Genomic DNA, 72,089 nt, shown 5'->3' with positions numbered 1-72,089 from the left:
ATTCAATTTCATCAACAAACTTTTTTAGGAATTCATCTTCTAGCTTTTTTTTTTTTTTAACTTCTTCAATTATGGCTAGTTGTGCAGAAGTGGCAGCTAGAACCCCACCTTGTTCACACAACACAATCTCAATTTCATTTCTTTCTAAGTCACACAACAATTCCTTCTGACCGGTAAGCAAAAATGCTAAATTCCTGATGGATTTTCCGCTCAAAGCATCTGCAACTGTATTTGCCTTTCCCGGATGATACAGAATTTGCAAATCGTAATCTTTTATCAACTTGTGTCATCTCCTCTGTCTCATGTTCAATTCTTTCTAATTAAAGAAATATTTTAGGCTTTTGTGGTCGATACATACTTTGCAAGTTGCTCCAGACAAGTAATGGAGCCAAATTTTTAGTGCAAACAGTACAGCTACAAGCTCAAGATCGTGGGTCAGATAATTTTTCTCATATGGTTGGAGTTATCGAGAAGTATAAGCAATTACCCTTCCATTTTGCATTAACACACCCCAAGCCTTTGTACGAAGCATCAATGTAGATTTGGAACCCATTAGTACAATTAGGCAAAGTCAAAATTGGTGTAGGTACTAATCTGGTCTTCAATTCTTGAAAGACAGATTCACTTTGGTCACTCCAACCTAAGGGTACATTTTTCTGTGTTAGTTGAGTCAATGGCATGGCAAGTTTGGAGAAGTCTTTCACAAATCTGTGGTAATAGCCAGCAAAACCCATAAAACTTCTAACTTATGATACATAGTTGGTCTTGGCCAATTCATAACAACTTATATTTTATGTGAGTCGACTGATATGCCATCTTTGTTGATTACATGTCCCATAAATATTACACTGTCAAGCCAGAACTCACATCTGGACAGTTTTGCATACAATTTCTTTTCTCTCAAAGTCTGTAGCACCATTCTCAAATGATTTTTGTGTCCAATCCTGCTTTTGGAATAAATCAAGATATCATCAATAAACACAACAAATTCATCCATATATGGTTTGAAAACCCTATTCATTAGGTCCATGAAGGCGACATGTGCATTGGTTACCTCAAATGGCATTACCAAAAAATCATAGTCCCCATATCTAGTTTGGAATGCAGTTTCCTCTATATGTTCTGCTTTGACCTTCAACTGGTGATACCCGGATCTAAGGTCTATCTTTGAAAACACTTGGGCTCCCTGAAGTTGGTTAAACAAATCGTCTATTCGGGGTAGTGGATATTTGTTTTTCACAGCCACTTTGTTCAATTCTCGGTAGTCTATACACAATCTCAAAGTTTCATCTTAAAAATCTCACAGTCACTCTATTTTGACATTACACTGATTTTCTATTTCTATCTTAAAAATTTTGAATTTATCAAGCACCTCATCTTTGAATGCAAAAGATAGATATGACAATACTTAGAAAAATCATCAATGAATATTACAAAATATTTTTTTACCTCCTCTAATGGGGGTAATATGCATGTCACATACATCACTATGTACAAGTTCAAGCAGAGATGTGGTTCTAATTACTTTAGGAAATGGAATGTGAGTGATTTTAGTTTGCACACGAAATTTACATTTTTCAAACATGTCAATGTCATACTTAGGAATGAAATCTAAATTAACCATATCTTGCATTTTCCTTGTGATAACCTCGACCTTCGTAATATTATATTCAATATTTCAATAAGCTTAATTGCATGATTGTGTGTTTAATTGTGTGACTGTATGCTTAATTTTGCGATTATCTATTGATACATGGTATATCTGTTTGCTTATCGACTTAGAATCAGAAATTGAAGGCCCAAACAACTTCAAAAACCAAAATTGACTAGCCCAATTGAGTAATTGGAATATTTAGAATTTTATGACGACTTTAATTGAAATTTGATTCTGATCAAAATAATTAGAATAATTGATTGAAATTAATTAGAATTAAGTGAAATTGATTAGTTCTAAACAAGCTTAATTAACTTAAGTTAATTACACCATATATAAGTCAACTCATGACTTGAACTCACGTAATATACATATATGAGCTAAGATTTGAGAGAAGAGAAGGAGAATCAACTCTAGAGAGATAGGGAGAGGAGAATTTGTGGGAGACTTGAAGATTTGAGCTAGGATTTCACTTGAACTTAATCCTAGGTATGATAATCACACTCAATTCTTGTAAATAATCCATAAAGGTACTGAATTCACCAAGATATGAGGCCTCTTGCATGAATTTAGTAAATATATGCTAGAATCATCATAGTTATGTAAGGTTTGAGCATGATCATGTACATGCATTCATAATTGAGTTCGGAATTCATGAAATTTTTACATGCATGGTACTTTTACACCTCAACTTGAAGAGTTCTTCATGTTTTCATACTCCTCATGTCATTTGATCATGTTTTGAAAGAAGAGAATTCGAGTTAAGACATACAAGCTTCATAACTTACAATTTGATATCAAATTTGAGAAAATGGTTCATGATTTTGAGTGATTGGATTCAAATTGAGAGTGTTTTCATGTTACAAAATGTCTTTCTATGTTTTTGTACCCAACTTGCAAGCTTTGAGCCTTTGGAAACATGTTTTGAACTTCAAACACTATTCTGGAAATTCCAGAATTCAAAGAATTCACTCGAGCACAAGAAGTGGCGCTCGAGCATAAAAATTAAGCTCCCAGAAGCTTTACATACAATTACACAGTGGCTCAAGCAGCAAAAGTTGCTCTCGAGCGAACCCTAGTTTGCATTACTCATGGCTCAAGTGACGGAAAGTTGGCTTGAGCCTAAAAATCAAGCAACCAGTACTTTTACAAAGTTTTGCAGACTGCTCGAGCGACCAAAGTTGCACTCTAGCGAAGACCCTATTTTTAGCAAATTTTGAGTAACTTTTTTAAGTGCATACTTCCATCCTCATATCATTTCAAGTACTCTTAAGCACCAATTGAACTCATATATTCATGGAATGAGTTAGAAACACATAAGGAGAGTTGAATTAAAGTGAAATGGTTATTGAATGTGCTTCAATTGTATATTTGTTATGTATTTTGTATAGGTGGACGTCAGAGGCCTAGCATCGATAGAACCCACTGTGAGTAGTAACTTTATAACAATATTTTCAAGTGATATTTATTTTCGAAATTGTTATTATTCTTGAAATGTTATGATGATTGATGGAAATGGTTTATTGAAATGCTATTTTCCTTGTTCTATTTGAAATTGAAATCGTGGCATCCTTTAGTGAGGCCCTTGCTTGAGGGAAATTAATACCATGGCCCATTGTAATAGGCCCTTGCCTGGGGAAATTAATAACGTGGCCCATTGTTTAATAGGCTCTCACCCAGGTGAAACAATACCGTGGCCCATTGGATCAATTGAAACACAAAAATCTCTGATGTTAGACCCACGTGGTCACATTGAACATGGAATATTGATTGACCCATCGTGGTCCCATTAAATGACCCTTGTTGTCCCATTGTCATTAAAGCATTGTTACTCTACTGGATGTGCCACATAAATTGAATGAAATGGCTATTGATATCGAGTTTTGAATAGAATTGGAAATTGATATTTGAAATGTTATCGAACTTCATTCATATAACCACTTTATTTTGTTATTACTCACTGGGCCCTAGCTCACTATTTATATGTATATGTAAGTGAGCAAACGGAACACCAAGGTTAGTTAAGATTGCCTCGGAGTCACCCCATTGTCAACTTTTTGTAGAGCTTCCGAAAAGGAGCCAACTTGGGCTCGTGTGGAGCCAAGCAAAGTCCAAACCCCTCCCCCACCCCCCACCCCCCTTTTTGTTATGAACTTATGTTTTTGAGATTTCATTTTGGTACTTGCATATGGGGTTCTGTTTAATTATGACTTATGGAGTTTTGATGTATGGATTTGATTAAACTTTGTAATGTATGCACTCCAAGAATGGTTGTACAGTTATCATATGAAGTCTTTTCATATAAGCACAGCTCTATGGATTATTCTTTCAAGTTTTATATTGCTTCTGCTAAGCCCCGAAATTTATATTCAATTGATTTTGTTAATACAACCCATAGGTAATCTAAGATTACTGGCTGGTCAAGACGCTAAACCCATAGGGGTGGGTTTAGGTCTTGACATTCCTAGTATTAACATGACCTAAACGAGCATGCCGTAAAGAAAGAGAATCAAGAATATAAGAAAAAAACAGATATATTATTGATAACGTTAAGTTTGAAAATTCCCTGATACATATAGCCCTTCCCAACAAAAATCCCAACCTTAGATAAGACAAATTTGTCCAACTCAACTACTAATTTGAAACCATGTTATTAAGCAGACTTTTTGATACGAGGTTTTTTCCTAATATCAAGTACATGATAAACATCATTAAGACTTAAGACTTTTCCAGATGTAAACTCTAGATCCACCGTCCCTTTGCCTTTGATAGCAACAGTTGAAGACTTGCCCATGTAGAGAACTGTTCCATCACTCACTTGTTCATAAGTGGTGAAAAGGCTCTTGACGTTGCAGACGTACCTCGTTGCTCCTGAGTCAATCCACCAGTCACTAACATATTCGATCATGTTCACCTTGGATACAACAACCACGAGCTTCTTCTTGGCATTTGATGCTTCTAGCTACTTCTTGTGTGATCAACATTCATTTCTAAAGTGCCCTGGCTTGCCATAGTGCTAGCAAGCGCCTTTCAACTTCTTAGCATCTTTCTCGAGTTGGCGGTCATGTTTACACTCCCCTTTGTTGAACCTCTTGCCATCATCCACCATGTGGATCTTGAAAGTCTAAGCCAATTGGTTATCTTTACTTTGAAGAAGCCTTAACTCTTCCTCAACTCAAAGTTGTTGAACCAATTCCTCTAAAGTAAGATCTTCATTTTTGTGTTCTAGAGTTTTCTTAAAATCCTTCCAAAAACATGGAAATTACTCTATTATAGATGAAACTACATAGATTCATCCATGTTCATATTCTTTTGTCAGAACTGACTTAGAATATGGTGGATCTCAAGAAATTGTTCCATAGCGGCTTTGTATCAATCATAGTAAAATGCATAAAATTACTAACAAGAAATTTCTTACTGGTGGCATGCTCGGTGAGGTACTTTGATTGTAATGTGTCCCAGAGTTACTTTGTCATTTCCTTATGTTGATACACATCAAACAGAGTCTGACAGGACATTCAAAATATGTCCTCAGCAAATGTAGTCATCATTCCCCTATTTGATTCTGGTATGAGTTTGCTCTACCGTCTCGTCTTCTTGCTCCACCAAATAGGGGGTAGTCAATACATAGACCACTTTGAGAGTAGTGCACAGGAAATGCATCTTATTTTTCTAGCGTCAGAAATTTCCTCCATCAAATCAGTCAAGCTTCATGAAATCTTAAGTCATTTTCTAAATAGACTTCGTCATATTGAAATATTGTCTTTAGATTGTTAGAGAAATTCGTCTTGAATTCTTCAGTTGGTGGTCTTCGGGTCTTCAAAACTTGGTGATGATCTTGTCTGTGTAGAACAGAAAGTTGGTGCTTCAAGTTTTACTTGCTCGTTTTCCTAAAGACAATATTTACACCCACCAATAGGTGTGCAGAGGGTTGGAGCAAATTTTCCTCCAAGATACAATGAAGCATGATCTGAGGATCAAGTTTACCAATGTATGCACTGACAGCAATAGATCAAAATACTCTTAATATAATTAAGAAAACCAAGACACTGATAATTAAGTCAGTAGAATTTGATTACTAGTAAGCAAAGCACAAACTTGTTTAAGAAACTCTTGATCGAAAACTTTAAATTGAGAAAGAGAGAGAGAGAGAGAGAGAGAGAGAGAGAATTGCAGGAATACTTTTAGGATTTTTGGATGAAAAAGAAATGGTTGATTTCGCAGCATATTTATAGACCTTGACGCATCTGATCGAATAGTCATGTTCCTTGATCGCATCTGATTAAATATGACTGCTAGATTAATGATCTATGGTGTAGATCAATCTCATACCGAATAGATGCTTTGATTGATCACACCTGATCACAATCGAGTACCATCTCAACCGTATGATCGTGTGCATATCTAATCAATGGCTATGATCAAACTGCTTCATATCACACACACAACCATTCGATTAGTTAGTTGACTCATCGCCAACGGGTGCCACATCACTACCACGTGGAGCTGATTGTATTCGACATCACCCATGCCACATCAGATCCACGTCATCGCTCCAACCTGTCCAATGCAAATAGAAAAACGCCCTCATGGCGCCTTGTCTCAATACATTTGTGCTAAGTGCGCCATCAAATGCCACACAGTCCATTGCCTACGCCACGTACGATTGCACGTGTGCGTTTGCGTGTACGAAGCACCATCCTTGTGGTGTAAGCACATGTACAATAGTATCCATTCCGCAATTCCACATTCAAAGGAATAATCCATGTAGTACTTTATTAAGTGCTCCATGTTTTTCTCTCTTTCCAATGTGGGATAAAGTCCCCAAGCTTATTTCAAGCTTTCCAAAGAAAAACAGGAAAGGTTTTGAAAACACCCAAAAACTAAATTAAAAAATTTGAAAAATCCCTAACATTTAAAGAATCTCTTGTTATAGATTAAGTTATGGCTAAAACCTATGCCATCAATATCTTTGCATTGTAATGGTGAAGCAACTTTATCACGAGTCTATAGCCATGTCTATAATGGAAAGTCCAGGCACAGAGGACTAAGACATGGTTGTGTCGGGTAGTTGATCACAGAAGGTATGATTACTATTGGTTATGTAAAGTCAAGTGAAAACTTGGTTGCCCCCTTAACAAAGGGTCTTACAACCGATTTGGTGTAGAAAACATCAAAGAAGATGGGTCTTAAGCCCACTTAACATAATCACTCATGGTCAAAACTCGACTCAATGCTTAAAGAAAATCAAGTCCTGAGTTCAATAAGCCCAAGTACACCATATGTCGTCATTGCAAGCACTTAGTTTTATTTGATTTTCATTTTCATCACAATGTTAAAGTGATTGGTACCTGTAATGTGAAAATAAGAGGATGAGTTAACAAACTCTTAATAAGCTTACAACTGGATTGTTAGGGTACTGTAAATTACAACGGTTCTCTCAATAAGCTTAAATATATGAGTGTAGGAGGTGGTGCTGCGTCCTATGAGTCCAAGAGCTTGACTCTAAAGCATTCATGAAATAGGATATAGACACAAGGCCAGTCCACGTGTCGATTTGTTTGAATACTCGAGGTAACATGTATTGTGCGTGAGACACGTTTAGTTAGTCGTATGCTAGATCGAAGACAAGTCTACTATGCCATTTTGACTAACTTTCAGGTGTCTTCACTAAGTGAATAAGTCAAATCGTAAGATATCTTCACCTATGCATAAGGCTACCAAGTGAATCAAGAAACATCATTCGGTATTTTGAACATGGTAGGAGAATGTTGGGGAATTTTCAAATGGTTTTCAAGATTTAAAGTTTAGTTTTTGGGTGTTTCAAAAACATTCCTTGTTTTTCTTTGAAAAGCTTAAATTAAGCTTAGGGACTTTGTCCCACATTGGAAAGAGAGTAAAACATGACACACTTAATGAACTATTAAATGGAATATTCCTTTGAATATGAAATTGTTGAATGGATGCTAGTGTACATGCACTCGCACTACAAGGGTGGTGTTTCACACCATCGTGTGCACCCATGGAGTGGGCAATGGAATGTGTGGCTTTTGATGGTGCACTTTGTACTTAGTGCTAACACATTGGTGCCAGGCGCCATGAGGGCGCATTTCTATTTGCTTTGGACAAATTAGAGCGATGACGTAGATCTGACATGGCTTGAGTGACGTAGAATAAAGCTAACTCCACGTAGAAGTGATGTGGCGTTCGTTGGCGATGAATCAATAAACCAATCGAACGGTTTTGTGTCCGCTTTAAAGTGATGTGGCATCCATGACGAGTTCTTAGTAATGCCTTTTGGGTTGACCAATGCACCAGCTTCGTTTATGGACTTGATGAACCGAGTCTTTTATGAGTTCTTAGATTGATTTATGGTTGTCTTTGTCGACGACATCTTAGTCTACTCACCCTCCGAGAAGGAGGAACATGAGAAATACTAGTGAGTTATACTTGAGTTGCTTAGAGCACACCATTTGTATGCTGAGTTTGGGAAGTGTGAGTTTTGCCTCAGCGAAGTTAAGTTTCTAGGCCATGTAGTGTCCGGTGATGGGGTGACCGTGGATTCATCTAAGATAGATGCAGTGCAAGATTGAGAACAACCTAAGAATGCCTTTGAGGTACAGAGTTTCTTAGGCTTAGTCGAATACTACCGACGTTTTGTGAAAGATTTCTCTAGACTTGCCTCACCATTGACTAGATTGATGAGGAAGAAGGTTAGATTTGCATGGAGTGAGACTCACGAAAAGTCGTTTCAAGAGCTTAAGGTTAGACTCACCACTGCTCCAGTTTTGATTATTCTAGAGAGGGGTTTAGGTTATTCAATTTATTGTGATGTGTCTCAGGAAGGCTTAGGTTGTGTATTGATGCAAGAAGGGAATGGCTAGCATATAGTTCACGCCAGTTGAAAACACAAGAGAGAAACTATCCTACTCACAACTTAGAACTAGCAGCAGTGATATTTGTCTTACAAATCCGGAGGCATTACCTATACGAGGAAAGATTTGAAATGTTTTCCGATCACAAAAGTCTAAAATACCTATTCTCATAGAAGGACTTGAATTTGAGGCAGAGGAAATAGATGGAGTTTATGGAGGATTACGATTTTGTGTTGTACTATTATTCGGGGAAGGCCAACGTAGTGGCCGATACTTTGAGTAAGAAGTTTGTAAGTAATGTAGCTAGCTTTGTCTTTCGGGAGTGGAAGATGTTGGGCGCTATTGGCTAGTTTGACCTGCACCTAGGCGAGTCCATTGAGTTAGCCATCTTATTTACCGCAATTGCACAACCTACCTTAGTTAGCCGGGTTATAGAGGCACAATAGTGTGATCATGAAGTAGAGGCTATTTGAGGGAAGATCTCCAGTGGGAAGGTGAGGAAGGGTTTGAATATTTATTCAGATTCAAGTGTTAGATATCTAAACCGACTTTATGTGCCAAAATCTTGTAGAGAGGTGGTACTCTGAGAGTTCCACCATTCACGCCTTGTGGTACACTCGGGAGGCACAAAGATGTATGACGACCTTAGTCACCAGTTTTGGCAGAGGGAGATGAAGAGAGATGTAGTCTTCCTTGTTTCGAGATGCCTTACTTGTCAACAAGTGAAGGCCAAACATCAGCGACCAGCGGGTTTGTTGCAACCTTTACCAATAGCCAAGTAGAAGTGGGGCATGTCATGATGGATTTTGTTATGGGTGTTTTGAGGACTCAACGGGGTAATGACATCGTATGGGTAGTAGTCGATCGGTTAACCAAATCTACACACTTTATACCTATGTGTACAAGTGACTTGGTAGACTACCTTGTTGATCTATATGTCAGAGATATAATGTGACTTCACAGGGTCCCAGTGACTATTATTTTAGATAGGGATCAATGTTTTATGGCTTAGTTGTGGCAGAGCCTACAAGGTGCCTTGGGCACTAAGTTGACTTTTAGTACCACCTATCATCCTCAGACTAACAGGCAATTCGAGCGCACCATTCAAATCTTAAAGGATATGCTTCGAGCTTGCGCTCTCAATTTTAAGGGGTTGTGGGAGAGTCATTTACCTTTGGTGGAATTTGCTTATAATAATAGTTTTCAGGCTAGTACTGGTATGGTACCTTTTGAGGCCTTATATGGCCGACCGTGTATATCTACAGTGTGTTGGGCTGAGATGGGTGATGCACGTATGTTAAGTCCGAAATTAGTCCAAGAAACGACGAAATTCGTAAGCGGTTGGTTTCGGCTCAGCGTCATTAGAAGAGCTATGTCGACCATAGGATGAGGCCTTTGTCTTTGGAGATGGGGGATCATGTGTTTCTTAAAAATATTGCCAAGATGGGGTTTGATGCGATTCGAAAAGAGCGGGAAGTTGTCCCTTAGATTTATTGGGCCTTTTGAGATTCTGAAGTGAATTGGGGAGGTAGCTTATCGTTTGACCTTGCCGCCCTAACTTTCCAGAGTTCATGATGTGTTTCATATTTGTATGCTCCAAAAGTATGAGGTTAATCCTTCACACATGTTGGATTGGATCGATTTAGAGGTAGATGAGGATGCCTCATACGAAGATAGACCAATTCGGGTGTTAGATACTCCAGATCAAGTCTTGAGGGGCAAGACTATCCCATTGGTTAAGGTGTTTTAATGACACCATGGAGTCGAGGAGGCGACTTGGGAGCGTGAGGCTGAAGTCCATGAGAAATACCCAGACCTATTAGTTAATGTTTAAGTTTCGTATTAGAAATTTTCTCATGCTGCAATATATAGACATTGTAAGTGTTTTAGAGATTCAAATTGTAATATTGTGTGCTGGAAACTCAGTTTTATCATTATTACTAGTATAGATTGTCAATGGGATTAAATCCGGTGATTATTGGTTTGATTTAAATTTCGGAGACAAAATTTCTTAAGAAGGGAAGATTATAACAGTTCCGATTTGGACCCGATCATTTTCATGTTCTTAGATCCGGAATTCCGTATCTTTACTCGTAGTTTATACCCTTTACATCTTGTTGTTAGTTGAGTTTGGTTGTTGGGAGCTATTGGTTGCATTGAAACAGGTTGGGAGTTAGTTTTTTAGAAGAGTTGTTGTCCATTTATTTCCTGGTTTGCTCGAGCGGTCTTTGAGATCTCCCAGTATTTTTGTCGGCCTGTAAAACTTCTAGAATAGGGTGATCTTTGCTTGAGCGGTATTTTCTTCACTCGAGCGGTCCTTTACAGGTCTAAACTTCTAGGAGGGGGTCATTGTGTGCTAGAGCGGTATTTTGGTCGGTTGAGCGGTGTCACTTATTGTGTCAGACACTCAAGCGGTGTTTTGGTCTCAGATTTGGGAAAGGCCATTTTTAGTCACTTTTTCATTTCCTTCTCTCTCTAAAATATTTCTAAACCTAATTTCTTCACTTTCTCTCTCGTTCTTGCTTAAAACTCTCTCATACACCCTAATCCATTGATCCAAACACCATAGTGCTTTGGAGTAAAACATAAAACTCATTTGAAAGCTTTGTTTTAATAAAAGAAGATTTGTTTTTTGACTCCATCACACTTCTACACTTGCTTTCTTTCTCTTCTACTTTTGAGGTAGTGATTTCTTCAACTTTGTATGATTCTTAGCTTAGTTATTTGTTCTTTAAAATGTTTATTGATTTGGGGATTTTAGGTTTGATTTTGAAATGTAAAAAAGGTGTTTTTCAAAAGGAATCTTGAGAAAGGTTGTGGGAGTGTGAATAGTGTTAGGTTATGTTAAAATGTTGGAAATTTCTTCTTTAAACATGTTTTTGAAAGTAAAGGATGTGTGATTTGAAAAACATTAATGTTTGATTTATGAAAGAAAAAGGAATACATAGATGTGTGCATGTTAGTATAGCAACAAAAATAAAAAACGAACTAGTATGTCGTACAAGTTGGCTTAATGATAAAATTTACGCAAATGGGTCGAATTCCAAAGGCGTGGCAAACTTCTGCCAGCCATGTCTGTAAGCCGATACGCCTCCGTTCCGGAAATTGAATCACTCTGGTAAGGACCGTCCCAGTTGGGGCCCAATTTATCGTCTGTTGGATTCTTAGTGGCAGAAAGCACTTTCTTGAGGACCAGTTCTCCAGGTGTATAATGACGCAACTGCATGTTCTAGTTATACGACTTGGCGAGCTGCTGCTGATACCGCGCCATGCACGCAAGAGCACGATCTTGGCATTCTTCAATCAAAGTTAGATCTAAGGCCAACATCATGTCATTATGCCCCATATCAAAAACCTTGGACTTCAGTGTGGGCAGGTCAAGAGGGATAATAGTCTATGTCCCAAAGCACAATGCGAACGGCGTTTCTCCAATAAACCGCCTCGGAGTGGTGCGATGAGCCCATAGTACACTGGGAAATTCTTCAACCCACCTGCCTTTGGCCTTTTCCAATCGTTTCTTGATGTCGTCCAGGATCACTTTATTGGAAGCCTCAATTTGACTGTTGCTTTGCAGGTATGTCGGCGAGGAAAAGTAGGGTTGGATACCGTATGTATTGTGTAATTCCCGATAGAAGCCATAATCGAATTGAGTGTCATTGTCAGATACAAGTGCCCGCGGTATGCCAAATCAAGTTGTAATATTTTTCCATACAAAGCGTTTAACATCGGCATCTCAAATATGTGTTAATGCCTCTACTTCGACCCACTTCGTATAATAATCTGTTGAGACGATTAGGAATCGCTTGTTTCCCGGAGCCCGCGGTAGTGGTCTGACGATAGCAAGTCCCCATTGAGTGAACGACCAAGGACTAGTAATAGAATTTAATTTCTCGGCAGGCAGGTGAGTTAATGGGGAATGCTTTTGGCATTGTTCGCATTTCTTTACATAGTTCTCGGCATCTGTTCGCATTGTCGACCAATAATACCCTTGCGTTACGGCTTGATGGGTTAATGAACGTCCTCCACAGTGGGCACCGCAGCTACCTTCATGTGTTTCGGCCAATAATTCCTCACCTTTGTCGAGTTAAACACATTCCAGATACGGCCCAGAGAGAGATTTTTTGTAAAGCTTTCTCTGCGGATCCAGATAATATCGCAGGGCTTTATTTCGCGACTTGTGGGCTTCTTTCTTATCTGTTAGGAGTTGTTCTAAGAGAAAAATGCAATGACAGGGTCCATCCAACTCAAACCTAGCTCAATAATGTTAATCTGAACTAGTTCAAAAGAGGTGATGCTCGGCTTTGGGATGAACCCTACTTTGATTGTTCGTTTAACTTCTGAGTTGATGGCAGAGGCTAAGCAAGCCAGGGCATCTGCATGCGTGTTCTGATCCAGGGTTATCTGATTCAACTCATGATGGTCGAACTTCGTGAGCAAGGAATGCGTCGTTTTCATATACGCTGCCATTCGGCCATCTTTAGCCGCATATTCCCCCTTCAAGTAGTTGATGATTAGTTTTGAGTCGCAGAAAACCTGTAATCGCTTGGCGCCCAGATGAAGCGCATTGTGGAGGCTAGTTAGCAACGCTTCGTATTCAGCCTCGTTATTCAATGCTTTAAAACCCAATTTAACTACTTGCTCGATTATTGCCCCTTCAGGAGTCATGATTACTACGTCGGCCCCACTGCCACGTTGGTTAGACGATCCATCACAATACATTTGCCAAATATTTCCAACGTACATTCTCCAGTCTAGTTGAGGCTGGCAGGCGAGTTGGTCGGACTTAAAGTTAGCATGGCACCTTGTAAACTCGGCTACAAAGTCGGTCAACACTTGCCCCTTGATAGCCATTCTGGATAAAAATTAGATATCATATTGGCCGAGTTTCAATGCCCATTTAAAGACTCGCCCTGATACTTCTGCGCTACGGAGCGCTGATCGAAGAGGATAGTCTGTTAATACCCATATGGTATGAGCCTGAAAATAGTGCATCAACTTTCTTGCAGCCACCACGAAAGCAAGGATGAGCTTTTCCAGTGGTAGGTATCGTGTTTCGGCGTCAACGATTGCCTTTGATTACATAGTAAATTAGTCACTGCTCCCCGAGTTCTTCCTTCAATAACACGGCGCTGACCGCTCAGTCGGATATCGCCAGATACAAGATGAGCGGATCGCATGGCAATGGGGTTGCCAGAAGTGGTACTGATCGGAGATAAGTTTTCAAGCCATCCAACACGGCCTCGCACTGTGGGTCCATTCAAATGCTTTGCCCTGCCGAAGTGTGTGAAAAAATTGTCTGCAACGATCTGAGGAAAGGCTAATAAACCTATTGAGGGTGGCGGCCATTCCCATCAACTTCTGAACTTCTTTGATCGACTGAGGGGAGCTGAGTTCTGGAATTGCTGTGATCTGCCTCGAGTTAGCCTCTATTCCAAGATGGTTGACAATATAGTTGAGAAACTTGCCAGATTCAATATTGAATGCACATTTCGAGGCGTTCAGTTTCATCTTGTACTTTCGGAGAATGTCGAAGGTCTCTGCTAAATCAGCTACATGATCATGCTTTTCCTTGGATTTCACCACCACGTCATCGATGTATACTTCCATGGTACGGCCGAGTTGTTCCTTAAACATAGTGGTAACCAACCTCTGGTAAGTTGCCCCAACATTCTTCAGTCCGAAAGGCATGACCTTGTAGCAATAGGTTCCCCTTGGGGTGAGGAATGCGGTCTTTTCTTGATCCTCCGGATGCATGCAATTTGGTGATAACCCTTGTAGGCATCCAAGAAGCTCATGCGCTGATGATGTGTCGTTGCGTCCACAAGTTGGTCGATTCTAGGAAGAGGAAAACAATCCTTTGGACAGGCCCTATTCAAATCCGTGAAATCCACACAAATGCGCTAGGATCCATTTTTCTTCTTACAACCATGGTATTGGACAGCCACGTGGGATAAGTTACTTTACGAATTGCCCTAGCATCAAGCAACCTGTCAACTTCATCAACAACGGCAGATGCATGCTCCGCAGCTGACCGCCGACTTTTCTAAACAATTGGTTTGACTTTTGGATCAACATTTAAACAGTGTTGGGCCACGACTGGATCCACCCTCGGCATTTCGTATGGTGTCCACACAAACACGTCGAGGTTGCCGAGTAAGAAGGAAACCAACTCGCGTCTGTCAACTGCGTTCAAGGAGGTGCCGATCATGAAGAATTTGTCAGGGTTCCCATTGATTTCGATCTGAGCAAGGTCTTCAGTTGCCTTTTCACTGGGAATTTTCCTAATGTCATTGAGGCTCTCTCGATTCAGTACTTCAATTGAGTTCACTTTCAGTTCCTTTGGCCTCTTTGTAGTGGCAATAAGACAGCATGCCTGTGCCGATTTCTGAGAGCCCCGAATCTGCTCAATGCCATATTCAGTTGGAAAGCGAAGTAGCTGATGCTAGGTGCTTGGCACAACCTGTATTGTGTGCAACCAATGCCATATTTAGTTGGAAAGCGGAGTAGCTGATGGTAGGCGCTTGGCACAGCCTGCATTGTGTGCAACTAGGTCCTTCTCATGATAAGATTGTATGGTGACGGGAGTTTGACGACCAGAAATTCCACGTCGACTGATTTGGTACCCGCCCGCACTGGTAGTGTGATCTTGCCTAAGGGATACTTAGGGTTGGCGTTGAAGCCGAACAATTGGTAAACGGTCGGCAACAAATCCGAATTAGTGAAATCGAGTTTAACAAACGTCTTGTAGCACATTATTTCTGAGGTGCTTCCCTGATCGATGAGAACACGCTCGATTGTGAATCTGTTCACGCGTAGTTAGATGACGAAGGGATCGGTGCGGGGGAGAGTTACTCCATCTAGGTCAGTGTTATCGAAGCTAATCCTGCCAGTTTCATAGGGCTGTTTAGCTGGTGTGATCGGCTTGGACAAGTTAGGTTGCAACTGAACTGTATGTACCTTAGCTGAAGGCGATAAGCTGTATATCATGTGAATTACACCAAGTGGAGGCGAATCTGGCCATAGAGCTACCGTGTTTGATGGATTGTTCTTTCAGACATGTTGCGCCAGCCGGCCATCTTGAACTAACTCCTCCAGGTGGTTCTTTAGTGCATAACAACTGTCAGTGTTGTGGCCATGGTCTTTGTGATATTCGTACCGCATATCCCTTCTCCTTGTATCAGGGGGTCCCATCATCTTGGACGGCTACTTAAAGAACGAAAGATGCTAAACTTTGGGTAAGATTTTACTGATCCAATCCACCAATTCTGTAAACTTCTTGTCTGAATCTCTTGTGTGCCTACTATCAACATGATATTGTTCGTTTGAACGGTGCGAACACTGCCAGCTTGATAAGCGCGAATCACGCCACCTGTCTCGTTTAGTCCGAGTCCGAGGTTCAGGGCTCCTTGATGGCACGACGCTTATTGGCTGAACCAGACCAGATGAAGCTGATTTAACTACTTTCTGTTCAACCTTGACACACAGGGCATCGTCTTCCACCTTACAGTACTCTTTAACTTTCTTCATTAGTGCCCAGACTATTTTGGGAGGCCGTCTGGTTAACGAACTACGGAGAGGACTATCGAGGTGTAATCCCATCTTAAAGGTGGTAATGACCATGGAATCATTGCAGGTATCATCCACCAAGTTGAAACACTCCCAATAGCGCGCCGAATATTCACGGAGGGTCTCTTCTGGTTTAATTTGCATCACCCAGAGAGAGTCGGCTTGCTTTGGCTGAACTTCGTTGGTGATGAATCTTGCCCTGAAAGATTTTTAGAGCTGATGAAAACTTCTTATTGACGCCAGTTCCCGTTTATAGTACCATCTGACGGCTAATGGTCCTAGGCTACTTGGAAACATTCGATACATGAGGGCTGCATCATCAATATGCAACGTCATCGCTTGCTTGTAATGACGAATATGGTCTGTGGGATCTGATTTTCCGTCGTACAGGGTGAATGTTGGTGCTTTGAACTTCTTAGGCAGCGCAGCCCCTGCAATGCATGATACGAAAGGGTCGTGATGTCCTCTTCATCCAAACCATCACTTCATTTCCCTCGCCTGTGTCTCACATATGGACTGCCCTCGGATGAGCTAGATACATCAACTCGTCCCTTCTTTCTAGGTTCCTAAGATGGTTAGTCGAAACCACTACCACTACCGTGTTTCCGACGTCGACGCCGTTGATCATCCTTATGCTTCTCTGGCGATTGACCTCGAACATAACACGCGGCTTGTTGAATTTTGGCTACCTCCAGGGCCAATTATTTACATAAACGCTCGTTATCGACCGCCATAGCTTCCAGGCATTGTTCACTTCATGTTGCTTGATCCATGATCGTCTGCACAGTCTCCTGTATAGAGGTTGAGGGTGAGGTTTGAGCTACTGAGTCAAAGTTCAGGGCCTCTTCTTGCGGTGATATTCTCCGGTTCAAGCATGTTCCTTGGAGTAACATCGTCTCCTGGTTTAACATCGTCAGCAACGAGAGAAGGATCACTTGTTACACCTGCTATGAAAGCACTTGAGTATTCCCACAGACGGCGCCAATTGTGGTGAAGTGGTTTGGAAATACTCTCTGATTCAGGTAGACGCTCTTTGATCCTCTGGTTGCTACCTGAAAGGAATGAACATTCCGGTCGGGAGTGCCGGAATTAGCACTCCGACGGGCAAGTCCGTTTTCTCTCAAGTTTACTTCTATTTCAAGTTATCCAGTTTTCTTTCACATATCTTCCTTCTGACTGATGTTCCTCATTTTATAATACTTTTCTAGGGTCCACCTTCTGATTTATGGAAACCCTGCCCTCACAACTGGACCCTCATTTACGCCATATGATCTGCAACATACTCGGCTATACAAGTAAGCTTACTCAGCTGAGGAGGGTCATAGTTAGTCAGCCCTCAAGAGCCGACTTACAAATGACTCCACCAAATTATAGCTTTTTCTATTCGGCCACCACACACACACACATATATATATATATAATGGCTTTTCAACCAGGTAACAGCAGAACTTACGTATTGTGATTTTTATATTTTAAAATTTTCATCACATGTTATGGTTAAAACAATAGAAGCACATTGAATTTAAGAGAAATTTTTGAAGACAAAAAATCGACACTTCCATCACACAAAACAGAGAATTGCGATTGGCCAGTTGTTTTGGATATAGTCTAATTGGTGGGCCAAATTTTATATTATATACTTTTGACAATTATCAATAACCACGCCCACTCCTCTCACTTGATTTATGATCTTTTAAGTAAGGAAGATTATCAGAACCTCATTTTCAATAACCAACAACTTTATTCCCCTAATCAGTCAACTAAAACAACTACCCTCTCCACTAATCCCCTCTCCACCAATCCACTATTTATTTGTAAAAGAGGCACTTTAAATTATAAGGTACTTTAAATTGTGTTCGTATCTTACAGTAGGAGAAATTAATTTGTATAGTAAAACGTAAGGTAAAGAAAATGCAAAAATAATTTATCTTATATTTCATTCACAATTTCTTTATTTTTATTTTGTCTTCACAAATTTCAAATCCAAACATAATCTAAATAACAACGCAAGAATTATTATTTAAAATGGCTCCAACAAGGGGATCAGGCTAGAGTCACAACCATGGACACCGCAAACTTGATCTAGTTACCTCTCTCTTTCTCAGAGATGGCAGCAGTTGTCAAAGATCCAAACCCTAGATCTAGGGTTTTGGAAGAAGCTGAAGAAGAAGTGGATGAGAAGCAAAGAATGGGGTGACTACAATCGGTAGGAGAAGAGAAAAAAAAGGATGAGGAGGTGGTTTTTGACAGGAGGGGATTGGGGAGCCAGTTGTTGACTGCTAGGGTGTTTGAGAGAGAGTGTGTGTGTGTTTGATTTGCACAAAGAAAAATGTTTTGAAGCTCTAATTTTTTAGCTCTAAAAGTAGCTTTAATGAGTTGGCAGTGGACTTCACTCATAGTGATGTGATGTTTTAGTCTTGGTTTGTTTTTATTTTATTTTATTTTTTTGTTCATTGCCATGTCATTAGTGTTCTATTAGAGCACCAAAATTAGTGGTATGAATCATTGCTGTTTGCACAAATATTGTGCCACGTCATGGTGGGTGTTGAGGGGGTTGTTTTTGTGTGGATAAATCATTTTTAAAAGTTAAACTTCAAATTTCTTTACGGCAGTGATTTAGACCCCCTCAAACTTCAATCCCCGCCACCCCCACACACACGTGGCGGGTGGTGATTGGAGGAGAAGAAAAAAAAAGAAAAAGAAAAAAAAAAGTGACCAATCAAAAAAGAATGGGGGTCAAAGGGGGTGAGGGGAAAGAGGGACCCAATCTTTATTCATTTCTTTATATCTACTCAAACGGAAAATTAATATTGTTGTGTACATTAAGGTCATGTTTGTTTGGGTGGACATGAGCTTGGGATTGGACTAATAGTCCAATAAAATTATTAATCTGATGTTTGGTTAAACAATTGAAGTACGGACTAATTATTTTAAACTTGATTATTAGTTAAGATAGGATACATAATCCAACGGATTGGTAGTCCTAGGACTATTAGTCATGGGAATGCTAATCTAGTCCACCTAAACAAACATGGCCTAAAGTCACTATATCAATTAGAAGCGATTATGTATCAAATTGGGTTCCATTTGATGAGGTTGACAACTCTAATGGAGAATTTTGCTCTTGTCTGAACGTTACTTCCATAGCAAAAATGCATACTATAAGAACGAGAAAAAAGAAAATAAATTTGTAATTTCTCTCGTGGACATTGGCGAATCCAGGGGTGGCTAGAAGGGGTCATCGCCCCTCCATCCATCTATAAAACCTCAACTACTATATGTGGATTTATTATTAATTTATAAATGATAAAAAGAGTTAATTCCTCCACTCAAGTCCTGACTTTGTCAATTTATTTAAAGCTTTGAATTAAAACCATGCTATAATACATGATATATATCATATATAATTTATGATTTAAATTAATGTTACGAATTATTATAGTGTTTGGTTATATAGGCCATTATGGTGATGGAGTTAACAAATTATAAAATTAAAATTAATTACATCTCATTCTAATATTTGATTATGTTTCAAAATAATATTCGATAGGACTCATTATGGTGATTTTGGTTATGACCAAAACGACACCTTCAATTTTGGCTTTAATTAACGTTAGTTACAACCACAATCAATGTGAAAAGTACTTATCTATTATTAGTTTTTTGATCTTATATTTGGTATAAATTATAACAAAAATTTATAATTTTGTTTTTGTACTTTTTGTTTTGTAAATGCCTATTGACTGAAAATATTATTTGCAAATTTAAAAATGATGTTTAATTTGTATACTTATAAAAATAAATATTTTAGTACAACATATACGTGCAAAACTTTTATAATAATGTGATAAAATAAATTTTGTAGTCAATTTTTGTTGTACATAGTTTGGCCCCCTCTTACCAAAATTTATGCGTCCGCCACTGTTCATAGAGATAGAAAAGAAACAAAATTATTGTGTTTTCTCGCCATTTTGTTTTACAAATATCAATTCATTTCTTATTGATTGTGTTAATCCCCCTCGCCAATATAAATATATAGGAATGTAATATGAGAGTTATATACTTCCATTTTGCATGCAAGGCTGCCCTACCAAACTTTTCTTTTCTGAAAAATGAAAAAAAGGGGAAAAAATTATGAAGAAATCAAATGCCAAGTAACACCAAACCAAGCAACTATGTGAAAACCAAGCCAAATGAACCAAGCACACCTTACAAACTTAAAATGAGACAAAGGGAGTAGTTTCAAACACCGTATAGACCTGAAGTGGAACCGACTTATCAAGGTTCCAATCTCCATCCATGCTCAGAAAGTGCTTCAATCACCCGGAAAGATGCCTCTGCAGTGTCATTCAGTGGAGGATAGCTCCATCTTTCTGATATCTGCACAATCAAACCAGAATATGATATTTTAATGGAGAGATTGGTTTTGCTCAACATCAACCACCGCAGTACCAATGGCATAATTTGATTGTGCAGCAGTTATTATAATTGCATTACAAGATAAATAGAGAAAGACTTTGGACTTTGTATGGAACTCACATCTTCTTTACCCGTGAATGGTCGCACCACTCCTCGTTCCTGCAGAGATTTGTGGAAGTCCGCAAACTTCCATGTACATCGCTCTGCTCCAATAACATAAACAGGCTTTCTGCAGCATAAATTATTAACATTTCAATTGGGAGAAAAATCAAATTAAAAATGTTGAAGAAGTATCACTAGTTCAAACATACCCAGTACTGCAAGCCTCACTCAACATACTAACTGAATCAGCTGTGATTATGAAAGCATCGGCCCAAGCAAGATGCCCCATGTGAGGATTTGGATCTAACCAGTATAAATTATGCAAACATTGTATGAACTTAAAAATTCAGAAAAATGCGCTCCAAAAAGCCTTCAGATGATACTAAGAATTGAATATACCTTTGCCATCCCAAATGTAAACTTTAGGATGATAACTAAATTCCTTCTCTAAGATTTCAGATACCTGTTGATCACAGAATGCACAAACAATAGCCCCCCATTTCCATTAAGATAAAAAGAAATTACTATAAATATGCACACCTCCTGTGGAGTTCTTCTCGAGAAAGATATTCTGAGGCTTCCAAAACTCCAACGAACATTCTTCAGGGAAGCTGTCAACTGTTTTGCAAGGTCTGCACCATATTGACAATGTTCTACAATAACAACATAAATACAACATAAATATAAATTATGGAAGTGTTGTTATTAACCAATGATACAGGATCAACTGGGAGAAGTGAATAAAAAGAATACTTATATGTGATTTTTCTTCCGATAAAGAATAAACTATTGCAAGTATGAAATCATATTTGACGTAGAGAATGATAAGCACTAACACAGAAAACCAGTTTTAACTAAAATTGAAGCTTTTTCAGGCAAGCCACGAGTAAATTCATCATAGAAGCAGATTTGCAATAGCAATGTTACAATATACTTTTTAAATACTAATGTAATTATGTACAAGCATGAGAGGGGATCCTATATGATAATATAAGCAGTTTCAAGTTAAAAAGGAACTACGTTCATGCACCTTGCAAGATTTAACCTAAATAAACAAATAAAGGAGAAGGAAAATTTTAGGATCTTTGAACATCAATTACTGCAATTCTATCTTTTTTTCTTTTTTCAGGTTGTGCAAAGACCAGAGTAGTAACATACAAAAAAGATTTTGAGTAATTCAGAAAGGCACTCATACATGGATATAAATATACTAATAAATTTAAATTATAAACCAATGCATACAATAAAAAAGTGAACAGACCCTAAAGTTTGAACAATGTGATCCCAAAAACAAAACCCTATAGCTTGAACAATCTTATTATCTAAAAAATGAAAAAAATAAAACCTTGAACAATCTTAAATGCCAACTGCATCAGAGAAGTTAGTTCTATGCAACAAAACAGACTTCAGAGTTTGAACAACCTCATCCACTCTGAGTTACTTTTAGACTCTTTTCTGTCGTCAGGACCACCAATTCCCATTAACAGGTCTAACTCAATATCAGAAGCAAACAAAAGTCGTGGAAGGAGGAAAAAAGGACACGGTATCAAAATAGAGATGCAAAATACACCTTGAATATTGTTTAGCTAAAACAAAGACTAATACCCACATTAGGCCAATTATACCCTATAAAAGGCTAAAACCCAAAACTTTCTCTTCGATCATTTGATGCAAACATGAGAGGCATCAACTTAAAAAACCCTTACCCATTGTAAGTCCACACAAAAAACTGAATACCCAATGTAGGAAAACAATGGTGCTAAAAGAGAAATTTTATATATTATAGAGCAAACTTCACTTTAACCCCATTGGTTTGGCCCATGTGCGGTTTACCCCCCTAACGTTTAGAAATGACCACATAACCCCCATATGGTTTGTGGACCAAAGTGCACACTAACTTCTATTAACCGAACATGTGAATTGACCTTTATGCCCTCATCTTCTTCCTTTTCTCTCTTTCGAATTAAACCTGCAATACACACAGACACCTATTTTCTTTTTTCTTCCTTCCATGCTGCCAACTCCAACAAATTTCATACCAACTTCTGCAAGAAACCCAAGCGGCACACACATCTTTGCACCAAAAAAATCAGTGGCCCATTCTCACCATTCATCAACAGTAAATGCATATATATTATCCACTAGTATATACTCAGAAATTATTATGGGCCACCAGGGGTGTCGGAGAAAGGGATGATTTTGACCAAGCTGTTTCCGACAATGTCGATGGCGCCAACAATCAAACCCATGCTATCATAGCTTCTTGGAGCATCGCAAAGCTCCAGCCTCCAAAGAAAAATACAGCAGATTCGATCTTGATATATACAAAATATTGGTATATACAAAATCTTGATGTATATATATTTGTATGTATCAAGATTTTTTTTCCAAAAGTACAAATTTTTTAAACCAAATCAGAGCATAAAAATTTGTCAACAGAGCACCAGAAAAAGGAGAGCCTAAGCTAAGATAATAATTGTTAATGAAAAACCATAATAGAGCGTGGTAAACAATTGATAAATTCATTATTTGAATTGTATTTCCAGACCATTGTACAGAGGCATCAACTTGGAGACCTCATGAAAGCTTTGCTCAAGCAAAAATTGAAGGGATTGGTAGAGCACTGTATAGTGATGACAAATGGAGAGAGAGAGGATGAGAGGGATGATGAAGATAAGGTGGTGCTGATAGCAGGAAAAGTGGTTGACTTGCGAATTGTTGAGTTGGGGGAAAAAGATGAAATAAAGAGCAAGGCTTTCTCTGGATTTTTTGTATTTTTCGTCTGAAAATGGAGGGCACAAGTGGAAGTGGAAGAAATGATGAGAGGTAGAGGAATGGTAAGTTAGTAATTTTAGAGTTATAAGGGAAGAGGAAGATGGTGTGGTACAATGGGTTGGAGTTAAGGAATAGAAAAAGAAATAGTAGAGAGGAGGAAGAAGAATGACATGTGTAGACACCCCATTTTGACTGACTCTAAGACTTCCGATGCTTGCAAGCCTCCCGATGATGAAATTGTACTTAACTTCATCTTTAGAATGATTAAGGATGTCTAGAGTTTCTCTATAAACCCGTTTTGGCCAAAAACAGACTTTTTATAAAAATGACCATTTTGTCCCTGAACCCGTTTTTAGCCAAAAAATCAATTTCTTAACCCGAGAAAGAGAGGAAAGCCTGGTTTTCCTTTGATCAAACGTATTTTTCAAAATTAGTAACTCATTTTATCAAAACATTAATCAGAAGGCAATACCGACTTACTTGGGCCACAAGCAAGCCAAGATCATGGAATGCATACAGGGATGACACGTGTACCATAGCAAAGGGTGCGTGCACACTTGCCTCGTGCATGCGCACAAGAATGGTGCATGCACATATCCAAGCATGACAAAGTTGTTTTTAGAAACTCAATCTTTGTGCATTTTTTAAGGGAGGCGGCAGAGGAAGTGTAATAACCCGACCCTCTTGTATGCCTTATATCCCTAGTTCCATGAGAAATTACATGTTTAATGTGAAATCCCATGTAGAGTTATGCTTATACGAATGAATTATTTGATTATGTTTTTTATCTGTTGATTATTGGAACACATCTGTTAAAATTAAAATGTTGACTTGGAAATTTAAGGCCGAAAAGGCGTAGTAACTAAAATTGAGCATGTGACCCTGCTAGTGGGAATTTTTAAAGCTACCTGGGAGGTTTAATTGAAAATTTATTTTGTCTGATTCGCTAAGGCTCGTTTGGCAAGGTTAGAAGCCAAAGACCTATATGTGTTATATAAGTCTTTCCTGAACTCATTTCTTTACATATATGTTGAGTGGAAAATCTAGAGACCTTGAGGAAGAGAGAAAGAAAGGGAGAAGAGGAAAGTCAACAAGAGTTGGAGATTAAAGAATTTGCTAGGACCAATTGAAGAATCCAACTTAAGGTGAGTTTAGATCATTGGTAAACCCTCAATTCCTCTCCAATTGGTTGAATTAAGCTTTGATTTGGAGTATCTTACCTCCATGAAAGCTAGGGTTATGATGAAATCTCATAAAGACCATGTACCTTTTGAATGTGTCGGAATGGGAAACTTAGTCACTTGATTTCTCTGTCTTGCCTAATCTCACTCTTTTGTATGTTTGAATTCATATAAATGAATAGCTAGGCATTGTACATGTATATCTACACTAGATGAGTAAAGGAATCATGGAAATTTTGAGGTGTGAAAGCCAAAGAGCAAAAATTACATGTTTATAGGTTTATATGCTATATTTTTTGATGTGCATTTACCTTGAATGTGGCTATATGACTACCCCTTGAGCACTTGGGATGGTTGAAGTTTCGGACAGAAAAACAGGGTAAACGACCGCACGTGCCGGGCCCATGGCCTCATGTGCTGGAGGCACAGCCGCACGTGCGGCGCTCACAGCCGCATGTGCGGAAAACAGGGGAGAAGATTAGGAGCATTCTGCTGAAAAGGCACGTGTGGCGCACTTTCCCGCACGTGCGACACAGGCTAAAAAATTCCGGAACTTTCTTTCGCTCTTCTCGACCCTCTAAATGTGTTGTTATGTCCATTTGATGTTACTAGAATGTATTTAATTACATGTAACGTAACGAATCGAATAAATGAGAATTGAAAGGAAACTAAGAATAATGATGTGCTTATGACTTATGTGTTGTGTGTAGGGCATCCGCAGGAGGGAACCAGCGTTCACCCGCATCACAGTGAGTGGTAATAGCATAGTATGATGTTCTGTTCACGTATTACGTTATGCACATATTGTTTAAGATCCTATTCACTCCTTAGTGAATGCCTTATGCTGCATGAAATATGTTGATATATGTTGACCTTTGGCATGTGTATTATGGACCCAAAATCGTTCCGTTTTGTTGCTATGATGGGCCTAAGGCCGTTTTGTATTCTGTTGGGCTTAAGGCCGTTTTGTATTCTATTGGGCCTAAGGTCATTTTGTACAATATGGGCCCGAGGCCGTTCAGAAATGGGAAAAATGAGTGGGATTACGAATTGTGAATATGCAATATTGACTCATGTTCGTACTTTTAATTTATCTGTACTGCTATCATTCACTGAGCCCTGCTCACTCTACTTTCCTAGATGTTTTGTAGGTAACCAGCTTGCGGGTCAACCCTAGGTCAGCCAGAAGCCTGTAACTGAACCCGTTTCACTGAGTCACCCAAAATGACTCTTTTGTTATGTTTTGGAAATCCATATGAGCGCATGTGTTATTAATTTTGGGAACAAAGGATATGTATGTAGATATTGTTAATACTTAACTTTCAAATGGATCTTTTGTGTATGACACATGGAATGTTATATATGTATGGTAACGCGGCGTGATCCTGGCATTTAGACACTGCTCAATGAATGTTTATTCTTTTTTTTTTTATTTCGCGTCCATTTAGGCCCCGAGGTTTAATGACATTTAAAATAACTAAGTCTAGACCTCGGATGAGGCCGGTCATGTCCAAACTTTTAGGGCAGGTTTGGGTCGTGACAGGAAGCGATGGGGGTTGCCCTAGCTTGCTCCCCGCGCCCCCTCAAGCCTATATAAGGAGCCCCTCCCCCTCCCTTTCAAGGGGGCTGTGAAATTTGAACTTTTGTGAGCTTTTGAGACCAAAACCACCCACTTTCTCTCCCCCTTTTCCTTAGCTCTAAAACACACAACCCTACAGCAACTCCAAAACCTCTGAAAAACACCCCCAAGGACAAAAGAACTTGAACCCTAACTCAGAATCCAAGCTTGAGGGAGGCTTGCAAGCAAGGAACTCGACTTCTCTAGCTACCTTCTTCGTGTTTTCTTCAATTTAAGGAAACTAGCAAGTAAAAACACTTTACCTTTTATATTTCAGTATCTGTAGGCTTTACTTTTTAGTATTCCTTCATGCTAGGGTGTTAGGCCATCATGTAGTCATTTGGTTTATTCACTTTCTCGCCTCTGTTGCATGCTTTATTTATCTTGTTAGAACAACATGTTCTTAAGTCTATTTTAATCATATAATCAGCATGCATGGCCCGGTTTGAATCATTATGTCGTTTAGTTTATATTTTGTTTTCATTTGTTAGTTGCTCCTTTTGTGCATATTCATCATATAGTAGCTTCAAACCGGGCCTAGGTTGCATCTTGTATGTGTTAGTTGCATTGTAGGTCATATTTACTTTATGCATTGCATGAAAGACGCTGAAAGTGGACGATCGGGTAAGTCCTCTCTCCCTCCTTAGCATGTGTTTGCTTCTTGCATCATCTTTTAAATAATGCAAGTTAAATGTTTTCTATGCAAAATTGTATGTTTTGAATGTTTTTGTGAATACTGCCTATCTTAGTTTGAGTTCATTGCCATAAAATAAATTAAAATATCCTTTTTAATGGAAAATCTTCACTTTTAAGAAGTATGGCATTGTTCTTTCAATCTAAGATAGTTGATATTCACTTTTTATTCAGATCACATAGTTTTAGGATTAGTTAAAGGTTTTTAGGCTTAAAATAAACTCGTGTTAAAGGTTTTTAGGCTTAAAATGAACTTGTGTGAATAATTAACTACTAAAATCATAAAATAGAAACTGAGTAGAGGCCAATCTTCGGATTGGGCAAGAGGGGATGCTATCATTCAATAACCTTCTCCTCTTCTACCTAAGCTCCTAAATCCGAATTATTCTTGGTTGTGATGGATTGATCCTTAACTTAGTTTTCATTGTTAAAGTTTTCTTAATTCCCCTTTAAAAATTAAGTGGCGACTCTTTGTTGTTGGTGTGGGATGCATGCCTTAGACTCAAAAAAGGCACGGCACCCACAGCATGCTTTTGTAAATTTAAAGATATGCAAGGGGTATTCTGATCTTAAAATATAGCTCACTCTCTTCATGAGCGTGTGAACCTCACATCTAGTTAATTAGATGGAAAAGTGGACACTGCAATTTGGTCCACAAACCACATGGAGTTTATGTGGTCATTTCCAAACGTTAGGGGGGTAAACCGTACATAGCCCAAATCACAAGGTGTAAAATGAAGTTTGCCCTATATTATAAGCATGTGGTGAATCTCCTTCCACCAGATGTTTCCAGCTTGGAAAATTATATATTTTACAATTCATAATTTATTAAGCATCAATCATTTAACATCAGGAAGCATAGAGTTCTAACATAATCAGCCTCTTAGATAGAAACATAAATGAGTAGTAACCATTAAAGTTTTAATTGCACAAATTACTTGTAGGCCCTCCAATGTTAACCACAAGCAAGGGTTTCAGCAAAGGAGCCAACTCATCATGCCAGGCACAAGCAGCAACCTGTAAAGCGGTAGAGTCAGCCTGATGAAGAGCTCCCACAGTGAGGACCTGAGGTTCAGTTTTTAAAAGCAGTGAGCTTCTTATATGTTTGCAGCACTTGCATGTAAATGACAGTTAACATCCACCGAAGTTTTTTAAATGAGTGAACTCACTGAGGCAAATGTTTTATAGCCAAGAAACATACCACATGTCTGTCAGGAGGTTCACGAGGAGTTATCCACCTCTGAAGAAACCATGGGATCTGTTCCTGTCCTTCAGGAGTTAATGGGTAATAATCATGGCGAGGAGTAATCACCAGATTGAACCGATTTAGCTGTGATCTGGGATGCTGTATCTAAACATATTGCAAAAGAATTAACTGTATGAACCAATAATTGCATACATAAATAAAATAATCAATGGCAGATAAACAAAATGTAAAATGATTTTGCCATAATGAGTTTATTGCCAAAATTCTGCAACATTGCCCAGTAACATTACATTCTTTTTCCAAAAAGCAAACAGTAGCAAGTGAATATAAAATGGAATTTCTTTACAATGTTTAAAATGAAGTTGGTTGAATAACCTAAGCTATAACTCAAGACTAATGCCTCCAATACTCACACGGGAGGTAATAAGCAACAAGCATCTAAAAAACCAATAAGAAAGTTATTTTAGAATCATGTAATCATGACCACACCAACTTATATGTATGCCACATAAATTGATATTTAGCATTAGTTACTTTTACATTTTCATATTTCAGTATACATAATGCTGAGAGTCATACTTTCAAATTTAAGTTCTCCTCTCAAACCTGAACAACAAAAACTTTTTCCGGAGCTAACCATTTTATGTGACTTGCAACAGAGATAGTATCCCAGCCTGATGCAACCACCAATAATGGACCATCCCTAATTGAACAAAATAGAAAATAAAAGTTGATACGATTACACCAAGCCAAGTATAGATGAACCATAATTCTAACCTGTAAGTGCTGAAAAATGAAAACTGAGAAGGTTGATGTAAAAGGACATGTCCATAAGTTTGGGATCAGCTATATAATATAACAAATTCGGAAGAAAATTCAAGAAGGAATGGATTACACAAAATACAAAATAACATACAACTCATCATCTATTAAATTTTCAGAGCAGTGAAGAAATGACAGTTCCACAGCACATGAACAAACTATTGCCATTTGTGTAGACAAAGTGTCTTCGAACAAGATAACAGAAACAAAACAACCAACCTCATGGCTGGATTCTGGAAAAATATTTATTGATATATGAACTATCCATACAGTTTACTGATGGGGAGTGTAATAATCCAAGGCACTCAAATAGATGTAAATCTCTAATAACATTTACAATGGACAGATCCCTAATTTGAAAGCAAGCATTGATCCAAAATGTATATGCCTCACATTCATTTGAGAAGAAAGACAAGACAATAGAACTATGTATTGCAGATCCTAATCAAGTATAAACTACAAAGAGTAATTATTCACAGAGGGCCTCAATCAATTGATATGTCAAAATTATTTAGATTGCCATATAAGGTTACCATTTGCACATAAAGTAGAGAACACCTTTAAAATTAATGGATGCCAATGCCACCCCTGTGTAAATATCATCTGGATTTACTCCATGAAACCATCTGTACTTGTACAAGTTCAACAAAGATAGAAAGAGATGAAAGCTCAGTAGTCATTTAAAAAGGTCTATGAAAAAGCGGCCGCAACCGTTACGTAACGCCGTTACGTAACGGTTTTGGAGGTTACCGCCACCCGTTACGGCCGCTTTTGCAGTGTGATTGAGATTCACAGGTGTATCGGCCGTAGCGGCTGCCGTAGCGGTCGTAACGGTGCCGTAACAGCCGTAACGGCCTGTTACACACCGTTACGTAACGGTTCCAAATTGTTTCTTCCGAAAAAACACACAAAAAAAAGCTGAAAATGGGGAAAGAGGGATAGAGAGAAGAGAGAAGATAAAGAGAGAAAATGGAGGAGTAAGAGATAGAGAGAGAGAAGAGGGAAGATGAAGAACATTTTATTGATTTGTTGAAACTGTAAGACCTATGCTATTCTATTCAGCTGCTATCACTAAACCATTTTGTTTATGTGTGTCTATCTATATATTGTTTGAAAATAATAATAATAATAATAAGTGTGTTTATTATCTATTTGGTTTGATTAAAATATGTATATATATATATATTTAGGCTCTTATTTATTCTCTTACTTTTGTCATTATTTATCTTATATATAATAGTTAGTGATTGATTTTTTATATAATATAAAGTCATTAATTATTAAAATAAAATGTAAAAAACTCAGTTTATAGTGATTTAAAAATATGAAATATATTGCATCATACTTAAAAATTTACAAAAATTGATCAATATTTATTTTTAACCCAATAAATATGATCATGGAAAAAAAAATATGCGTATCGGTAAGTTTTTTTCAAATTGTGCGAAAAATAAAAAAATTCACGGTTCCGGTTACCGCAACCGTTACACTACGGCCTTTACACCCCGCAACCGCAACCGCGTCACCGCCACCGTTACGGCGACCGCAACCGCTTTTCAGAACCTTGGCCATAGACCTATGAAGCACGGACACGGACACGGACACGGATACGGAAACAAACATGGACACGGTGATTTCAAAAAAATTGGGACACAGACACGACAGGAGACTCGGCAATTCTTTTATTTTTTATTTATATATATTTGCTATGTAGATTAATATTATGTTACCAATCAATCAAAATTAATAAAAACTTACATTAATTTAATATATATATATATATATATAAATCACTACATTTATATTTATAAAGGTAAAAAAAATAAATAGAAAAATTAAAAAATATATTAAAATAATTATAAATATAGAAAAATATATAAACTTATAAGGAAAAAAAATTAATAGAAAAATATAAAATACATAAATATAAATATATATATATATAGAGAGAGAGAGAGGTGTATAAATCCGATAAGAAGAAATAAAAATTAAAAAATAAAAAGGAAGAGAGGAGAGAGAGAGAGAAGAGAGACGAGAGTGAGAGGCGACGAGGCGAGACTCACTTGACCGAATCGAGAGGCCAGAGCTTCTTCTTCATCTTTTGGAGTGTTAGACGAACCAGATAAGCAGCTTCTTCTTCTTCTTCTTCTTCTTCTTCTTCTTCTTCTTCTTCTTCTTCTCTTCTCTTTATGTTCTGATTTTGAGATTTAGGGCCAAATTTCTGCACTTTTTATGGGTTGATTCTGGACACACGTGTCCCTGGTGTGTCCTGGCGTGTCCCAGGCATGTCCCTTTTCAAAAAAATAATAAAATTAAAGGCACACGCCAAATAGTGTGTTCCGTACGTGCCCCCGACATGTCCCGTGTCCAACACTACTACAGCACCTATTCCGGCGTGTCCGTGCTTCATAGTTATAGACCATTACATTTTGTTTTTAATGTGTAACGTTTAGTATTCTCCATATTCAACACAAAAAACAATGATTAATCAAAAAGAGCCACCTCGAATTTTAATAATGATAAGCCCATAGAGAGGCATTCTTACATATAGCGTTATTAAAGGCAATAGGCACACTGAAACGCCTAGGTTTTCTAGGACCTAGGCACAATGACAATAAAAGATAGATAATTAATATAGGCAAATAATTCAAGGTTCTATATAAGTAAAATGAAATATTAAATATTTTGTAACATAAATACCAACACACCAAATTTTATCGTAGCAGATAAATAATTCAAGATTGACATAAACTTAAACATCTAACTCATAAATCATAAACATTTAAAAATAACGACAAAATTGAAGAGTTGAACAGGATAAGCATCAAGATGTAGAAGGTGAAGGAGATTGAGGGGATGAAAAAGAATAATGACAATTGGTAGTCCAATCGAGGAGAAAGCTTCATCCAACCAACATCTTTGTATAATTAGGGCTCAAAAGTGTTGGGTTGCAATGTATGTTTAGGGATTTAATCCCTTGTAGCCACGCGTAAACAAAAAAATAATGAGATTAAGTGAAATCAAGGGTTGTAATTATAATAAACAAACATTTAAAAAAAGCACACAAGTCGTGCGCATTGAGCCTAAGGCTAAAGTGCACGCTTCATGTGCCTTGATGGGCTTGTTTTACATCGCCTGGCTTGAGATGTTCTAAAGCACATTGACTGCCCCTTGATGAGCCTTGTGCCTAGGCATGTGCCTAGGCACACCTATAATAACACTTCTAACATATATAATAACAAAAAGTTTACAAATTAAAACAGAAAAACATTAGCTTGTGTAACATTTTTATAAGCAAAAGCTTGTATAAAATAATACTCAATTCAAACCTCATGTTATCTTTTCTTCTCAAAAGACTATCAACTTTTTTAAACCCCATGAAGTGGTTAAGTGAAACATTGACAGCAGTTAGATGGTTGTTTACCTTTTAAATTTTCAAAAAGTAGGCAAACACTAATTAAAGTAATGAATATCCAGTTCTCTTCTTTTCTTTTCTTTTCTTTTTTTCTCTCCCGATGTTTATGATCTTAATGTGTTATCTTACTGAACCGAACTTGCTATAGGGTAATGAAATTTTTCAACAAGGCCCATCATTATGTGAGTGATGTAGTTGGTTTGAGGTTTCAACATCTACAATAAAAGGTGGACCCAAATAACACTAGGAAAAATCAGATTTTAAGTCCGGTAGTTGCAATTTCCACTAAACAACACGCAAATTCCCTAAAAGCTAGGGAAATATGAGGACAAGAAATTATAAAATCTGAAGTTTTATTTTCCAAAAATCCTCCTTGAAAACAGAGATTACAGCCCTAAGATTTGAGGAGATCACTTCATAGTGAAGTACCTAAATAAACAAACTAATAAATAACTATAACTGGTGGGTGGCTGACATGCTGAATAACAAATAACAAGTGGCATGACTATAACCACTCATTACGACCAAGTGCCAAATGGCATATGTATTGCCACCTGAATGATATTGACAATTGAATTCTTCACAGAGGTCTACCATTTTGATACAAGAAGATATCCAAACCTACAACTAGTCTACAAGTACCAATTTTGTATAGTTCGGAAATTTTTATTTATGATTATAAATAAATTAAGCTTAGCAAATAACATATTAAAAAATAAGGTACATTACACTAACACCTCACACTCACAAGTTTTTGAAATTATAGTATGTCCCTTACTTTGCCTAACAATGTGCAAAAACACAACCATTGATAACATAGAGAAAGATGACACCATTGTCATAAAACTTTAAAATTATGGTTTTACTTTATCTAATGAATTTAATTAAAATGACTCAAATAAACTTTATGTACCCATAAATTTTTACTTTTTTTATCTTTTTAAATAACTCCTAATAACATTTTGTCGCATCATCCTCCTATATCAAAAAGAGTGAGGTCCACTACACCAAATCAAAACCTCACTCCCACCATCTTACACCTGGATGGCCACATAGTTCTCTGTTTGTTTGATATGGAGTACCAAATAGAAAGAAAAAGGAAATCATTGACCATGAATTTAATTATATATGATATGTGGATTTTCCACAAGGTTCGACATGTGGGTTTGATCTATGAGAATGTCGTGGGTTCATGTTGCTGGTAGTGATAGGTGCAGAGGAGGTGTGGCATGGTTGGCCAATGACAAAATTTGGTTTTATCTTTTGTTTGGCTACAAAGATAAGAGTACCAACAGAAACACAAAGGAAACATTAATTTGTAAAAGGACAAAACAATAAAATTACAACTGTCAGCCAACAAATATTGACGGGGCAATGTTATTTCATAAATCTGGGGGGTGTCCTTGCAATTGTTAGAAATCTTTGATGGTGTTAATGAAATTCACCCAAAAGAATATTTGATTGTTATACCAATTAACAAGACACATTCCATTTTTTTGGTTGATAGAATGACCTATACGTTACCCTGCAAATTCGGTTCCTCTCTCTAGTTATAGCAAGTAGTTCTCTTTAAAATTCACTTGAATACCTGTATAACTAAATTGCATTTATCTACCTCCATTACTTGTTTTTGGTTGATAGAATAACCTATACCTTACCCTGCGAAATTGGTTCTTCTCTCTGATTATACCAAGTAGTTCTCTTTAAAATTCACTTGAATACCTGTATAACCAAATTGCATTTATCTACCTTTCAAAAATTACAGCTTTGGCCACCAAATCACATTTGTGTTAAAGTCAGCACAAAGATTGTCCAATGATCTAACATAATGCATTTTATATGAGGCCACAATGCCAAATTGAACAATGAGATATCTACCATGCTTTGGAGTTACAGAATTCACCCCAAACATTCAAAGCAAAAAGAATCTACTAAAGTAATATAAACTAATAATTACCTTGAAAGTAAAAGGTATTTTCCTGTAGGTAAAGCAAGAGAAAACCCCAAACTAAGACTTCGTTTGGGAAGTGGGTTGGCTTTTTGGCTATTTTAGCCTGGGGTTAAAAAACCTCGTTTGGGTTGGGCTTTTTGGCTTTTTTGACTTTTGTGGAAAAAAAATGAAATAATTATTATTTGGATGTGACATTTTGTGTATTGGCTTTTTAGCATATTTTGCCTTTTTGTGGCTATTTGAGCCCGGTAACCTCATGCCAAACAAGGTAGATGGATGTAAATGTTCTACTACATGGAAAATAACTCTGATTAAATTATAATTAATCTTGCACCTTCGCTGTAGAATTATAGCTAACGCACTTGTAGACACTAAAATTTTGCATGTGCTTTAGTCACCATATAACATGTTCTTGACTAGGAAGATGGTCGAAGTCTTCAAATGGATGTGGGTCTCACCAAAATTATGGACCTTAACCTATTTTAAATTATGAGACAAACAGAAAAATGTCAATCCGTTTTGACAATTGGATCAAACAATTATTTCAACCCAAAGGCCTACAATTGTCAAAATTTGATGGAGGAATCATAATTTAAATTCAAATTCAAATAATTTCCAAAATAAGAGGCAAATTTCTTAAATCAAAATTAAATATTATTGTAATGGAATTTCCAAATTAACATTCCTTCAAGCCTATAAATAGAGGCCCCCATTAGGAAGAAGGGACCTTTTGGCTAAGATCTGGCAATATCTAAAGCATTCTCAAGACTGCCAAAATCTCTATTCAAAAAATTATCTCTAAAGTTCTTCAAAACTCAAGTGAAGGATTATCAAGCACTCCAAACTTGCACCAATCCTTTCAAGTTACAAATTTGCTCTATGTGTCCTGACCCATAATTTAAAGCTACAAATTTGATCTCTAATCAAAGAGATCGTTTCGAAGTTTGTTTGAGATCAAGCAATTCAAGCCTGAGATCAAGCCTCTTTTCTTTAAGTTTCTCTATTGGAAGACCTACAGAAATTCATCAACTCATTCAGTTCAACAAGAAGCTTCCATAGCCGTTGGATTACAACTCATCCCAAAGATTGAATCAAAGGGTTTGTTCTTTTGTAATAGAACAGATCAAAGAGAATTGTACCTGCTTTATTATATTTATAAAATTGAATATTTGTGCTACTTTTTTCTCGTCTTTATTGCAAGACTCGAAATTTGTGTGTACAGCGCTTCAACTATATTCTCTTTCATCAAACATTTTTTGTTTCAAGAAGTACAAGTAAAATGCCATTGCAAGCTCAACGCACTAAAAGGTGGTTTAGAAAATCACATCAAAACATGAATAAGAAGAACAATTACATACTTCTTAAATGTTTCATGAGCCATTGTTGCAATTTGCTTTGCATCAGCTTCTAAAACATGTGATAGACCAGCACTACCTTCATTTAAAGAAAGAAGAAACATCAGTATCTCCTCTTGTGTATATATATTTCCATTTAGTTCTTCATATAGGCAACATGTAAGATCAATACACCATATTCAGCAGGACATGCGCACTCTTTATTATTAAAATACTGCAGATACATAATTTAAGACTGAATTTGCTACCTGCACTACCATTTTTTTCAGCGGGAAGTGACATCACTTTATTTGCTTTGATAGTTTGGAATTGTGAATCACCACAAATTCTCTTTATGGCATAGTCTAACTTTTTGTGAACAGAAACAGGCAACCACTGAAGCCACTTATTGATTCCTCCTCTTGGCCTAGTTACGCGCTGTTCAACAATGAATATGAACTATATAAATACTCAGGTGCAATATAACCCAAGATTTAGTGATATAATCATCAAAAATCCAAATACATGAAATATATAAATAAATATATATATATATATAAATCCAGATGCAATATATACCATTTATACTGTTTGTCAAATTTTGAACAATCCAACTTCAAAGCTTGATGAAACCAGGTCCCATAAACAAAGCATTTATAAGTACTACAGTTTATAATTACTCTTCTGCAATCATCAAAGCAATCACTGAAAGGAAAATTCCAGGACATGGTTGAGATTTCCCCCACCACCTATTTCCAACCTAGCAGGCATCCTAAGTAGCAAAATGGAGAGAAATAGGCCTTCACGAAGATTTTCTAATGGATGGAGATCAATTTAAAAGTAACTCTCCTCCATTTAGGATAAATCAAGATAACAAACATTCTCTAAGATTTCTCTTAGATTCGAAGTTTCAAACCCATAGCTGATGATAGAACTAACAATATATTTTTCCAACACACAAGTCCATATCCTTATTTTTCTATGAATCTCTTATTCTGATCTTCCTCTCCAAGTTCTTATTCTCCACCATAGAATTTTTTCTTTTTTTTTTTTTTTTAATTGACACCGAGGTGTCCGGATCAAAGGCCGACTAATCCCTAGGGGTGCACAAGCCCTCGGTAAAGAGTTTTCTACAAGTGCACCACGATTAATTCAAGGGTTTTCTCCCAGTCCAATGGCGCCAAGGAATTGTTAGCATCTAAAAAGTTTCGATTCCTGAACTTTGGAGTGCGCACACCCCCAAGACCCAAGATCTTGCCACTAGGCCAACCCCTTGGGTTGGGTTTCTCCACCATGGAAATATTCCAAATAAATAAGCCCTTAAGATCAATTCTCACTTCAACATAATCTTATGTGAGAGTTTTTGGGAAAGAGTTAACCTAGAAAGTAGTGAAATAATCCTATCAACTTGGATTAGTTGCACATTATGGTTGATCTCCCTAAGTCCGAATGTTCTACTAGTTATTGTAAAGCGAAGTCCCACATCGGCTTGAGTACTAAAGTAATATTAAGCATATAAGCGTGAGGACACCCTCACCCCTTGAGCTAGCTTTTGGTGCGAAACGAAATCCCACATCGCTTGAGTAATAAAGTAATATTAAGCATATAAACATGAGGGCATCCTCACCTCTTGAGCTAACTTTTGGTGTGAAGCGAAGTCTCACATCGCCTAAGAACTAAAGTAATATTAAGCATGTAAGCGTGAGTGCACCCTCACCTTAATAACTAGCTTTTGGGGTGAGTTTTTGTGAAACCCCGTATTTTTGAGGTATTAATATTTTAATGAGAGATATTGGTGATTGTTTGGTAATAAAATTTTTAGATGAGAACCTAACTTATTTTCTATATTTGTTTTATCTCTTTTTACCTCCATTTCATTATTATCATTATTCATGTCTTTTATTTATTTATTTATTTTAGTTTCCTTTCTCTCCAAGTTACTTTGTCTCCAAGGAAGTTCCTTTTCTTTTGTCCCAAGTATCCTTGCTTATAAATTGAGCTCACCTCTCAACTTCTTTCTGTGGTTCTTCCCATATCTCTCTCCATTTGTTATATAAATTTAGAGTTTAGATTAAAAATGTCTAAAGTGAGAGTAAGCATTTTCATAAAGGCGGAGAGTTGTAGATTTTGTGAAACCTTACATACCTTATGCTTTAGACTTTGGAGATCCATGAAGAAATATCGAGATTTGAGTGTTGGCGACGGAGGAGATTGATTTGAGGTAATTCAGGTGGTATACAATATGATTCCTTTAAATCCCTTTGCAAAGAGTTTATTTTAATTACTTCCAATTTGTACTCCTCTTGATTATCATGGTCATATGTTAAATTCTGTTGAATCATTCTTGTTGATACATTTGAGTACTCTGGTCATTTGATAAATTCTATGAAGTTGATCTATGTAGTCAATGTTAATTTGTCTGGCTAAATGACGTGAAAATACTCTGTACATGGATCGAGTGGACCCTGCCAATAGCTTGGACCAATAGCCCGGATAAGCGGCTGTGCTTGGGTGAGGTGGGTAAGGCCGGTCACTGGTCATGTACCGAGTAAGACAGGATATTTGGTTCTGGATAAATTATCATATGTCGAGTTGAATTGTTTGTGCAATTTGGTAAATTGCTTGATTATAAAATCTAATCGGTTGTGTAATTGTTGGATCCCTATTGATTTATTCTCTATCCGAGCCTTGTTATTCCTGTTGTATTGTATACTTCCCGAATTAATTTATTTTTCAGATGTGGAGCAAATTTAGTGATGATTGGAGTTGAAGCATCTAAAGAGATTATTTGAGTTGAAGATTTTTTTTAGTCCACAACTATATATTATTTTTGGAGATTTGTGTAATTTATATTTTGGAGACATTTGAGTTAATTATTTATGGAGACGATTTGTATATTTGAGATTGTGAGTCATCTGCAATTATAAATTTGATGTTGATTTGATTAGTTAACGGCCTAGAAGTTGGGGCGTTACAGTTTTACCCAAGACCATGTTATATCAAAGCCAAAGTACTCAAGGATGGGTAGGGTTACTAAAGTAATATTAAGCATATAAGCGTGAGGGCACCCTCACCTTAATAGCTAGCTTTTAGGGTGAGTTCTACCCAAGATCGTGTAACAGTTACTAGTAATCCACACGCCCATCTACTTTTAGAACCTATCATGTAAAAGGTAGTCAAGTCACTTGAAGACTAAAAAGCACAAATACGGACATGTGACACAATACGGACACGCTAACACGATAATTTTCAAAACATGCAAGACACAACACGTGGGAGACACACACAAAATATATAATGTTATATATTTATTATATATCATATATATGAAAATATCATTCTAAGACAAGAAATAAATTCAATATAACATTATTTTTCTTTTATAATTATATTCTAAGTTATTTTGTTCAAACCAAACCGAGTCTTAAGTCCCATTAAATGGGGTCGGCTACATGAATCATTCTTCTCCACTTGACTCTATCAACGGCCATTTGGTTAGTCAAATTAAAGAGATGCATATCTTTATTCACTACACTCATCCACGTCAATCTAGATTTGCCCCTTCCCCTAACACTTCCACCTACCATTACTGTATCACATCTCTTCACTACTGCCTCTGTTGGTTATATGACCAAACCATCTCAATCTATTCTATCTCAACTTATCTTCTATCGGTGTTACTCCTACCTATTCACAAATATACTCATTCCTAATTCTGTCTTTTCTAGTCTTGCCACACATTCATCTTAGCATCCTCATCTCAGCAACATTCATCTTATCTACATGTTGTTCAAACTTATAATTAATTTCGCATGTGTCTAATCAATGGACACGTGTGTTTAAGAAATGGGCATGACTATCCTCCAAGTGTCCGAGTCTAAATTCTTTACACGTTTGGATGAGTGTTGGACATGTGTCGGGAAAGTGTCCGACGAGTGTCAATGTCCGACATCGACACACCACCTTTTTTAAAGTTTATGTGCTTCTTAGCTTGAAGAAGATTTACAACAACTTAGGATGTAAGTTCACTATTATTTGTTGTGTCAACAACACTCCAAGGGAGGCGTTGGTTTCATGGGATTGAGGCATGGAATTGGACTACATGTCCAAGAGATTTACTAGTCTATTGTTTGGTTAGAAAAGTAAAGGTTAGACTAATAGTCAAATACACGCGGGGGGGAGGGGGGTGTTAAGGGGGGGAAATGTGGTTAATACAGCTCAAAAGCTGCTAAACCATTGTGCATCATTAATTCAGCACTTGATATCACTCCAACACTAGAAAAAAGGGAAAGTCATCTAAGCCTTTGAGGAATTCATATTAATATCATTCATTTTCTCCTCTATATCATCCATGTGGCCAGGTCCCATTCTGAATTAGGTTGTGGGCTGCTTTCTTTAGGCTGCGTTTTACATGAAACACTATTGACAGCGGCAGGATTAAAAAGTTGGAGATTTAGGTAGTGTTTGGTTTAATTTTCAAAACTCAATTATGTTTTCAAATCATGATTTGAATCAAAATTTATAACCAAATAAAATTTTAAAATACAATTCAAATTTACTTTAAAAACTCCTTTCTTCTCATTTTTTTTTATTATTATTAATCAATCAAATCACCTTTTCCCTCACATTCTATACATCAATCAATAAAAAAATAAAAATATCATCCCAATACTGTTTTCTTTTGATCAAAACTCATAATCAAAGCAATTTTCTCTTTTCAAATCATAATTCAGAAACTCAAAACTCAAAACACAACTTCGCACTCAAATCATAATTCTGAAACTAAACCAAACGGACCCTTAGATTTTCATTGTAGAGATGGTACACATAATAAAAGTGACTAATCAAATCATCAATTAGCAATCAAAGGTTTAGAACAAAAAGAAGTTGCATTTTATGGTTTCCAACAAAATGTGTAAGAAAAAATTTCATGGATTGGCGAAACAGAGCTTAATTGAGAACAAAACAAGCTTAAGAAAAGACCAACGTAAATGGTTTGGCGGTGAGAGAGGCCCAGAGCTCGAACCAAACCAATGCACTGATTCTCAGCTCCGGCGACGCCGTTTCCGATGACAACAGCTCGTCGGATGGCGGTGGAGAAGCCAACTCTGAAGATGTCCCTCAATCCCCAAGAATCGGTCGGCGGTTCGCGAAACCTGATTGCTCGCATAATGCATCACTCACCACTCACTCACTCACTCACCATATATGATACCACACCACACCTACCTTAAACCTTTGTATTGTGAGGATGGGACAACCAAGCTCAACTCTCTCTCTCTCTCTCTCTCTCTCTCTCTCTCTTCTTTCTAGTTTAGTACTTTGAACTCACAGACTACAGAGGGGTTTCGGTGTCTGGGTTTTGCACGAAAAATTATACCCTGCCATTAGAGGAAATAGCACAACAAAAAATAGAGGGGCTGAGATTGTTTTCTTCATACTTCTGTTGACGGTACTCACTAACGTTATGTTTCGCAGGAAGGTTTGGCTTGGCTCGGCGTTATTTTAGTAAAAAAAATAAAATAAATTTTTTTTAGTTTAATAAGATAAAATATCGCATTTAAATTATAATTATTTTTTTTTTTTTTACAAAATTTAAAAAATTTATTCTAAACGAGACTTTTTAGCTCCAGGCTAAAATAATCAAAAAGTCAAAAAACCAACCCATATCCCAAATGAATGCTAATTGCAAGAAATTTTACAATGAGATTTACTCACTTCGATCATAGCCGACCTAGAGGTAGGTGACCAAAACCCTCAAATTTCTATTTTAAAATTAGGGTTTTTAAACAATATTTTAATGTTGGGTAATTTTATTTACACACATTGAATACTCTCAGTACATATCATCCTTAAGGGAAAATTTTATTTCCACACACCTATTTATCTCTGTGCATACACTCAATGATTTATTTTTTTTAATTACAGTTTTGTCCTAAAATAAAATTACTAAAGTGTCCTTATCTTCTTCATCAAAACCCTAATTTCTTAACCCTAGCCCTAACTACCACAGCTATTGTCGCCGCCGCCGCCATTAACTCCGCTACAACTTTTTTGCTGCAAAACCGCCCCCTCTCTCTCTCTCGGGTTTGCATAGTTATGACACAAAACATTCTTGTGACTGGTAATGCTTGGTATATTGGAACCCATACAGTGCTTCAGTTGCTTTTGGATGGAAATGCATGAACAAAGACTAAGCAACAAATGTTAGTCTATTATTTTATTTCTCTTCAAACTAATTGTTTTTGAGCCATTATTTTGTTTAGCTCTTTAAATTAATTGTTTTTAATGCACGGTTTAAAACCAAACTGAACCAAATTTAATAGGTTGGGATTCATTTAGTTTTCTCATCTTATGGTTTGATTATAGAATCCAACTTTTTGAGAACTAAGTCAAACTATTTAGTTCTGGGTTGGACACCAATGCAAACCACATACTAGAACTTATGTAATGATGAAAAGAATGCAGTAAAAAGTACCCAAGAATGGCATTCAGCCTCTCCCGCAAGATAATATTATTTTTATTAGCAGAATTGGATGGACTTGAACATTCAATTCTGATGAATATATCACAAACAAAATTTAATAACTTATGTAAATCCATAATTAAACCATAGCTCTAACCAACATGTCATTTACAGTGCCTCAATGTAACAACTTTTTTTTTTAAATGAATTAAAATTCTTTTCAAGACCAAAGCAGGGGAGAATAAACAATACTAACAAATGTAATAGTATAACCCGACTTGTATGGCCCAAATCTTACTTTCCATAAGGTTCGTATATATATATATATATATGTATACTATGTGTTTGTATATATGTCTATGTGAGGTTTCGATGTTAAAAGTTTAGATTTTTTTTAGTCTAGAGAATGACTAGCGAAGGGGTAGGGGAAATGGTAGAAGAGGCGACAACGGTAGAAGGGGGTTGAAAAGGGGTAACTTAGAGCCACCGCCATCGCCGATGCATGGTAATGGACGACAATAGGAGACGGGTGACAATGGATGTTGGTTTAGGTTTTAATGTTAAAGAGAGGGATGTTTTTGGCAAAAAGGGTTGTACATTGAGTAAAATTACAAAATTCAAAATTATTTGGTGTGTATATTGAGAGGAGATGTAGAGTGAGATATTTTGGTGTGTGAAAATAGAATTACCCATCCTTAAGTGGTTTTTATTACACTTTTAACCCGTACTAAAATTACCTATTTAGATAAATTTCTAGACCCTAATCTCTCAATTCACACCATCATCATCATCACCACAAACCACTCCACCAGCCTCTGCTATCTCCTGCTGCTGTCCCAAACCACCACCATCACAACATCCTCTCCGACTACCATCACAGTCTGGTCTCTACCATTGTCTACCACTATTACTAGCAATCACCACCTCCATCACCAATAGAGAAAGTGAGATCTGAAAACCCAAGTCTAAAAAATAAGAATAATGAGTTAGGCTATAATAGTTATGGTATCTATGGAGGTCGATTCCACCAGCTTATTACCTCTGTCTGCTGTCCCGAGCTACCACGACGACGACTTTCCTCTTCAACCACCATCGCAGCCCCTCACCGCCATCATAACCCATACCATGCAAAGAGAGAGAGAGAGAGAGATGGGGTTGATGGATGAGATGAGGAGGACGGCGGTGACAGGAAAAGAAGGAGGATGAAGGGGAAGACAGCGAGGCAGCTAGGACAAGGGTGACAACAACTATAGATAGGGTTTGGGAATATCGAGGAAAATGGAGGCATTTTGAGGGTTTTCAAAAATTGATGGTGTTAAATGAGAAAAAAAACAAATAATTGAAAACATGTGTGGTGTGAACTAAGAGATTGGTGTGTTGTTCACCCCAAAAAAAGAGATTGGTGTGTACTAAGAGTTTGTGTGGTGTGCATTTAGAATCACCCTTTAATATTTAGGTATTGTTTGCTTCATATATAATAGAATTATCATTTTATTTATCATGTCTATTATCATTCTATTTACACCAAAAAAATTATTAATTACATTCAATTTCTCAGTATTCTCTATTAAATTATTTAAGTTTATAATTTACTCTCAATACAATTTTTTTTTTTTTTTACAACTTAATCTTTAAGATAGATAAAATCAAGAATCTTTTTCTCCGACGGAAAAATTGTTCCTACCAATCAAATCAAAAAGAAGATCGTCGTTTGAAAACAAATTCAACAACAAGAAATTCACAAAAGTTCAAACAATGAGAGATTGGGGGAGGAAAAACAAAGCTCGAACTCAAAGTCGTTTGGGTGATTCAAGCGAAGTAGTAGTTTGAATTGCGATGGCTTTGGTTACGTACAAAGCTTATGTCCTTTGCCTCTTCTTTCGCAAAGCAATTTGATTGGTTTGAGTGTGAAGAGATTGTCGTTGCAGAAACAAAATTCACAAAAAATTAGGCGTTGGAGCATCGAAACTATCGCAATCTTCATCTTCATCTTCTTCAAGTGGTTATCAGAGGCATCCATTAAAGAAGCATTATGGAGCTTATGGCAATGGTGTTTGAATTAGTCTAGTGTTAAATGTTCCTTCTGGTAATCTTTTTGGTTTTGGTTCAAAGTTCTTCAATGGTAAGGATAAGAACAAGAAAAAATGATGATTAAACACTAAGAAATCAATTTAAATCGAGTTTTGGTGGGGTGGATTGGAATTTTGAGGTGAGAAAGAATATAAAGATAAAATAATTAAAACTTGGGAAAGAAGAAGAAGAGTTTTGAATATAAAGAATACGTATAAGTGATTAAGTTGTACTGTGAATATATATATATATATATATTATTTTAGGATTTAATGTGTATTGGGGCATAATAAGAACTAAAATTTTAAAATTTTAATTGGATGTACTGAGTTATTATTTAGGTGCAAATAGAATCACCCCTATTATCATGTTTAGTTCACTAAAAAAAGGGGGGGGGGGCTAGGCTCCTCCCCAGTTTCATTTCAAATAAACGGTTCTATTGGGTTGTGATGGGCCCTAATCTGAGCCCATCTCAATGATTTAAACCGTTTTGGATATCGATAGTCACTTAATTAGATTATATTTATATCACACTTTATTTTGGAAATTATATTTGTCATTGACAAAAATATGATAGAAACGTAATCTGATCAAGTGGTTATCGATATCTAATTGATGTGATTTTCTACAAGGATGATATACTCGACGATCTCTACACATTGAACAATTTAGATCATTGCAATGGGCCCAGATCAGGGCCCACCACAGCCCAACAAAATCATCTAGTCCGATGATGAACTGGAGAGGAACCGTATCCCTAAAAAAATAATAAAAAATATATTACAAATGAAATCATTATTCACTATTGTAAGTTAATGGTTATTCATCAAAGAGACTAACGAGCGAGCATTTCATTCCATTTTACTTTTATTAAGGAGAATCAAACATAGCATTATTGTAGCACTTCAGAAAATTTCTTTTCTTTCTCATCGCTCGAGCAATGGAATGATCACTCGAGCGGTCTTGCGAAGCTTTTAGTACTTTTGCAGGTTTGAGATTTTAGGAGTTGTTGATGTTCGCTCGAGTGCAAGGTTGGTCGCTTGAGTGATGTGGTGTTTCTCACGCTCGGTGTGGTGTCACTGACACTCGCATGAAAGGTCGCTCGAACAGTCTGTTCGGGTTCAGTATCTTTAAAAGATATTTTTGGTCCACTTTTCTTCATTTTCTCAAATTCTTTCTTTCTCATCTCTCTCCTATCAGCCATAGTTGAGTTCTAAGCTCGCAGAAGCTTGGATTTCATCTCCTTAAAGTAAGATTGTCACCCATGTTCCTTTTATAAAAACGAAGACCACGAGGAGGACTTTCTACCAATCTGAGCAGATCGTGTTTTCATCAACTTTGGATTTTCTAGGTTTTTCCTCTTCTTGCTTGAGGTCGAGATTTCCTTGCTGCTCTTTAGTGCTTTCTTAGAAATAGATGGGTGGTATATTTGTATTACATAAAAACCTCTTGTGGATGAGATTTTTCTTAAAGGCATGAAAAGGAAGTTAGGGTTTTAAAAATAAGGGAGTTAAATGTAAGATTGAAGTGGATTAAGAGAGTTTTGAGTAATTAGAACATGGTTTTGTGTTTTATAGTAAAAGGCCCTAATTTATGTCTAATTCTAGTTATGGAGTTTATTTTTGAAATGTGGAATGTTTTTAATTGACCTTAGATTCATGAAATTAAGTTTATGATTGTTAACATGAGTATAAATGATGATTATTAATTGTAGTGAAAAAGCTTATTGCATAAGAAGGCTAAGTTGGAGAAATTGATAATAAGAATTGGATTAATGAGTTATGCAAAGAGTATGATATAAATTGTGATATATATATATATATAATTGAATAAGAAGTGTTGATGTTGAAAGGTAAAGAATGTTGTGGGAAATAAATGGTGCTCATTCTAAAGAAGAACTTTTACTTTTATTATTAAGGAATTGAGTGTTGTTGGTTTAAATTATAAAATGCAATTAATGAATGTTATGAGAAATTGATGGATTATGATGTTTGAATGAGGGTCCGTTCCGGCTCGTGACCGGTAAATCATGGAGTAATAAAGGTTCTATATTCCTTCCGGTTCTATATTCCTTCCGGAGTAGTACCCGGAAAAGCGTGTGGTCTGTTGAGATATGTGGAGGTTTCGTGTTCCTTCTGGCTTGTGACCAATAAAGCATAAGGTTTCGCATTCCTTCCGACCTTTGACTGGTAAAGCGTGACGCTTGATAGAGGTTTCATATTCCTTCTAGAGTAGCGCCTAGTAAAATGTGTGGTCTGTTGGTATGGCTTGGTGAAGTTGGTTGTTGGTATGTGGATGCTCATTGAGAATTTTGTGATAATCCCATTATGTAATTTTGAAAACTGTTAGATGTAAATTTGAAATGTATAATGTGGAATGTGTTGTTAATGAGTTGACTCTTATACTCAAATTCTGTGAAATTTATTGTGGTGTATATGTGTTTGGTGTTTTGTGTGTATTGGTAAGGTGTCGAGTTGTGGCAAAATTAATGAGTGTGAAATATGAATTAGAAGTAGTAAATAATTAGTCGGCTTAAAACCTTTATCTAAGGAAACGAGGTTTAAGGAAATTATTCGAATGAATTTTGATGAGATAAAGAGTTAATAAAAGAGGTCTCTATGAAATGTCAAGTGGGATTTTGTGAAAGGAGTATCTATATATGAAATCGATTTTGCATATAAAAGGACACATTATTTATATATGTATCATTTGATAGCATTCATGATCACATTTATCTATTGATTATTATTGTTAAGAATCACTATAGATCCTTATTGGATCTCGTGTTCATCTCATGTTGTTTAACCATTTTTCAAGGATGGAGTCAGGTACAACATTTGGAAGATCAAAAGGTTACTTATTTTATTATGAGTCTGTCTCACGTAAATTGTGAAAGAAAGATTAAGGGAGAGTTGTGTTGAGGCGATTCTTTCTATGTTATTATTTATTTTGAAACCTTTTATGTGAGCCTTTTTGGCATGTACTGTGAATATCGTTGTGAACATTTTAGTATCATTGTATTTATGCGAGAGTGAACCTCTTTTATTCTATTTAGCTAGTGTTACTTCTATAACTATTTTTGGAAATAGACTTTTATAAGGAAAATTGGTAAATTATCTGAGTAGTGAAATTGAGGGCGTGACAACTTGGTATCAGAGCTAACCGAGTTTGAAAACCTTGAGCTCGTAGGAAGTGGTTTCTACCACAATGGGTTGGCTTCGCTTGGTGAGGACGTTTGCATGTAGGAAACATGAAGTGTAGGAAATTATGTGTTGCATTGTGTGGGCATGGAGTTGAGTTTCAGGGATAACACTTGTAGCCGGTTAACTTGCTTCAAGATCTCGTTGGAAACACGTCCGATCAACATGGTTTTTAATGAGAGTTCCTTGGGAGTTCCAGGACAAGTAGTCATCCTTGTAGGCTTGACTCAATTGTGTGGTTGGGTGTTTAAATTGCTTGTGTGTTCTATGATTATATGCTAGGTGGGTTTTGGGACTTAGTATATGTATGTAGACACCCCATTTTTGACCGTCCTCAAGACTTGGACGTCACCGTTTGAACACTCGGTGATTATCCATGTTTGTGTTCGTTTGGAGTTCCCGGAGGTCTCGGCTCGCGCGCCTTGCCTCAGGATCCCCGAACTCGACCGTTTAGTGTCTGGTTTTGCACCGAACACTTGCATCTTGCCTTTGAGAGGCAGGGTGGGGCTTGTGGACCATCCCCACCCACCACCGGCATTGGCTAGATGCCACCGGCTGGTTTTTGCTGCCACCGGCAATATAGTTTGCCGGCCGGCACTCTTTGTTGCCGGTTAGCACTATTTGTTGCTGACCGGCACTCTTTTTGGCCAAGATGGCATTTTTGGCCGGCCGATTGCTGTTCATCTGCTTTTGCAGATATTTTTAGATAGCTTTTGCTCCCCTCCATACACGTGTATGGAGGGATCTCCCTCTTGCAAAGCTTGTCTTGTAAGCTTTACAAGAGGCATATAGAGAGGAGCTCTCTCTAAGGCAAAGAGGAGAGCTTTTAGACATTTTTGAGAGAGGAAAATACAGACCAAGCTCTGGTTTTTCTAGGGTTAGTGTTAGATACACAATCTATCTCTCTTTCTCTCTTGTTTGTACACTAGGTGTTTTGTGTCTCACTATTGCACACAAACACCTAGTGTTTCACCTTCCTCTTGAGACTAGGGTTCTAAGGGCTTGTTCTTGAGTTTCTTGACTGGTTTGGAGCCGAAGGAGGCCATTGGAGCACCATTGTTGAAGAGGACTACAAGGGTAAGAAACTTACACCTTTATTCCCCATTTTTGCATTGATTTTCTACTAGTCTTAGAGATGTTTTTGTGCTTATTGTATAACATAAAAAAGTTCTGTTTTTAGGCCCTCTTTATTGTTTATTAAGAGTGTTTTGTTGTTTGAGGGTTGTTGACCACCCTTAGGCCTCAAAAGGCATCTTTTTGGGCCATTTTGTGCTAGCTCCGGGATTTTGGTGTTGAGGTCTCTTCACCACTGAAATCTTGAGGGATTTCAGTGGTGAAGATGATGCTTTGAAGTCCCAAGAAGGAGAGGGCCACCCCCTCTCCTTGTTGTCCTTGAAAAGGACGTATTTTGGCCTCCTAAGGAAGCCTATGCTTAAGTGTGTATTGAGCATGTTTGGTTTGTTTTTCATGCTTATATATCCATGATATAACATGATTTCAAGTTGGTTTTGGAACTTCATGCATGTTTAGCATAGTTGCCATGTAATGCCTTGTTTATGCCTTAATATGCCTTAGGTTGTTAGCCTTTGTGGGAGCATGTTTTAGGCTTAGTCTTGTGGAGATTATGTGCTTATTTTGACATGTTTTAGCTCTGTCCATAGTCGTTTGGATTGATCTTTGCATGCTTGGTATAGCTCCTTTGTATTTGGGCTTGTTGGCCTTGAGCATGTGCATGTGTAGCATGCCATCTTTGCATTGTTTTGGTGATTTGGAATCATCTTGCATGCTATTTCAGTCCCATTTCCATGCTTGTTTGATTGCCTTGCATGCCTCTTTAATGCTTCGGAAGCTTGACTTGCATGCCTCGTGCTTTGACCATTGTGCATGCCTTTGTCCTTGAGTCACTTAGATGCCATCTAGGTGGTCCTTAGGCCTTGTATTAGTGTCCCAAAACTTTGTTTTTGGTTGATGAGTGCATGCCATGTTTGGTCATGTTAAGTATAGTTCAATGCTCCTTTGATTTGCTTTGAACATTTGGACTATTTGTTGCACGTTTTGACTTGATTTTATGGTTTGGTTTGGCACCATCCTAACATGATTTCAATGCTTGTGTTGCATGCTTTTAGTCCATGAAAGCCTCTTTCAAGTGTGCTTGAATGTTGTTTGCTTTGTGCCTAAGTGTTGGGTCTTAACATGTGTATGTGTGCATGTGTGTTTAGCCTTCATCTTTGGGCATGATGGCCACTGTTTTAGGCCTTATTAGAGTTGCCTAATTCACGTATAAGACCATCTTAGCATTAGTTTGCATTGCCATATGTATGCTTGTATGCTTGCATAAGTGCTTTGCCATGCCATGTTGCATTCCTAGCTTGTATGCCTAGGTTGCATTGCATTTTGCATGCATGCCTTGTTCTTTGAATTGATGATAGGAATTGGGCTTAATTTGTTTGATTGGTTTGCATGCATTTGAAACCAAAGTTGCATACTTGGTTCTTTGGGCCATCATGCATGGAAATGCGTGATTGGTGGTCCGAGAACCGAGGCACATGTCCCTTTGAGTCATTACAATGATAAGAGACATGGTTGGTGCATACATGCCTTGAATTGTGCTGCCATGCTTTGTTTTGCCCTCTGTTGCTGTGAGTTGCAGGTTCTGCAGGAATACTCTGCCGACCGGCAGTGTAATGTGCCGACCGGCACCATTTTCTCTGCCGACAGATTCAATTTTGTGCCGATGGCCATACCACACTGCCGGTGGCAATTTCAATCAACCGGTGGTGATTCTCTCTGTCCAAGGGACCAGTCCTGAGGCTTTGACAGCTTCCAGAGGAGGAAAGGAAGGAAAACAGAGGCAGCTTGTGCATGGTGGCGCGCTTCCCGAGGAGTTTTCCTGTTTTAATTAATTTATTTAATTTGTTAATTAAATTAGTCAATTCGTAATATTAATTAGCTTGTGTAGTTAATTAATTTGTAATATTTATTCGGTCCCTCCGAGCGAGGGCAAATCTGTAATAAGTGTGTGTGGGTGGTGTGTATGTCTTCCAACCTCACCTCTTTCTTCCCTTTTACTTACCCGCTTTAATGGTTAGTATTAGGGCACGTTTAATTTAGCATACCTTATGCTATGCATGTGTGCATCCATGCATTTGTATTGCATGCATTAGGCTCGGTACATCACGCTAACTGCATCAATACTTCAATTCCCAAACTGAATACGTGATAATTGTGCATTTTCACATGATATGTTTAGGATAGCCGAGCCTATTCTAGCAACACTTTGTATGCGATGCATTAGGCACTTAACATGGACTTGGATCATGCATGTTTGCTAACAAGTTCTCTGTTTTGGCACGGAGTACGATGTAAGTATTTATGCTTTAGCATATCGCATGAGTGTAAATGTTGCCATGACAGCATGCTTAACATGTGGCTAGATGCTTATGTGTTAAACTGTTTTGAATGCCTGTGGGTGAAGGTTGGATTGTTTGAATTGGAAAAACTCGTTGAAATCCGTATTTTAGCCTACTTGCGAGTAGCAAATTCCAAAGCATTTTCAAACCGAACGGATATGCAATGTTTATTTCCAAATTAGGCAATCTAGTCTATACTTGTTTGCTGCGCGCGCAACATAGTAATTCTAGGCTAATAATTGGAATAAGAACACATAAAGTTTTCAAAAACGGATATCACGGTTAGTAGAGGCCGGTCTTCGGACCGGGCGAAAGGGGGTGCTCATAGCTGATCTTCCCCGATCGTACCCAAGCTCCCGAGCCGAGACAACTCCGGTGATGACGGACATGTGGCCTTCGGCACCGAGTCAGGGTTTCCTAAATTCTCCCATAAAAAATATTTAGGTGACGACTCTGTATCTGGCAAAGCAGTCCATGTTTGGCACTACTTTTTCAAAAATCTGTTTCTCAAAACGATTTGCCAGATTTGGACTCTTTGGTTCAGGTTAAGAACCGTGACACTAATCGAGTCCGAACTGTAGCACGAGGCCCCCGCGGCGCTTGTTACAATGTAGAGTTAGTGCTTCGGGAAAGGTTAGAGTTTCATTCACTAAGCTTGATGTTGTCATTGATAGGATGTCTGGGCGAGCTAGTAGAGGTCGCGTTGGGACTAAGAGTGCCAGTAAGGACATAACAGTTACAGTAATACCTGCACCTGCAGCACTAGCTATGGGAGAGAAGATTGCATACGAGATTGTAAGAGTTGTAAGGGATGCATTAACTCGTAATGAGGGGGACGATTCTCGTGCCCTAAAGATCACTAAGGAGTTCTTTCGTTTTAATCTATTAGAGTTCACAAGAGGCCTGAACCGTTAGAGGCAGAGAATTAGTTAAAGAAAATCACCTTTGGTCCAATCAATTCCTTATTCAAAATGTCCTTTGGACCATTTAACAAACATACAAAACGACCTTATGTCCAATTTATATATAAGATGACCTTAGGTCTATCTTGTTAAACATTCTAAACGGCCTTAGGCCCATCTCGTGTCTTTATCAAATTTCTCAAATAGCCTTGGGTCCATTTCATATTCTCATCAAACATACCAAACAACCTTGGGCCCATTTTATATTCTCATTACACTTACCAAACGGCCTTGGGCCTATTTTGTATTCTCATTAAACATACCAAATGGCATTGGGCCCATTTTGTAGTCATACTTATCAATCACTTTATAGATTCATAACAAATCAGATAAGTAGAATACTCATCCATAATACAAATTCATGGGTTCGAAAAACTTACCACATAAGCAGTATTGAGAAAATAACGTACATGAAAATATCTTTACTAAGATATTATTCACAATATTCAATTGGTTTATTTGTCTTCAGAGTTGACCCTACACAATCCGTAACGCATACATAAATTAGGTCACAATACAATTCAATCTGTTATTTAATTCATTTATCTTTCTTAGGCTTCTTTCTAATTCTTTCATTCATTTGGAATGGTCAATGTATGCCTAAGAATGCTCAGAAATGAAATAGAATAGAAATTGAAACGTAAAACAACTTTTCAAAGTTTCCTGAAACAAGGCACTTCGCTCGAGGGCAACTTTGGTCGCTCGAGCGAACCCTTTGGTCTGCAAAAATACTAGATGCTCTCATTTTATGCTCGAGCCAACTTCTTAGTCGCTCGAGCCAAGACTAAAAATAAAGGGTGGTTGCTCAAGCGGTCTTCTTGTTGCCTAAGCCAACCTCCAATGTCTGCAAAAGTACTGGGAGCTTGTCAAGTTCGCTCGAGCGCACACTTGGTCGCTCGAGCGGTCTGTAATTTTTCTGGGTTTTCCAGATTGCTCTTTGAAGTTCAAAAATGCACCTTTCAAACTCAAAGCTTGCATGGCTCACTAGAAACATGTGAAGACTCTCCATAGTGCATAAATTCATGGAAATTATGAAACCACATACTCAAATTCCTTTTCAATTTTCCAATACAAAGTTCAAAACTCCATGTTCTTAACTTGCATGTAATGATCTCTTCTCAAAACTCTTGAACGTAACAATATTAAGCTCAAAGGCTTCATGCATGTACAAAACCTCTTCCTAAACATAAATTTAAGAATCAACACATGATGGATGAAACATGCATGTACAATTTATTCCACAATTTCAACATAGATGCATGAATTCATACTCAGTATGGCCAAATTCAACATATTGCTACATATATGTAAAGCTTCTTCACATTTAATTGCCAAAATACATGCAAATGGTCACATACAAGCCATGAACTCAACTCTAAATTACATCATTTTCAAGACTTGAGAGGTAAAAGCTTACCCTAAAGGCTTCAATTACACTTATTCTTGCTCAATATTGAGCAATTCAAGCTATATCTTCAATTTCACCTTCTATCTCTACACTTTCTCTCTCTAGAATATGAGTTCTCTCTCTCTCTCTAAAGACTCTCTCAGATTTCTTGAACTCAAATGAAGAGGTACAATGAGCTCAAATGAGCTTATGACACAAATATATAGCTAGGATAGCATAATGCAACAATTAGAACATTAGACTAACTAAATACGACTTCATTAATTAATCTGAATCAATTTTTAATGACACTTGCCATATGGTTCTAAAAATTCCAATTAGTCTAATTATGTACTCAATTTTGGTTTCTAACGCCATTAAGGCCTTCAATTTCAAATTCAGGGTAGAGATTGTAACAGATTTTTCTACAATCAACAGACACGCATCCAAAAATCACATAGAACACATAATTAACATTCAAATTCATATTAGGCACATAAACACATACATAATTAAGGAATTAAAAGCCTAATACGGAATAGGGTTGTAACATAAGGTCTTTAATTAAACCCCGAGATAGATGAGGATATCCTGCTACTAGAGCCCGCAGAGCACTTGTCTACTGATGCCTCCACGGTAAGCAACTTTCCTTTGTTTTGTACAAATGTTGAATCTCATAAGCAAACCACTCATTAATGCTACACACACTCCCCATTTACAGGTGATAGCCAGGAGGATTGGGGCTATGGATCCATATTCGGCCCCCGACGCTGGTATGAGATACTGGTCGCAGAGGTCCGCACACTAGTTGATGTTGCCGGCTTTGGGCCCTTTTGTTCAAGACTCATACAGATGAGGACTGAGTCGCTACTGTACGGGGCCCTAGTAGAGATATGGTGGGACACCACGGACTCGTTCCACTTCTCATTGATCGGGGAGCTGACTTTGACCCCATATGACTTCTCAGCCTGTGGGTCGGGGTTGGCGGCCCGATCCCATGTGATCCGGATATGACGTAGTGGAGAGCTGCATAGTGTCAACTTATCGGGGCGATCCCAGACATCAACAATCACGGGATGGTGAGGTATAGTTGGTTCTTTGATCACTTCTCTAATTCTCAGCCGCTACTCCAGATGAGGTCACCCAGTACACCCGCGAGATATTACCCTATTTGCGAACAGAGAAAATACCATAGGGTTATATCTTCTGGGGGCGCTACTGCACCTACCACAGGTGACAGAGTATGACTGGAGTGGCGCCAGCCTAGCCATCTTGTACTGTTATATGAGCTTCGTATCTCGCGGTAAGGCGAATTCACTCAGTGGCTACTGGAGAGTTTGGGAGGTACACCTCATATTTACTTTTTCTGTTCAGCTCTACATTCTGTTTAATTTTGCATTCCTGCTCATCTTTGCTTTGTATTTCCTCTTTATCTGCTTATTTACTTCGTTCATCTTTTTCTACTTACAGCTATAGGTTTACACATATTTCACCTCTCTATCTCCGGTCCCGGTGAGGCCGATTGAGCTGTCAGTACCCCGCTCCTGGTATTACAGCTCCCGATTCGAGTTACGCCGCTGTGTAAATCGAGACTTTCCCTATTTTCGCTATTTCTTTGACACCATCACCTCAAATCAGGTAACAAAATACTAGTCTTTACATTTCCATACTACTGTTTCCATACTACTGTTATTCTCATACTGTACTATTTCCATACTGCACTGCCAATCTCATATTATTACTTCTTATATTGTTGTTTCCATACTACTTAGATCTTTGGCATCTGACAGCTGTTTTCATAGGTTGACTGGCATCCCTGGGTAGGTATCCCTCTGGTAGTGAGGACGACCTACATTGGTGCATGGTACGCTTCCACCATACGAATTTTGTTTAAGGGTCCCTTCGGCAGGGCATATTACTTGGGAGAGAGGTTCATCCTGCAAATGTGAGGCGTAGCGGATCCGGACATTCCACATCCTCCTCTTCCAAGCATGAGGGTAGTCGTTGAGCTTCATGACGGTCCTCAGATCGACCTCCTGATGTTGGGAGAGGATAGTGACCGACATCATGAGCCTGATAACTTCACCACTTTCTTGCAGACTCGAGTGATGGCGCCTCTTACTCATAGCGTGCCCCGTGCTATTCCAGAGGTTGCTGTTGCTGCTGCTGCTAAAGGCGCTCCTACCGCCGCTCCCGCTCCCGGGTTACCTGTGATTCTAACTGAGGTCGTATACATGTGGCCTGACAGGGAGATCGAGCAGATCCCCCTTAAGCACATTGAGGAGAGAGATCGCAGATTGGTGTTTTCTCCTGGTGTCGAGTAGGTACACACTTCTTCCTATTTCTGCCCATTGTGTTACTTTATGTTTTCACTGTACTCTGTTTCTTTATGTTCACTGTTCTTAAATGCTCTTCCTTTTGCAAGTACCCAGGGCATATGCTGATGACCTCCTCCGGACGATTGACCGACTGCTTCTGATGGTGCGCAGGAGGTAAACTACTCTGGCCACTCATGGGATTGAGGTATGCTTTTGCCCCTAGTTTACAATCATTACAGACTTGCTCATAACTTTATTGATTTCTTCTGATATCTACACACACTCTCTCTCTCTCTCTCTCTCTCTATTTTCAGCTTAAGCCAGCACCAGCAGGGCCTCCTCCAGTTAGGAGACGAAAACAGGGCCCAATGAGGAACAGAGGAGGAGCTGACGGGGGGAGAGGCAGAGTGAGGCAGCGCTCACCTCCCGAGGATTCCTTCTAGGAGTACACAACTTCTGAAGAGGGGGAGGAGGTGGTTAACATGTAGTCTAGCAGTCACAGTGAAGACAGCGATGCACCTCTTCCGCAGCCGATGAGGAAGAGAGCGAGGATGGGTTGCTGATGATGATGATGATTTTTGTTTTTTCATTTCTGGTTTTACTTTGTAGTTTAAAGACTAGCTTTAGATAGACCCTTTTGTTTTGCTGCTTTGTAAAACAATGATCGGGGTTGGACCCCCTAGTTTATAAAAGATAAATTTTTGAATGATCTCTTTGCATAATATGTGATGAATGGCGTAACCTTTGTATGGTGACTTCACATAAGACTTGACTTAAAACAACGAATATCTGTTCTTGCATTCATTCTCGAATCGGATAGCAACCCACAACCGGACAAAATGTAAAATACAACTCAATAACAGGAAATCAAAATGAAAATAACTCGAAAATACTGAAAAACATTTGGTACAAACGAAACAAGACTCAAAACACAGCCGCAGTATGCCCGGACAAAAGCTAGCTTTTTCTTGCAACTGCATTGATCTAAGCCATCATTTAGACTCGACCGAGCTTCATTGAGGCACGGCCGGGCCTAAATATGAAGTCGGTCAGTGCTACCCAGTTGTCATGCACTGCTCCTTCTCATCCTCTATAAATGGTGCTCCTGTGCTATTTTTTGGGCAGAATAGCAAGTCTTTGGTGTTTTACTCTCAAGATGGAGACACCGTGCAACAATAGGCTTCGAGACTGGATAGCCATTTTGGACAGTTCAGAAAAGGTGAATTTTCGTGGTTTCAGCCTAAACGTCCTTTTTTCTCTAAGCTGCACTTCTCTTTGCTTTCCATTCCTTCATGCTGCTGTTCGATGTTGGAACCCGATCACACACGTGTTTCGCTTTGGATCACAGGAGATGTGTCCAATGATTGAAGAATTTCAAACGTTGATGGAATCCTGGTGTGACGAAGAAATCATGCCGCAGCCCCGTTTTAGCCATGCCCAAGCTTTGGGACGGATGTGTGGGATAACATTACACGAGGCTCGGTCCTTCACACATGATGGAGAGCTAGACATCCCCGGCTTAGTTCATCGATTTTCCGCTATTGGGGACAAGAGTGACCTTCTTTGGCGAGGCCATCGGCAACATGCTCTCTATTTATGCCTCCTTGAACAATTCCTCATTGCCCCTAGTTTTGGAGGAGCTAGCATCTGGTTGATCGAAGTGGCCTAATGTTTGAAAGAGGGTAAAAGTTGCATGGGTTTGGCACTGGCCGAAACCTTGATGGGTTTGGATGCCTTTCCTCGGCGAGAGACTACCCGTTTTGCAGGGAGTCCGTTACTTCTCCAGGTATTACTTTCCACCCTTCTAATTTATGATTCTCACATCACATAACACTCAGTCTCTGTTTTTTCTCTCATAACCCTTTCCTTACTTTTCTCTCAACGTACATCTCTCTATTATTTAATCTCTCTTATTTTTCATCCCTCCCCAGGTATGGTTGATGGATAAACTGCAAGTAGTGGACCATTTCCCCGAGTACTCAGCCCGAGCTTATTTCTTTCTCCAACGATTGGTCAATTTCCCTTCAGAGGGGTTATGGTGTGACTGGATGTGTAACCGGTCCGCAGCTGACATAGCTTGGCGTTGCCCCTGGCTTGATCTGACCGGCATGAGTTACTGGATGTCTCGACAGTTGGGTGTAGAGTTGATTGGCCTCACACATTGCGCATTCTATTTCCCTCTTTGGTTCAGACGCCAATTTGGACACGATCAGACTTGTCCAAATGAAGGAGTGGAATACACAGTTTCATTTCCGGTTCATGCCTAGCACCTTCCCTGATATCTCGCGGCCTGGAGGGTGAGAGAGATTTTGGCCCCTGCCATTAGTTTTAATTACACCCTGTTTGAGGAGAGTTTGGCTTGGCTCGAAGAGGAGGCAGATGTGGGGCCATCTTTGGCAGCAGAATCCTCAACGAAGGCGAGCAAAAGACATAGAGCCACCTGACTTAGCTGTGCCCCTAGTTTTACTACTTTGATATTTTCTTTTCAAGTTTTAAGATGTAAAGGCAACTTTGATCTAAATCAAAGAGTTGGAGAATGTACTTGTGTTGAAATCAATAAAATTAAAGTTGCGAGTACTTAAAAATTTTCTTTCGGTCCCAGAAATGGTCCAAATTGTAAAAGGGTCAAATTTTGAGAAAAATCAACTTTTATTAAAACTTTTCAAAACAATTTTTGGAAACGGTCACCACCTGACACACAGAATCAATCCTCAATATGTACAATCCCGAATCAGAAGATCATAACTGCCCATACTGCATCGACCACACCGGCTCTTCCGCTAATATAAAGATCATACAACTGAACTAACTGATAATGGAAAAAGATGACCTGATCAAATATGAATGAATAGGACAGTTGAGTTGGAGATGGTTCAACCGAACTTCAGGATGAAGTTGCCTACGTATCTCAAAATGGGAATCAGGCCTTACGTAATTCGGTTCAGGTTCACTCGAGCACTAACTCTCTCCTTTTAGGCTCTAACTTTTGCCAAAGTCACCTTTTAGGGTTTCCAACCTTGTGAGCTCACTTTTTTTTTTTTTTTGTTTCTAATTTTTCATGCTCTAACTTTTGCCTAGGTTGCCCTTTCGGGTTTTCAACCTAGCGAGCCTCTTAGGGGTACTATTTCTTCAACTTGTCCATATTGACTGGCTGTGAAAATTCCAAGCCATCTAGGTCTATGAGAATAACCGCCCTGCCTAACCAAATAGATTTGATGATATAAGGACCAGTCCAATTGGGTCTGAACTTGCCCATAGGGTCATGGATGGGAGCCCGATTGTCTTTCAATACCATGTCTGCTTCCTTGAGATTCTTGGACTTAACTTTCTTGTTAAAAGCCCTGGCAATTCTGCGCTGGTAGCCCTGGACCTGATACAGAGCCTTCAACCTTCTCTCATCAAATAACATTAACTCCTCGAACCTAGTCTGTTGCCAGTCTACCTCCACTATCTGAGACTCAGCCATAACTCATAGCGACGGTATTTCAATTTTGATTGGCAAAACAGCCTCCATCCCATAGACAAGAGAATAGGGGGTTGCCTCTATAGATGTCTGAATCGACGTTCTATAGCCTCAGAGTGCAAACAGCAACTTCTCTGACCAATCCTTGTAGGTCTTAACCATCTTCTGCAAAATTCTCCTTACATTTTTGTTTACAGCCTCAATGGCTCCATTGGTTTGTGGCCTGTGTGTGGATGACTTATTAAAGGCCACGTTATATTTTTCCAACAAGTCTATCACCTCTTTCTTAAAGTGCGAGCCATTATCTGATATGATCTTGTTCGAAACTCCGTACCAGCAGATGATATTTTTCTTAATGAACTTAGCCACATATGACGCTTTCAATACAAAGTAGGACTGGGCCTCCACCCATTTAGTGAAGTAGTCGATTTCTACTAGAATGAACTCATGCCTATTTAATTTCTTTATTATAACTACGCCGATAGCATCTATCCTCCAAACAGAGAATCGCCATGGTGAAGTCATGTTGTAGAGCTTCAACGGCAGAATGTTCATGCGATTAGCGTGAATTTGGCATTTGGGGCAACGCTGAACAAGACCAATACAATCTTCTTTCGTAGTTGACCAGTAGTAGCCTTGCCTAAGGATTTTTTAGGCAAGCATCACACCGTTCATGTGGGCTCCGTACTCTCATCCGTGAATGGCCTCCATAAGGCGCTTTGATTCCTCTTCCTCAACACACAGTTTATGCGTTCCCAAATGGCCTCTTTTGTTAACTTGCCTCCGCAGATGATTAATTGGACGGCCAGACGCTGTATTCCCCTTTTGTCCTTGGCATTTGCCCATGGTGGATACATCTCATTTTCCAAGAATTTCCAAATATCGTAATACCAGGGGTTCTTATCTGAAGCGTCATCTATCGTGGCAATGGTTTCATAAGTCGGCGTGTAGTTCTGTTCAATAATGATTGGACGCATCCTGACTTCTAGTTAAATGTCTACCATAGAAGATAGAGTTGCTAGTGCATCAGTGAATTGATTGTTCTCCCTTAGCAGGTGGGTAAACGTTAGCTTTTCAAACCTCGGAATTAACATATCCAAGGCCTGATGGTAAACCTTCATTTTCTCCTCTTTAACCCGCCAATCTCTGTTGGCTTGAGACACAACCAAGTTCGAATCCCCGATGACGTCCAACCTTTTTGCCCCGAATTCCAAGGTGGCTTCTAAACTAGTAATACACGCCTCATATTCTGCTTCATTGTTAGATACTTTGAACCAGAGTTTGAAGGCTAAGGGTATATGGGAGTCATCGGGTGCTATCAGTAACACACCGATCCCATAATCGTATTGATTGGGTGCTTCATCAAAGTACATCATCTACGTTTTCTTCTCTATTTGCAGAATATCTTTATCTGGAAAAAAGTACTCTACCGCTTCATCCTCCTCTACTGGGTGATCTGCTAGGAATTCCACTATGGCTCTTCTTTTAACCAACTGCGTGTAACATATTTGAGATCAAATTCAGAGAGAAGAAGTAACCAACGGGCTAGCCTACCCGTAAGCGCTGGTTTCTCAGAGAGATATTTGATGGGATCTAGTCTTGAAACCAGGATTACTGAGTGAGCTAACAAGTAGTGCCTTAACTTCTAGGTAGCCCATACCAAGGCTAGGCAAGCTTTCTCGAGGGGAGTGTAACGGGTCTCGTAGTCCAACATTTTCTTGCTCAGGTAGTAAACGACTTTCTCTATCTTGGCCTCCGACTCTTGAGCTAACATACATCCCATGGTTGAGTTTGTCGCTGATAAATGCAGAATTAGCGATTTTCCCGGTTCTGGTGGTAATAAGACAGATGAATTCTACAGGAACTACTTGACCTGCTCAAAGGCAAACTGACAGCAATCGTCCCACTAAAACGTTTTCCCTTTCTTTAGGAGACCAAATAATGGTTCACAAGTCAAGGTTAATTTGTAAATAAACTGTCTTATGAAATGCACTTTACCCAGAAAGCCACGCACCTCCATTTCAGTCCTTGGTGGTGGCATTTCTAAGATGGCCTTGATTTTGGAAGGATCTACCTCAATTCCTCTTTGTGTGATCAGGAATCCCAACATCTTTCATGTTGTTACCCTAAAGGTACATTTTTGCGGGTTCAACCTCAATCTATACTCTCTGATCCGTTAAAAGAATTTTTTCCAGTGCGGTGTAGTGGCCCTCTCAATCTTTGGACTTGACAATCATATCGTCCACATACACCTCAACCTCTTTATGGATTATATCATGCAGAATGGTGGTTGTAGCCCTTTGGTAAGTGGCCCTAGCATTCTTCAACCCAAACGGCATGACTCAATAGCAGTAGGTGCCCCATGAAGTAGTGAAAGTGGTCTTCTCCCTATCCTCGGGTGCCGTCAGAATCTGGTTATACCCAGAAAATCCATCCATGAACGAGAGCAATGCATGGCCCTTGGTGAAGTCTACCATCTCGTCAATATGCGGCAATGGAAAATCATCCTTTGGACTAGCCTTATTCAGATCCCTGAAGTCGACGCAGACCCTAATTCTACCATCTTTCTTCGGAACTGGAACAATATTGGCCAACCACGTTGGATATTCAGATACAAGCAAGAACCCTGCCTCAATTTGTTTGTTAACTTCTTCCTTGATCTTCAAAGCCCAATCTGGGTGAACTCTGTGCAACTTTTGCTTAACCGGTCGGGCCTCAAGGTCAAGAGGGATCCGGTGTTGTACAATCTCAGGATCAATTGTAGGCATGTCTTCGTAGGACTATGCAAAAAAATCTTTGAAATTTTTTAATAAAGCGATTAAACGCTTGTGTTCCTTCGAAGACAACGTGGACCCGATCTAAACCAAGCGAGGATCTTCCTCAGTGCCCACGTTAATTGATACGATTTCATTTGTACAGGGCTTAACACGCCTCTCCTTCTTATGATCAACCAAAATTTTCAAAACTCGAGGAATTTTTTCCTCTTCGTTTATATCAAAATTTTGAAAATTAAGATCAGTACAACAAACCAAAGGCACAGAGAAGTAGGTAAAGTCCACATCCTTCCCATTCAAAAAGTTTGGATCTTCGGTTAGAGTAGACTCAAAAGAAAAGCTAAAAGATGACCTGGACATGACTTTGGTATCCGAGTTACCACTCCTAGAAGTACCAGACTCAGAGGAACTCGAATCTGACTCTGACTCCAAGGACTCAGTGGAATCTGATCCATAACTGTTGATGAAACCTTGCTCAAACTTCCAAACCAGGCGTGGAGCCTCAGATGCATCCATGATAAGATTAGAGAAATCTGCTACTGGGTTATCCTCGATCATTGAGATAGTAAAAGTATCCCCCAAGTTAGCGGTCTCAGCTCCAGCAGTGGAACTTGTCAATAGGTCAGCCAGCGCTCTTCCTCTTCAATGTCCAGGCTTGTAGTCCCGCCTTGATCTGTGCTAAGGCTCAAGTCTACTTGTTGTCGAATCCCGGATACCTTGTTTTTGTTTCCCAGTCATACCAAGGCTCTGGGAATCCACAAAAGGGGAAGTCTTCCCCTTGGCAAACAAAACATCCATTCAAGGTCTCCTGTATTGGTTTGTGGAATAACTCATACTGCCTCTCAGTCCTCTTTGCTTTCAATCTCTCCCTCAACTCCTGCCATTTTCTTTGCCAATCTACAGCGATAGGTTTGTATCCCAGCCCCAAAGTGTGGGGGTTGTGACTGATCTCCTTGGCGATAGTGCCCTCCTGCCTACCACTTCAGCCTAGTCCTAATCCGAGCATATGCCCCTGTTTGTTCATCATGTAGATGGATTGTGCACTCACGTAGTTCCCATCACCCTCTACCATGATGGTTTGGACCACCCGGGCTTCTGCCAGAGAGAAGCCATAAAGGAACACGTCTTCCTCCCCATGTATGATTTCCAATAATGGCGCAGTGGTTCCCTGGGGAGGATGGATCGCAGAATTATCGTACATAGTGGCAATCTCGCCTTTGAAGGGGTACTTTACTAACTGATGGACCGTTGATGATACAGCTCTCATCTGATGTAGCCAGGGCCTTCCCAGTAGTAGATTAAAAGTGGCCGGAACGTCCATGACATGAAATTCCACCTCATGTTCAGACGGGCCGATTAGGATATGGCTCTTGAACGTTCCCATAACATCTTGACTTGTATTATCATAAGCCCAGACTGCCTGAGTCGTAGATGTAAAGTCAACTGGCCTCAAACCGATGGCATAGGCAGTCCTCACTGGACATACATTGATCGCCGATCCGATATCTACTAACACCACCGGAATTCACTTTTTCTAACTTTCCAAGGTCACATATAAGGGTCAACTGTGGTTGGCACCCTCAGGTGGTAACTCCTTATCTGTAAAAGATATCACCGGCGTAAAGTCCCCAGATGTAACCAACGATACCAATTGGTCAGTAGTGGTATCGATAAACAGTTTGGTTCGGTTCATTGCCTCCAACAATGCTTGTCTATTCTCCCGAGATGCCATTTTCAGCCCCCTGATTGATATGTCAGCCTGAATCTTCTTAAGCTGTTTCAAGACTAGGTTTTCTTCAACATCCTTCTCTTTTGATCTCTCAAACTCTTTATTGGAAGACTCCGGCTGATCTAGTGCCGCGGGTTTGAAATACCGATCACTCCGGGTCATATGATTGATCTCGTCAGTATACCAAGTGTCATTCGGGGTGTCAGCTTTCTACCCTTCGTCAGTGTACGCATGACTTAGGTCACTATCTTTCCACCACTCTCCTGCAGTCATGGCTGGGCTAGCATCAGGTTCTATCTAGAGCATGTTAACATCACGCACCCCATCATCATACTATTATTCCTCCACCACAGTCTTGGTTTCTGAATCTCGATATTTTATGAGCTTCCTCAACATCCTTCTCCGGTCACTGGGCTCCCGTTCGACCTTTTTGGTAGTTTAGACATCACCCACCATTGTCTTAGGTTCTTTTTTCTTTTTTTCTTTTTTCCTTTTCCTTGCTCCAGAGCTATCTTCGTCTGGATCTCTTCTATCCTTTCCCTTTGGAATTGTTCTAGTGCCTTTTCTTTCTCTGTCAGAGGCACAGCCTTAACCTTGCCACTAGCACCAATTTCCTCTTCCTTCCTATTTTCACCCATCTGTTCTTCCACATCTGACTCCTCCTCACTCAACTATCCATTATTTGTTTCTGGTTGGCTCGGGTCCCACCATCCCATCCGAACACTGTTTGTATCCTCGTCTTCGAAAAAGTAAAATCCTTAAGATCCTTCTCCAGATCAGCCAAATTCTCTTCTAAGTCAGCCAAGTCATTTGGGGCTTGTTCAGGCCAATCATTCTGATGTTTCCCTAACTAGCCTTCCCCGATAACATTAATGCTGAGAAAGTCTAGCAGTATGACTACTGGCTTTGGCTGATCAATGGCTACAATGTATAAGTTGGGCTCGTACTCCTCTGCGAGCGAGACCCCCTTCTCTATGACACGGGTATCAAACGATTCTGTCTTTAGTGCATTCTTTTCTTTCTCCATTTATACTGCCACAGGCCTGGGTTGGGTTTATGGTGTTAGATCCATCATGTACATGTCTGTGCCTTCTGGAATAACCATCACCAATTTTTGTACGTGGGATGAGGTAATGTATATGCTAGGGTTGAAGGTGGGCGGTAGTGTATGTATGTGGTTAATGTTTCTGGGCGGGGGAATTTGGTTATGTGCAGGAAGTGGGTTGGTCATTACGTTTGGTTTTTGAAGGTGGGCCAATGATTTTGTTGTCAATCAGATCCTGGATCTCATGACGTAAACGGTAGCACACGTTTGTGGGATGGCCATGTTGTTGATGGAAAATGCAATACTGGGTAGGGTCATGTTTGAGTGGCAATGGGTCCGAAAGTGGATGAGAGTTAAGAGGCTTGAGATATCCCTTTTCCATTAATAGTTTGAGGGCGCGGGCTGGGCTCATATGGAGGGAAGTAAAAACTCTTCGGTTCTGAGGTGGACCGGTATTTTGTGACGGTTGTGACAATAGCAAAGGGATCAGCCATCTTGGCCATTGAAACAATAGTACTGACATCCGCACGCCGTGGAATAGTGTTATTGCTAGCATTGGTATTTCGAGAGAATGGCCTTCTTGTGGGTTCACTTATTTATGGATAATACCCTTTTTGAATGCACTCTTAATCTGGACCCCCAACTCATGTAAGGAAGCAAATGTGGACAACGGTGCCACTATTATTCTCTGCAGCATATCTGGTTCAAGATTCTGGACCACCAACCTAACTTGCTCTCTTTCGGCAAGTGTATTTGTCATTTGGGCTGCCTTGGCTCTCTGCCGAGAGACAAAATCGATGAATGATTCTTTGGGGTTCTGGGTAGTAGCCTTTAGTTCACTAATGGTTACCTCTATCTGGGTGTTATATGAATATTGATTGACAAATGCCTCAGATAGCTCCTTCCAATTCCGCTTTGTTGAGTCTTCTAATTTAGCGTACCAGATGGCTGCCACATCAGACAAGGTTCTCCCAAACAAGGAAAGCTTCTGTGCCCTAGATAAACCCATAGGCCTCAATACATCTAAAAACAATCGGACATGCACAATCGAATCCCCACTCCTAGCAAATCTGTCGATGTGGAGCATCTTAAATTTCTCCGGTAATCTGACCGAAGCCTCAGTGTACCCGTCTTCGATATCTAGAATGGAGTTGAAACCTTGGGATTTCTTCAATGCTTTCTTTAATCTAGCAATCTTGATCAAAGCTAGGTCAATTTCATTGATATCAAAAGGGAAAATTCCTGCAGGGGGTTGAACCGGAGGCCGATAAACTAGAGCTGAGGGAAACATGTCCTGAGGATCTAGGATTTTCAGATTTTCAACTAGTGGGGATGGATCAGGATTTGGCTGGGCAGCCGGGACTGGATGTACAGTTGATGCTGATACCCCAGATGTACATCGTAGATCGGCGATAATTTCATCTTGTGCAGGCATCCTTTGGTTTACAGTATCCATAGTCTTTTGGAAAGTCGCCATCATAGCAGCAAATTCCTCCGCGTTCTGTGCTGTATTCTGTGCCATTGCTGGTCTGGGTGAACTAGATGCTGGTGAATTGATTGAGTGAGAACGAATAGGTGTTTGCAGAGTGTTTTGTACTAGCGTTGCTGATTGCCTATTCCTTCTTCGTCGAGTAACTAGTGGAAGTGAGACCAACACTGGCTGGCCACCAACAAGGTCTTGAGCTTTGCAAAGCTTTCCAAAGCGAGTCCACACAAGTTGGGGAATATCAGATCTTTTTGAAGCTATGATGGTAAACTACCTATCAAAAGAAAGAGAGAAAGAAAAAGATAATGAAAATCGGACAGCACTTCGGCCCCAATTCACAACAGTCATAACACACAGCTGAACTGTAATCCCCACTGAACTATGTTCTTAAACTCACACTGATATGAAACATCTTGTACAGTCTCACTGTGAAAGCACATACCAAGTAAAAGAACCAAAACACCCCTATGAGGGGGTAGGGTTACCCTGTCCTAGATTTTTGACATGATCTAGGCTGTACTATTTAAACAATGGGCTTCACAATATCCTGCAAATGGGTAGCATCCTGTCCTAAGTTGGAACAGTCACTATAACTTCACTACATGCGACTAGGTCAAATGGTCGAAAGGGTACCTTAGCAAGATTACCTAATATACCTCTCACACCTAACACCGACAAGTAAAAGGAGGATCAAGCAGTACAACGGTAATCCAGATACAAGGTTTGTGTTTCCAACATGGCAGAGCCCATAACCGGTTAGCCTTTTGGGAAAGCCTCCGACAAACCGTCCAGGAATAGCAGATGGAAAACACAGTGACCTAAAGTTACCATGCAAATGCAATGCAAAGAACATATAAGTGTAGATAAAATTTCACATCATAAGTTTTAAGTCAAGTTCTCTAATTCCCCAACAGAGTCGCCAGAAATTGTAGCTTGACTTTTCGTGCTCCTTTCAGATACGATTAGCCCTATAATTCGGACTCTCGTGGTTCCGAATCTGATTTCATAAGTGCATTGTGAAACTGTGAAAACACAAAAGAGTCCAAATCCGACAATTCTTTTTGAAAAAATTGATGTTTGAATCAAATGCCAAAAATGGAATGCTTTGCTAGATTACAGAGTCACCACCTAAATATTTATGGAAAATTTAGGAAACCCGAGACTTGTGCCAAAGGCCATTAGTCTGTCATTACCAAAGTGTCTCGGCTCGGGAACTTAGGTACGACAGGAGAAGGTCATGAATTGAGCACCTCACTCGCCCGATCAAAGATCAGTCTCTACTAATCATGATGTGTTTTTTATTTATATTATATGCTCTTGTTCTGGTTTTATTTATACTAACATTACTATGTGATGCACATAAGTATAGACTAATTTGCAAAGATTGGAGCACTTTGATTTCATGTTTGGTTTGAAAATTGTTTTTGATACTCGTCACTTGAAAAAGTGAGTTTGTATGCACATTAATTAATTTGTCCCAATTTTGGCAATAAGCCTCCATCCACATGCATTCAAATAGGTATATCACTTAAGCATTTAGCCTCATGGAAATATGCTTGATATGGCAACAATCACATGCGATGTGAGATGCTAAAGTAATAAACGCTCACCTAGTACTCTGAGCCAAAACAAAGCAAAATAATTAGAAAATATGCATGCTCCTAACTAATGCAATATGACTAAATGCAACACACATTATGTATTTAGAGGCTCAGCTATGGGCATGGCATATGATTCCATTCAAGACATGCGATAAAGCATGTATTCAAACAATGAATTTGAACATTGATATTGGGTTAGTATGATGAGCCGAACCTTGGATTCATGCAAAACAATGGATGCAAAGCATGAGAATGCAAATTTGAAAAATGATGTTCTATACTAACCATCATAAGAAAATAAGTAATAGGGAGAAAGACGTAGGGTTGGAAGACATACAACTTATTACATGTTGACCCTCATGTAAGAGGGTTCAAATCAAAGTCCAAAAATCTGAATTAAACTAATTATACAAAACCGAATGAATAAATAAGCAAAGAATTAACTAGCTAGCTACTCTGTTACAACAAGGATAATAATGAGAAATAAACTAGCTATCTAAGTTAACTAACTATAACAATTACAAATAAACAATAGCGATAATTACAATAATAATGATTAATTACAACAATACTCACTACATTAATTTACAACATTGATATTAGCAAGGATGCACAAGGGTTGCATGCACAGTGTCCAAGAACTGCTTTGTCTGCCTAGGCCTGCTCTGTTTCACCTTCAGCCACTACTCTCTATTTTTTGCAAAACATACTGCTGACCAAACATTGATAGCCGGTCGTGCCACAATGAGGCCCGGCCAGGTGCAAAAAGGGCCGGCCATGCCTTAATTTTATGTAAAATCCTATTTTGTGCTCTGAATTGAGAACAGTGCAGACAGAGTAGTTTTGAAGTTTGTTTGTCCCTCTCACACTTCTTTGTCGTGGGAAAGCCTCCAGAGAAGGTTGGAATCATTTCCAAAATCATCAATGAGCAATTTGTTTGCTTGATGATTTCGGTTACAATTTGGACAAAATTCAATGAATGCAACGAATAACGACCACTCCTCACTCTTATCATGGAATGAACTCAATGAGGGAGGTAGAGGCGCTTCAAGGGTCTTCAAAACACCATGAATTGACATGTGATGAGTCTTGACACAATAGACTCGGCGGAACATTTGGCCGAACCCAAGCAATACAACCCATTTTCTTTATGTTGGTTGGTTCATTTTAAGCCAATTTCTCAGTCTTTTCCATTCTTTAACCCATTTGTTCAAGATGATTGTTACGTCCACTAAAGATTACGCCCACCAAGTGAGAAACATGTCAAACGGGAAGTGGTTCTCAACATGAAAAAGAGACTATGTCGTTGACAATGAACCTCTGTAGAGATTAAGCCATTAAGTATAGATCTCTAGTTCATGTTTTGAATAACCATCAACCGCTTGAAATAACTCTCAAATGAAAGAAATGAATGATAAGTTGATTACTAAAATGAGGCTCTTAAACATGGGAATTAATTAAAGAAAAGCTAGAATCAACATGCAACAAGCTATGTACAAGGACTTGTGATATAACAAGCAAACTAATCAAAGCATGAATTAATTAAACAACTTAGCACAACCCTAAAACAGCCTCTAAAAGGTGAAAAACAGTGGCTCAAAGTGCATGAAAAGAACCTAAAAAGCTAAACAACAAAGAAAGGAAATAAGGCTAGTAAGCAAGAACAAGGAGGGGTGTCTAACCCCTTCACTTTTCAAACCTCAAAACATGATTTTTAGCCACTTTTAAACTTTGAAAATCAATTTAGAAAGCAAAGGAAAAGGTGTAAAAGCAAGGTTTTTAGCTATAGGTGAAAGTGTAAGAAAGAGTATTAACTCTCTTTACCCTTTGATAGCTCTCCAAACCCAAGCTTAGACACTTGAAGGGAGATCAAAACAACACAAAACTACAAGAACTAGATAGCAATAAATAGAACAAAAAGTAAAAGAGAGGATGACAAGCTTATACCTCTCAAGAAAGGTAAGCTCTTTGTTGTGAATCAACCTAAGTCCAAATACGCTCTCAAACTTGAATTATGGTGCTCAAGACTCAACCAAGGTTCCTAGGCTAAGGTGTGAAGGTGTATATGGTGTATGGATATAGGTTCAAGGTGGTAAGCTTGCTTAAAGGTTGCTTGCACAAGAAGAATGAGCTCTCAAGAAGGTGTATAAGCTTTTTAGAAATTCTTCAACCCTCAAAACAGAGATACAACTTCGTTTTTATAGAATCTGAGCAAGAGGGATAATAAATATCTTCAAAAATTGACAGCTGGCAGGCTCCCGCCCAGAACAGTGTTTCTCGCTCTCAATGAGGCACGACTGGGCCTAAATGTGATCCCCTGTTTCCCTGCTTCAAACTTAGCACAAGGTGACACAATTTGTAAAAATGGATTTCTGGGGCACAAACAGTGGGAATATGGAAGGTTCAGGATTGTTTCGGAGCTTAAACATAGCCCCTTTGTTGAGATCTCGAACCATGCACAACACCACTTTCTTCATTGAATTCACCGGGCAAAGCGCTTGAGCCTTACGGGTGGTAAAAAATGGGGTGTCTACAAATATAAACAACACTAAAAAAAGGGGCCAGGCTCCTTCCCAGTTTCATTTCAAACTATATGGTTTGTTTGTACCAAAAATGACTAGCCAATGGGAGTGTGCCACGTGTGCATGTGGTGATGAAGGATTGATGACTTTAGCAAAATTGTTTGGTGGCAAATTTGGGGTTGCAATCATGGTTTTGATGGTGATAAGATCAAATCCCTAGAAAGGGGGACATGATCACGTGGGTCCCTTCATCTCTCTTAATGGATAGATATATATATATATATACATTAATTATATGTACATATGGATATTGATGACTTCAACAGGCAAGACACTTGGCCAAAATCTAATGGCCAATATATCCACTATCCAAGACATCAACGATCACAATTCAAATGCTCAAACAGTTGCAATATTTATGGGATCTCTTTGACCAAGCATGGGACACTTGTCATCCATCGAAGACCCCACCTACTATCCAATGGCTTAGATTAGGAGGCGGTTACACTCATGACCAAGTCTTAGGGAATATACAACTAACATCCTAAAGAAGAGGAAAAAGTAGGTCAAATGTCACTTCAGAAGGAGGTTCAGCGCCCTACTAACCGAAGCTGTTACAGATTTTCAGGAGGTAGTTGCAAATTTTCAGGAGGTGGTTTCAAATTTTCAGAAGGCTCCAGCAACTATAAATACAAAAAATGAAGATGAAACAAAGTCCACCAAATCAATCCAACATTCAACACAACTTAGTACATAGCCCAGTGCTATTTATCTTTAGTTTAGCCCTAGTTTAACTTAGAAGTAGACTTGAAAGACATCTTTGCCATAGATTTAGCTTTAGTTTCTTAGTTTCCATCACATCCATGTCAAATTAATAGTTTTTTGGCCTTCATAGACATTGTTTTGAGACTTAAATTGCATTTCAATTCCATTTTATAACTTAGTTTCATGTTTTTAGACTTGTTCTTATACTTTTGTAATTCTCATCTGTTGAATTTATAAGAGTATGTGTTTTGGTTCATTTTCCTATATTTATCGCTCTTTTTTACATTAAAAATTCCATGGAGATTTTAAGTCCTCTTAATTGAGGCAAGTCTTTTATCCCTTTGAGCCTCACACAACCTTCTATTTTCAGAAGTCAAATTTTTTCCAAGTAAATTTCTACAACTTAGGCACTGTTGCCTTTGCACGCTCGCAAATCACGCAAAACCTCCTACTTTTAGCTAAAACTTGTGTTTTAGTCAAAAAGTATATTTTTGTATTTTTTGTACAAATACATTCTTTTGGGTCGTTGTGGGCCCTAATCTGGGTTCATCTCAATGATTCAAACTGTTTCTTATGTAAAGCTTGTCGATTATATCATCCTTACAAAAAATCATGTTGAACGAATATCGATAGCCACTTGATCAAATCATATTTATATCACAATTTATTTTGGAAATTATATTTGTCGTTAACAGAAATATAATAGAAGTGTGATATGATCAAATGGCTATCGATATTCGATCAATGTGATTTGTTGCAAGAATTATATACTCGATGATCTTTACACATTGAATGGTTTAGATCATCGCAATGGGCCTATATCAAGGCCCACCATAGCCCAATAGGATCGTCCACTCCGATGATGAACTAGAGAGGAGCCATATCCTCAAAAAAATAATAAAAATACATTACAAATTAAATGATTATTCACTATTGTAAGTTTACGGTCATTCATCAAAGAGACTAAAGAGCAAACATTTCATTCCATTTTACTTTCATTATGGAGAATCAAGCATAGCATTATTGTATTAATAGTTAAAAATATAAAGTTTTATCAGAATAATTAACAAAGGGTAAACTACAAATACACCTCCTAATACTTAAAATACGAATTACTCCACGTGGTTCTAAAAACTACATCCTGCCACTTAATTAGTCAAATGCATTGATTGTTTATATAAATATTGTTGAAAATTCCTATGAAAAAATATATTTTTTTTAAAGTTGAAGTTAATCAAATCTTATATTTGTTTAACCATGTGAGATGTGGTTTGGAAAT

The 72,089-nt window shown here is 38.5% G+C and overlaps 2 protein-coding genes across 7 annotated transcripts; both read right to left on the bottom strand.

The window, feature by feature from the left end:
* Nucleotides 1-12,738: 12,738 nt before the first annotated feature.
* LOC145800590 (uncharacterized) lies at nt 12,739-14,217 on the bottom strand. Its single transcript, XM_082890295.1, has 2 exons — nt 13,856-14,217; nt 12,739-13,381 (listed from the first exon to the last, which is right to left on the bottom strand). Exons 1-2 carry the CDS (start codon nt 14,215-14,217, stop codon nt 12,739-12,741), a joined length of 1,005 nt encoding a protein of 334 aa, XP_082746421.1.
* A 5,847-nt stretch (nt 14,218-20,064) lies between these two features.
* LOC114287743 (mitochondrial fission protein ELM1) lies at nt 20,065-41,088 on the bottom strand. 6 transcript variants are annotated; one of them, XR_014342418.1, is made up of 12 exons: nt 40,600-41,088; nt 35,882-36,050; nt 35,637-35,712; nt 28,697-28,793; nt 28,085-28,234; nt 27,822-27,948; nt 21,157-21,269; nt 21,016-21,079; nt 20,826-20,919; nt 20,635-20,743; nt 20,304-20,475; nt 20,065-20,200 (listed from the first exon to the last, which is right to left on the bottom strand). XR_014342418.1 is itself a non-coding variant. In XM_082891980.1 (12 exons), the coding sequence occupies exons 1-11, from the start codon at nt 40,780-40,782 to the stop codon at nt 20,374-20,376; spliced, it is 1,284 nt and encodes a 427-aa protein (XP_082748106.1). In that variant the 5' UTR covers nt 40,783-41,088; the 3' UTR covers nt 20,065-20,200; nt 20,355-20,373. The 6 variants fall into 6 exon arrangements, 4 of the variants coding, with proteins under 4 accessions (XP_082748106.1, XP_082748104.1, XP_082748107.1 ...); XR_014342419.1 differs by having other exon boundaries at nt 35,891-36,050; nt 40,600-41,015; XM_082891980.1 differs by having other exon boundaries at nt 20,355-20,475.
* Nucleotides 41,089-72,089: the final 31,001 nt, after the last annotated feature.

This window comes from Camellia sinensis, chromosome 10, assembly GCF_055761805.1.
Source record: "Camellia sinensis isolate YWXY chromosome 10, ASM5576180v1, whole genome shotgun sequence".
Classification (NCBI taxonomy): Eukaryota; Viridiplantae; Streptophyta; class Magnoliopsida; order Ericales; family Theaceae; genus Camellia; species Camellia sinensis.
Note: the sequence above shows the minus strand (reverse complement) of the source record. Positions and strands in the feature narration are given on the sequence as shown.

What these genes read in the sequence shown, in the direction of transcription:
- LOC114287743 (XM_082891978.1), bottom strand. Translation starts at nt 40,782, where the DNA reads ATGCGAGCAATCAGGTTTCGCGAACCGCCGACCGATTCTTGGGGATTG. An exon ending in AACCTCCTGACAGACATGTG is followed by an intron (nt 27,949 to 28,084) that starts GTATGTTTCTTG and finishes ACTGAACCTCAG; the next exon opens with GTCCTCACTGTGGGAGCTCT. An exon ending in TTACATTTGGGATGGCAAAG is followed by an intron (nt 20,920 to 21,015) that starts GTATATTCAATT and finishes TATACTGGTTAG; the next exon opens with ATCCAAATCCTCACATGGGG.
- LOC145800590 (XM_082890295.1), bottom strand. Translation starts at nt 14,217, where the DNA reads ATGCCTTTCGGACTGAAGAATGTTGGGGCAACTTACCAGAGGTTGGTT. An exon ending in ATGGCCGCCACCCTCAATAG is followed by an intron (nt 13,382 to 13,855) that starts GTTTATTAGCCT and finishes ATTTTTATCCAG; the next exon opens with AATGGCTATCAAGGGGCAAG.